Raw genomic sequence first — 70,259 nt, forward strand, 5'->3', positions numbered from 1 at the left:
AATGACAGAGAGGCTTACGGGGACCCAGTGTGTCTGCAGCAAAGAGTTTCCACAGCTTGGAAGGTAAGGGTGGGCGCCCTAGAGAAAGGAAGATGCGTACAGAGCTCGTGGTGCAGGGGGCTAAGGGGCAGAGGCTGAGGGTGACGCGCACAGACAGGCTGTCTTCCCACAGTTCACTCCACCCTCGTGCTTCCAACAGGACGGCCATGGTGAAAGACGACAAATGGAGATGAGCACAGTGGAGTCGTCTCCTGGCTGGATGAGAGGCAATCAACAGAGAGCAGGCATCTCCCCAGAGGAAAACCCAGTGAGGGTCTTGCCCACCATGGCCCTACATCCATCCCTTGGCAGGGCCATCCAAGGAAGAAGCCCCGGAGGCTGGAGATCCACCAGCAGCAGGAGCGGTGCACCCCCATTCCCCCCAGCTGGTCACACGTAAGGAGGAGAAGCCGCGGCCACTTCCCTAACGGGCAGTGCTTTGGGCATCGCATGGGTTCTGGAGCATTCTGACCCCTGGCTGTGCACTCTTCTGCACTGTCAGAGCTGAAGAAAGTAGAGGATCCATCCACGCCCCCAGAAACAAGTCTCTACTTAAAATCGACACCTCGGGAAGGAAGGCAGGCTGTGTCCCACCCCTGAGGAACCGCGAGAAGGCCCAGGGCGTCCACCAGGTGAAAGAGGCCCCAAGACAATAACCTGCAGGGGGAGAGGCAAAGCCTGCAGCCAGGGTGGGGAGGGGCAGAGGCCGAGAGGGGGCAATTCTCACCTCGCGGGGAGGTGGGCTTCCTGGGTGTTGCACTCAGACGGGAATCCACCTTGTGGATCCTTCTGGAGGGAACATTAAGCACCTCAGTGAAGTTTTACAGAACTTCAGAGATGTGTAACTGAGATGGTTCTTTTTTTAAAAAAAGAGATTTATTTATTTATTTGAAAGTCAGAGTTACACACACACACACACAGAGAGAGAGAGAGAGAGAGAGAGAGAGAGAGGTCTTTCATCTGCTAGTTCACTCCCCAGATGGCTGCAATGGCCAGAGCTGTGCTGATCTGAAGCCAGGAGCCAGGAGCTTCTTCTGGGTCTCCCACATGGGTGCAGGGGCCCAAGGACTTGGCCATCTTCTACTGCTTTCCCAGGCCATAGCAGAGAGCTGGATCGGAAGTGGAGCAGCTGAGACATGAACCGGCGCCCATATGGGATGCTGGCACTGCAGGCAGCAGCTTTTTCCGCTACACCACAGCGGCAGCCCCGAGGTGGTTCTTAAAGGAACCCCAGAGAGAGGGAAGGAAGCTCAGACTCAAGGCAGACCACGCCCCTTTCCTTTGAATTCCTGGACATTTCTGGAGAAGCTGCTGGATGCCGGGCACTAAGGCCGGTGGTTAGACACAGCCACGAGTAGTGTGTGTGTGTGTGTGTGTGTGTATACATATATGTTCCTGGCTGATGTAAATACCTCAGGTTGTATCCTGGTGTCCCTGGATTTACATAGAAGAAGCAAAGTGAATCCTATTTGCTGAGGAGAAAAGAAGCCAGATGAAGGTGGGAAATCTGGCAGTACACCAAGTTCTCTGTTGTACTCTTTCTGCGGATTTTAGCTTTGTAATTAGCTCTTTATTTTATAAAATTGGAAAAGAAGCTTAAAGGTAGGTATATGTATGGGGATTTCCGTGGTGGCTTTTGATTGTCATTTAAAAATTTTTCCAAAGTATTATGTGTCTATAGTTGTGTGTGTGTGTGTGTGTGTGTTTTTGAAGATTTTATTTTACTTGAGAGGTAGCGTTACAGATAGAGACAGGGAGAGACAGAGACAGAGGTCTTCCATTGCTGGTTCACTTCCCAAATGGCTGCAATGGCCAAAGCTGGGCCGATCCAAAATGAGAAGCCAGGAGCTTCTTCTGGGTCTCTGACACGGGTGCAGGGGTCTAGGGACTTGGGTCATTCTCTGCTGCTTTCCCGGCCCATAGCAGGGAGCTGGATCAGAAGTAGAGCAGCCAGGACTCGAACCGGAGCCCACATGGGGTGCAGGTGCTGCAGGCGGAGGCTTAGCCTCCAGGCCCCTGTGTCTATGGTTTAAAGGAGTAAAGTTTATTAGAGGCTTGTGATGTGTCTCACCACGTCCGCTCCCCAAAGGCAACGCTTTCGGCAGTGTTAGCTGTCCGGTCCGCCTCGGGTCTCCCAGATTTCTGAACGACAAGGACATACAGAGCTATGGTTTGCATGTGAGCCCTAAACTTCACCTGCTGGAAACTTACTTCTCAGAGCCGTATGCTGACCCTGGAGGTGGGGCACTGGGGAAGGTCATGAGGATGGGGTCCCCGGGAACAGGAAGAGGAGGAAGAGAGATCTGAGCTGCTGCACGCTTGCCCTCTGTCGCCACTGGAGGCCCCCGCTGTGCTCACCAGACGCTGTGCCTCGCTCTTGGACACCCGTGCGTCCAGACTGTCAGAAATGAATTCCCTTTCTTTGTCAATTATCTCGTCTCAGGCCCTTTGCAACGGAAAACAGCGTAAGGTACACAACTCCTTATTGACTTAGGAGTTTCTGCCGTCATCTAATGGCAGGCGTCCATGAGAGAGAAGCGTCCTGCTGCTTCCCTCACCCCACTCTCCTCCCGCTTCCTGGCACCACACCCTCTGGACAAGCAGAATGCCCGCCTAGTCAGATCACACTCTGCATTTGTATCATCTCAGGGATATTTTGGCAACATTTGCATGACTCACTGCTGCAGCGCAGCTGTGGCCTCCTGGGATCTCCTTCGTGTCTTCTACAGATCTTTGTTTTTCCTGGAGTTAATAGCTACTTTGTTTCTTTGTGTTTGTCAATCATTTAATCTCAAGCTCCTTTCAGGGCAACTTGAGGATAACTCATCAGGCCCTTATTTTTCTTGGAGGGCTCTTTCGGCCTCTGTTGCCTGGTGTGCAGTCTGCACTGGGTATCTTCCTTGTCCTAACCGCTGTGTGATTGCCTTCCTGGGGCTGCTCCTCACTGTTGCTCTGCGCTACTTTCTGCTATCCTATGTGGGTCCCCTGCTTCCTAGAGCCCCATCCTTTTGTGGGTTTCTCCTTTGTTTTGGTGGAACACACCTGGTGATGGATTCCTACTAAAGCGCTCTGAGAAACACAGCACCTTGTTTGAGGCGCATGCTCGCCTGGGAGCATCTTCATGTGACCCTCAAGCCGGATGATGCTAGAGACTCCAGTTTGGCAAAACAGTTCCCCGAGGGTTTCCTAGGCGTCCCCTACTTTTCCATTCCAGAGCTGCCCTTACGGAACAGAAAGCCTCTCTGGTTCCTGCCTTCCTGGGTACAGCTCACATCTTCTCTCTGGAAGGTTTTAGTGTTGGCTTTCCTTCCTGGATCCAAATTTTTCAGCTGAGGACTCTGGCGTGGATTTATTTTCTTCCTCTGTGCCAAGCACACGCCACGCCCCTCAATCTGGAAGCTCGCCTCTGGCGGTCGCTGGGAAACTTTCCTATCAGATTTTCTGAGACGGGGTCTCCTTCCCCGTCTCTCTGCCTTCCCTCAGTTGATGGAGTCCTGGATCGCCAGTGTTCAGGAGATTGTTCCAGTTTTATGTTAGCCCTGCTGCTGTTGATTGTTTTGGTTCCTGCTAATTCTTTTGTTTCAAGGAGCCCCTCCTTGTCCGTCGGATGCCCCCATGCCTTTGCTCCAATGCTAGCCACCCTGGTGTCACACGGGCTGCATCTCTGTCCCTCGGTTACCGCCGGTTCCTCCCAGCCTGTCTTCCTGTGGGGTTGGTTCAGTCTCCCTCTTGGGTCCAAGGCTCGCCCTGGCTCTCTGTCCTATTGGACAGGGGTTGCTGAGGTGCCCAGTGGGCGTGTCTGTGGCTGGAGGGGGCCCTTTGGCACAGGACACAGCAGCCACTCAGCAGGGGGTCCCAGCATCGCCCGGGCTAGAGGGGGCCCCTGCGACAGTCAAATGTGTGAAGTGTGGTCTCAGGTGCTTCCCTCTGGCTTCCTGAGGCTGATGTCCTGCTGCTTGGAATTCCCAGCTCCAGAATCCTAAGCCAGATAACTTGGTTTTCTTCCCACCTTGCCCAGCCGCAGGTACTGTGTTCTAGCAACACAAAAATGGGCTCAGACAGAGTGAGGCAGGCAACACACGGCAAACGAATGCAGCAGGTGGTGGAGGGCTGGGCAGGGCACCCCGGGGGCTGGGCTGCCGGCCTCTCCAGCACTGTCCTCTCCTGCAGGGGCCTGTGCCCGGGGGCTACAGCAGCCCTGAGGCACCCGGGGAGCAGCACTTCTTGGCTAAGGATGGCGCGAGCAGTGGGGGTGTGGGGCTGGAGACAGCATCCCGCACACAGGGCAGGAAAGGCCACAGGGAGACAGCTCCGCGGAGGGAGGACCCGCGAGGAGAGCCGACGGCTGCTTTCGGGAAAGGAGCGAGAGCGGAACAGGCGCCCACGGGTTGCTGTTGCCATCACCGGGTCTTCTCTGCAGAGCACTTCCCCAGGAGCCCCCTGAGCCCCCTGCAGGCTTCAGGAGCCATGTTTCCCCACACTTCTCCAGTGCAGGTGGGAGGGAGGGGGCGGTCACACAGCTCGCTCCCTGAAGACGCTTTTGTGCAAGTGAGGGTGGACGGGGGCCGAAGCAGGAGGGCTCTGTGGGCCCTGGCGGGGGCATCCTAGACCACCTGGTTCGCACAGCCCCATGGGATGGAGGGCCACCACCCAGCTTCCCCCAGGACTCAGGCCAGCGTGCCTGTGCTGGGAGAACGGTGCGAGCTGGGGAGTGAATTCACTCAGGTTTGACCAAGCAAAGGACATTCCTTGGCAGACTGAGCTGAAAGGAGGCCGTACTGAGGGAAAAGAAGAGCAGCTGTGATGTAGAAGAGAAGCGGCCAGAAGCTCCGTGGACGTGAGGGGCAACTGCGAGACAGGGATGCCCCGAACAGGTGCTCTTTGATTACTAAGTGGGCAAGAAGGGGAATTTTGAAAACTTAACTGAACTTCTTGATCAGGTAATATGGTTATATGGTTTAAATAGCCAAACCGTACAAACTGTTGTACCGGAAGTGTCTGGCTCGCTCCCTCGCTCTCTCGCTCCCTCGCTCTCGCTCCCTCGCTCTCGCTCTCTCGCTCCCTCGCTCCCTCGCTCCCTCACTCTCTTGCTCCCTCGCTCTCTCGCTCTCTCCCCTTGTGTAAGGAAGAGCAGGCTTTATGCAGCAGGTGCACTGGTTTTCTAGGCTGTGCTACCAATGGCCACGGGTCAGAGGCTTGAGTCCCGGGCCTGGAGCCCGGGTGTGGCTGAGCTGCATCCTGTGCGTGGGGTGACCGGCACAGGGCTGCAGTGAGCACAGCGCTGGGCTGTGTTCTCACCAGAGGCCCGGCTGCGGCTCCAAGCTCCCGTGCACGGTCGGCTCACTTCATCTCTTTGCAGCTACAGAAGCGAGTGTAGTCTGCTGAATGCTTTTTCAGGAACATCACATAAAAAGGCCAGGCCCTTCCGGGATAAACTTCTTTTCAACGAATTCTAAATCTCCAGGTTTCAGCGTTGTCTTTGAAATGCGGGGCAGCTCCAGGCATCACAGGCATAGGCAGGGAGAGCGGGGAGAGACTTGCAGTGCTTGGACCTCACTGACCAGTACAGCATCACACACCCGGCCACGCCAAGCTACAGCCACGAGGGAGGCTGGGACCTGGATGGCAGCTTTTATGGCCTCTACAGAGCAGGTGGACAAGGGAGGGAGGCTGGAGCCACTCTTGGCAACCCTGCAGGGCCACTGCACACACTTTCCTGTGTTCAGGTTTAATCAGTTAACTCTTGTCCAATTATTCCACTAGCGACTTCAGACAGCCACTTTTATCACTGGCCATGGTCTGTGAGTACTGGGTGGTCCTGGGCCCACCTGGCTGCCTCCTGCCTATACGGCTGATGTCAGGAGGGCTCCTGCTTCTGGGCTTGACCAGCTCTTAGCTGGGTGCATCTGGCCTCCTCTGTGGCCTCTGGACCTCCAACAGGCTGGCTCCGCTGTGCCGTGCAGCAGCCACGGACACCAGAGCCACCCTGGAGCACTCGAGGTCTCTGAGCCCCTGCCCGGCACAGACTTGGCCTTGCTTCTGCCACTGCTGGGGTCAGAGCAGAGCCCAAGAGTGGTCCAGAGTAAGAAGTGGAAAACTGGGGGCAGGTGTTTGGCCCTGTGGGTGAGACCCCTCTTGGGGTACCTGCACCCCATATCTCAGTGCCTGGATTGAGTCCTGGCTCTGCTCCGGGTCCCAGCTTCCTGCTAACGGGCACCCTGGAACTAGCGGGTGAAGCTCGAGGACTTGGGTTCCTGCCACCTGATGTGGGAGACCCTGACTGAGCACCTACGTGCAGCTGCAGCTTGATCCAAACCAACTGCTAGGGACATTTGGGGAGTGAACCAGTAGATGAGCTCGCTTGCTCTCGCTCGCTCTCTGCCACTCAAATTAAAAAAAAAAAAAAGAATTTAAAAAAAAAAAAAAAAAGAAGTAGAAGAATAGGCGCCAGCCTCTAGAGAGAACCACAGGAGAGAAAATTTCCAGGAAGAGGAAAACCCGTCTGCTTCTGCTTCTCAGTCATCAGGGATGCGCTGGCCCCTGGGTACCACTTGCGCCTGAGGCTGGAGGATCTGTGAACAGCCTGAGCTGGACTGAAAGCAACACTGTCTGACCACAACAGGAGGATGTTTGTTCATTCATTCCCCACAGGCAGCACAGAGACTACCTTGCTGTAGACTCTTTGGAACGTTCTACTTCTCCTCCCTCTCCAGGTAAAAATGACCCCCACCTCCCACACATGCTTTTTCATTAAAATAAACCTTTTAATTGAAATCTGTGTCATAGGGGCCTGGCGCTGTGGCGTAGCAGGTAAAGCCGCCGCCTGCAATGCCCGTATCCCATACGGGTGCCAGTTCAAATCCCGGCTGCTCCACTTCTGATCCAGCTCTCTGCTATGGCCTGGGAGAGCAGTAGAAGATGGCCCAAGTCCTTGGGCTCCTGCACCTGCATGAAGCTCCTGGCTTCAGATCAGCCCAGCTGCAGCCACTGAGGCCATTTGGGGAGTGAACCAGCAGATGGAAGACCTCTCTCTCTCTCTCTCTCTCTCTCTCTCTCTCTGCCTCTGCATCTGCCTCTCTGTAACTCTGGCTTTCAAATAAATAAATAAATCTATTAAAAGCTATTGGGGCATAGTGTATGCATATACTTGACCTTAATTTCCAGAGAGGTGGTGCCAATATGCATCCGACCAGCAGCGCACGAGACTCCTGGTGGCTCACGGTTCGGCTAACAGTTGCTCTCTCGGTGCTCACTCGTTGTCACTCTGCGGGCGGCAGTTCTGTTGAGCTGTTTCGCTTTGCGTTTCTTCTGATGGCCGAGAAGCATCCAGGGGGCATTTCCATCTTCGTGGAGCTGGATTCGGCCCTTTGCAAAGCTCTCTGTTCGGTTGTCTGCTTTGTCCTCATTGTGACCGTGTCGAAGGCTTTGCTGCTGTCCTCTGTGTGTGCCGCTGTAAGAAGATGCTGGCGTCTGGGGAATTTAGGAAGGCAGACACTGCTTCTCTCAGTGCTGGGGGCTGGGAAGCGGGAGACCAAGGCCCTGGCGGGTTCCGGGCCTGCTGAGCGCTGCTCCCTGCTGCCGCGCCAGGCCTTGTGCTGGGTCCTCACCAGACACAGGCACGAGAGGGCAGGAGGGCCCGGTCGGCCCCCTGAGATCACCGAGCCGGCTCCGAGGAGGGCACCTTCTCGTGCTAACCTCTCCTCCAACAGCCCCACCCCTTAAGTTCCGACATTCAGACTGTGGAGGGACACAGGAGTACAGACATTGAACTTGTGCAACCATCGTAGCCTCGGGCTGTTGTCAGACATCCGCATTGCGAGTGTTCCCCAGTCTGTGGTTTGCTCTCTCACTCTTGGATGTTTTTTTTAAACAAGATGCTTCACGTTAATGAAGTCTATCATTATCTTTTCTAGTATGTTGACACGTACTGTGTTCTGATGGAGAAACTTCTGCAACCTAAGAGTATGCAGATATTCCCTTAAACTACTTCCTAGCAACTTGTTTTTTAAACTTTTACGTGTGTATCTGTGACCCAAATGGAACTGATTTTGGTTTAATGTAAGATAGGAGTCAAGATTCATTGCTTAACACATGGATGCCCAGCTGGCCCTTTCTCCACTGCTTTGCGATGTGACAGCTCAGAGTCATTATGAAATGACTGTGTGTAATCTGCTGTTGAATGCTTTTCTTTTAAAGATTTAATTTATTTATTTGACAGACAGAATTACAGACAGAGAGATAGAGACAGACAGAGATCTTCCATCAGTTGGTTCACTCCCCAAATGCCTGCAATGGCCAGAGTTATGCCACTCCGAAGCCAGGAACCAGGAGCTTCTTCCAGGTCTCCCACGCAGGTGCAGGGGTCCAAGGGCTTGGGCCATCTTCTGCTGCTTTCCCAGGCCTTGGCAGAGAGCTGGATCGGAAGTGGAGCAGCCGGGACTCAAACCGGCGCCCATAAGGGATGAAGGCACAGCAGGCTGGGGCTTTAACCCCCTGCTCCACAGCGCCAGCCCTGATGCTTTTTTGTTCTCTTCATGTGGTCTCCTATCTTTGTGTCTGGTTCTATTACTTTGTAACACGTCTTGATGTTGAGTGATTTATCACTTCTTTCCACTGTGTTCTTGGGTGATCCTCACTGCACTTGGGCCTTTGTGGTTCACAGAAACTGCAGAATCCGTTGTACAGACAGCACTTTCTGAATCTTCCAGTCACAGTTGTACCTGAATCTGTAGATGCGTTTGGAAAGAATGAACGTCTTTCAATTTTGAGTCTGGGAATTGATGAACGAGGCATATTCTTTCATTGATTTTTTTCTCTCAATGTATTTTGCATGTATCTTCTGGCCGATTCATTCTTACATGCACAATACTCCATGGGGCTGTCACAAGTGGTATTGTTACTCTATATAATAATGTGCCCTTTTGTAATTTGTCCACCGTCCTTGGATGTTTTTTGAGTCTCTTTGCTTGTCTGTTTCGGAAGTTTCTGTTTACAGATATTCAGGCTCGCTGATTCACTCCCTGGACACGTCCGCACAGGGTCCATCAAAGGCATTCCTCATTTGTTGCAATGGTCTTTCTCGCAAGCATTTCTTGTGGATTTTACTTTAGAGTTTCCATCTCTTTGCTTACCTTAGCCATCTGCTCTTGCACGCCGTTCACTTTATCCGTTAAAACCCTTAGCATACGACCCATCACTATCTTGAATTTCCTGATAATTCCCAGATCCCTGGCATACCTGGGTTTGGTTCTGATGCTTGCTTTGTCTTTTCAGACCGTGCTTGTGGCTTTTAGAAGCTCTTAGTAATCGCTCGTTGAAGGCCTAACAGGGCGCACTGGGGAGTAAGAACCGAGGTAGCTCGGCCGAGGGGCTGAGATTCCTGCCTCGCTGTTTGCCGGGCTGTGGTGCCAGAAGCTAAAATCCCTGCTTCTGCTCTTGGTCTGTCCTCTTGGGGTCTTTCTAAGGACGTCCCCAACAGTGTGAAGGCCCCTGGTTCTTCTCTCCCTTGGTTACGCAGGCGCCTTTACTGATTGGGTGAGAAGATGCCGGGGGCATTTCGTGGTGAGATGATGCCGGGGGCATTTCGTGGTCCTGTGCCCGAGTCTCAGGCCCCCCGTGGACCCAGGCTGGCCATGTCCCTTCCCCCAGCTCACTCAGGCCCTGGGCAGACAGTGTCAGGCTCTGGTAAAAGATTCCCCTTGGGAGCAGCAGGTAAGGAGGCCAGAGTTCTCGGACGTGTGTCTCAGAAGGGTGGCTTCCTGGCTACACGGGTCCGTCACCACGACAACCTGCTGGGCTCCTGGATTTGAACCCCAGGCACGTGGGGGCCTCCCTGGGGCAGGCGATGCTCACTCCTGTGTCGAGCTGTCGCTGTCTCTTCAGGTTTGCCCTGATGTCGGCGTCCTGCGGGCTGTGACAATGGCCGGCCTCCCGTGTTTTCAGGGTCTTTCTTGTCGCGAGGAGGAGAGTGAAGACACCAAGCTCTTTGATGTTGGGCTGGAAACTTGGAGTCTCTCTCTCTCTTCAATGTCAACTGTGCGTGCACTGCTCTGATTTTTGAAGGGTAAACCCATCTTGCATTGCTAAAACGAACTTGATGTGTTCATGACACATTATCCAATTTATGTGCGACGGAGTTCAATGTGCCAGTATTTTGTTTAGGATTTCTAATTTACATCCATAGGAGAAATTGGTGATTTTTCTTTCTTGTCAGGTTCCTGTCAGGTTTCTATATTAAAGCAATGCTGGCTCAGACAGCAGTGAAGAATTGAAAAAGATGTTGATAGTCTATCAAACTCGATGCTGTGGTGTGTTTTTCCTTAGAACACTGGAGCCTGAAGTTTTCCTTACAGACACATTCTGCCTCGCAGATCCTATGGTTTCATAGGTGTGGAACCATTCCTGCTGCCCATTTCTTTCTACAGGCTTTAGTGATCTGTGATTTCTTAAAATTTGCCCATAACTTTTCATATCATTTTACAATTTATTTAATGACATCATTTAACTCTCAATATTGGTGACTTGTGCCTTCTCCATTTTCCTTCAAGGGTGTGTTAAGGATGTATTGACTTTCTGAGGGGTCTTTGAAGACTGGATGGAAAAGACAAATTGTAGAAAAACTATACCCGGGTTTTCAAATATTTTTGCACGAAAATAAACACAAGTCTTCAAGGATTCCATTTTCCATAAACTTTTTGAAGTATCTTTGCATTCATTTCTTTAAAAATATTCTATTTATTTATTTGGCAGGTAGAGTTATAGACAGAGACAGGGGGAGAGAGAGAGAGAGGTCTTCCATCCACTGGTTCAGTCCCCAAGTGGCCACAATGGCTGGAGCTGGACTAATCTGAAGCCAGGAGCCAGGAGTTTCTTCTGGGTCTCTCACGCAGGTCTAGGGGCCCAAGCACTTAGGCCATCTTCTACGGCTTTCCCAGGCCATAGCAGAGAGCTGGATTGGAAGTGGAGCATCCAGGTCTCGAACTGGCGCCCATATGGGATGCCGGCACTGCAGGCAGTGGCTAAGTCTGCTATGTCACATGCCAGTCCTCTTTTTTTTTTCGCTAAGGGTCCACTGTTGGCTTGTGCTGACTTCTCTCCTGAGCATGTGTGTTTTCCGTCGTGATTCCTGCCTTTGTCAGGTCCTCTCTGTGTTCTCTGGGTTCCATTTGCTCGTTTCCCTCTCTTCTACGCAAGCGTTCAGATCACTTTAGTCCTTTGCGGACGTTCACGTACAGTGGGTTTCAAGAACACGTTTTATTTAGATGCCGTGGACTTGATGTCATCTTTACTGGAACTCACTTCAGAGTATTCTCCGACTTCCACGGAGATTCCGCCGGACACGTCATGATTTAGAGATTAATTCCTGACTATCGAGGGTCTGCTAAGTGTTCTTATAAAACACGACTGTAACTCAATCCCACAGTGGTCGGAGACCATGTCCTGAAGGATCTCAGACTGGGATTTGCCGAGGACCCCTTGTGGCTAGCACACGGTCGTGCTGAGGAATATTCTAGACCAGCGACTCTGACCTCGGACTCAGGACTCCTTCACACTCTTCAAAATTGTCTTCTTAAAAAATTAAGAGCTGCTCATGTGGGTAATGTGTATTGATAGTTACTACTTAAAAAGCAAGATTTTCACAGCTACTTGTTAACGTATTTAAAACAATAATTATGGAGCCAATGCAGTAGCATAGCTGATAAAGCTGCCTTCTGCAGTGCCACCATCCCATATGGGCGCCGGTTCGAGTCCTGGCTGCTCCACTTCCAAACCAGCTCTCTGCTATGGCCTGGGAAAGCAGTGGAAGATGGCCCAAGTCCCTGGGCCCCTGCACCTGTGTGGAAGACCTGGAAGAAGCTCCTGGCTCCTGGTTTCAGATCAGCACAGCTCCAACTGTTGTGGCCATTTGGAGAGTGAACCATTGGATGGAAGGCCTCTCTCTCTCTCTCTCTCTCTCTCTCTCTCTCTGCCTCTCCTTCTCTCTCTGTGTAACTCTGACTTTCAAATAAATAAAGATATCACTCCTCAAATGGCCACAACGGTCAGGGTAGACCAGGATCCAGGAGCCTCTTCTGGGTGCAGGGGCCCAAGCACTTGGGCCATCTTCAGCTGCATTTCGCAGGCCATCAGCAGGCAGCTGGATCGGAACAGCTGGGACTCAAACTGGCGCCCATATGGGATGCCGGCAGGTGGTGGCTTTACCTGCTATGCCACAGTGCAGGTCCCCAATGAATTTTTTTTTTTTGTATTTTGTTAAAATCCAATAATTCGTTCATGCATGCATGGTTTTATGAGGTCAGCAGTTGATCATCTGGAAAATACTGGAATCTCTGGAAAATATTGCGGTACGGCAACCTGACAGCTGTTCACACATGTATTGTATAACGCATGAAGGCCACGTCCATCAACATCATCACGAATCTTATCAGAAAAGTCTGCTAATCTCAGGAAGCGATATGGTGAAAAGTTCACAGGGACAGACTCAAATTTTCCAAAATTCTAATTTTCACTTAAACTCAAATTTTATCCTTGTTAATATATTGCTTTAGTATTTTCCTTTGAAAACACAGGTTTGCTTTGTGCATTTGAGAACGCCTGCCAATCCAAGTCTGATGAACCGTAATTTGTCCATCAGCGGCGATGTCATTCCGTGACAGAGACTAATTCGGCTTGCAGCTCAAAACCAGCACCGACGGCTTCTCCCAGAGGCAGGCAAGCTGTCTCGGCTTGCAGCCCAAGCGCTTCCTGTGCAATCCGGCAGCCGACCTCCCTGCACCGGCAAGGGCGTGCCGGGGTGACGTGAGTGCCTGGGGCTCACGGTGCACTTGGAGCCCTGGCCTTGCTCCTCAGTGTCACTGGGGCAAATGCCAGCCTTGTGAAGAAGACCAGTGCTGGCACAAAGAGTTCTGACCCCTTGAGCCCCCGAGAGGATGTGAGGGACCCCCGCTATCCGCGGGTCGCCCTGTGCCAGGACCAGGCTCCTCGGGGCTCCCAGCTGAGTGCCTGAGACACTGGTGGGGCTGGCTCCTCCCATTCAGACCCGAGGTCCTCCCCAGGACTGTGACAGTGTGGGGAGCACATGTGGCTCCCTGGGGGCTGCCGACTCCCCTGCTGCTCCAGGTCCACATCTCACGAAGGAGGCAGATGCTTGCGACCGCACCTGCTCCCTCTTGCCATGAACTGTGATTTTGATCCTTCGGACTCACATTTCTGCAGAAGACTCTGCTCAGCTCCCCCTCTCCCCTCCCCCCTCCCCCCTCCCTCCCTCCTCTCTCTCCCCCTCTCCCCCTCCCCTCTCTCCCCCATCCCCCTCCCCCCTCCCTCTCTCCCCCTCCCCCTCCCTCTCCCCTCCCTCTCCCCTCTCTCTCTATCCCTCCCTCACCCCTCCCTCTCCCCTCTCTCTCTACCCCTCCCCCTCCCTCTCCCCTCTCTCTCTCCCCCTCTCCCTCTCCCCCTCGCTCTCCCCTCTCTCCTCTTTCTCTCCCCCTCCCCCTCCCCTCTCTCTCCCCCATCCCCCTCCCCCTCTCCCTCTCTCCCCCTCCCTCTCCCCTCCCTCTCCCCTCTCTCTCTATCCCTCCCTCACCCCTCCCTCTCCCCTCTCTCTCTCCCCCTCCCCCTCCCTCTCCCCTCTCTCTCCCCCTCCCCCTCTCCCCCTCTGTTCTGGGCTGTTCTGCTCTACTCCTATCAGCCTCCTGGTGGCTTTGCCCCGCCCCCAGCCTTGTCACTCTTACCATGCCAGGTTGCTCTGTACTTGTGCTGTTTGCTTTGCCCTTGTGCGGGATGCCAGGTCTTTAGAGCGGAGTGTCCCCACCAAGTGTGTGACAAGCCTTCCATAAATGCTTCAGGAATGCAGGACTGAAGGAATGTGCAAAGCCCCTGGGACTGGCCCGGCAAGGCTCCCTTTAGGAACACTCTGCTTTGCTGCATGGAGAGGACGAAAGGGGAAAAGGAACTCACTTTGATTGAGCACCTGCTGCACACTTGAACTCTTGAACTCTCACGGGCTGAGCTGGGATTCACTGTGGCAAGCTGGGTGGCCGTGGGCTGCCTTGGGCCGGCGAGGGAGCCGAACTTGAAGGCTGGAGGTGGTGGAACAAAGCACAGCTCAGGCCCTCAGCCTGAAGCCTCATCACAGCCCTCACCCCACCCCACCTCACGGCTCTGCTCCTCAGGGCGACGGGATCGTCTTCTCTGGCTGCAAACTGGAGGTGCACAATACAGACCAGGAGGACCAGTACCTGCCCATCCACCAGCATTGACACGGTCAAGCACTTGAACCAGTTACTGGATTTCACTGGACCCGAACGGGTGGCTCCGGCAGCAGTATTGTCTCCAACCAATGGAGGCTGGAATTCAAGGTCATGGTGATGGAGGTGGTCCCTCTGAGCACTGTGAGAGAGACTCCGTCTTCACCTCTTGCCTGCTCCTGCCGAGAGCCGGCAGCCCTCAGCTAACAGGTGCATCTGCCTGACGTCTGCCTTCGTCTCCACGTAGGCCGTTGACCGTGTCCAGATGCCCCTTTTTCCTGAGGACGAGAGTGGTGTTGGATAGGGGACGTCCTCCTGGCTTGTTCCATGCACAACAGCCCCTCTTCCAAACCAGACCCTATTCTGAGACCCCAGGAATTGTGACTTCCACAAACACAACTAGGAGGTGCCACCATTCAACCAATGATGGCCATCCCACTTTCCTGGAGGCTCTAACTACAGCCCATGTCTGTGCGAGTGTGCACTCACACCCCCGTGCACGGGTGCAGTCCCTTGAACTTGATATCTGGGACAGCAGGCACACAGGACAGAGGAGAGAGCATCCTTCAGGAGGCCAGGGGAGGAACGCAATGGCTGCTACCCAGGACCGAGGCAGCACTGGGCTTCAGCCTGGCTAGAGGAGGGGTGGGCGCCAATTCAGATGGGTGGCCTGGGAAGGGTTGCCCAGACCAGGGCCATACTCTGTCTCCGCAAGGCGTGGCGGATGAGCCGTGCGGGGGAAGGGGAGCGGCGGAGGGCTGGCCGAGCTGGGATCCTGGAGGGTCCTGGTGGTGACAACGTCGTCGGTACTTTATTTGCACCGGAGCCCCGGCAGAGGTTTGTGCCAGGCATCCTGGGGTTTGCATTGGGAGAATTTTTTTTCTGCTGTGTCCTCGGATGCCCCCTTATGTAACTGAGCCGGAGCCGGCAGGCAGGAAGGTTGGAGGGCTTCTTTTAGGTCACAAGCTTTTAGGGGCAACTCTCAGCTCGAACAGACGTCTGTGACTCCTCCTCCAGTTGCCCGCCCGGCACGGACCCGCCCTGCTCCTCTCCCTGGGAAGGAAACCAGGGAAACAGGCCTGAACCCTCTCCCTGTCTAAATCCGTCCCCTACCCAAAGGTCTCCGCGTGAAACACAGGGACTTGTCCAGCCTGGTCTTTCTTTCCCTTTGTTCTCCCCAGTTAGCTTCCTGCAGAAAAATGGGGCAATGCAGGAAACGGGCTAGCCTCAAACAGGTAGCTGCTCTGATTCACCAGCCACTGCTGCAGCAGTGGGAGGGGCCCTGCGTCCCCGGGGTGCAATGACATTGACCTTGAATTATCCTTTAGTCTGCTCATCCTGTGTTTAAGATGACGCGAGGGCTTGCTAGCTTGGGTTGGTGTAGACGGCTTTGAACTCAAAGGTTTCTAACACTGTCGGTTATGGCTTTGGGTCTCCCAAAAGCAAGGGGATGATGATCCGTGATGGAATTAGTCCCCCCTGGGGCACAGCTTGGAGACACCGAAGGGACTTCAGAGAATGCTAAGGGAAAGCCCTCCATCCTCTAACCTGGCACACAGAGCAACCATGTAAGAACAAAAGCTGCTTAATTGCACCTGCTCTCTGTCCGCCCACCTGGCACTTGCTTCAAGTGGGTAAGGCGAGCTGAAAGGCCTTTACAGTTCTCAATTCACAGAGCAGCCACCCAGTCAAAGTAGAATACAAGGGGTTGGCGCCGTGGCATAGCAGGTAAAGCTGCCTCCTGCAGTGCCGGCATCCCATATGCGCGCTGGTTTGAGTCCTGGCTGCTCCACTTCCGATCCAGCTCTCTGCTATGGCCTGGGAAAGCAGTAGAGGATGGCCCAATTCCTTGGGCCCTTGCACCCACATGGGAGACCCAGAAGAAGCTCCTGGCTCCTGGCTTCAGGTCAGCCCAGTTCCAGCCATTGAGGCCACTTGGAGAATGAACCAGAGGATGAAGGACCTCTCTCTCTCTCTCTCTCTCTCTCTCTGCCTCTGCCTCTCTGTAACTCTGCCTTTCAAATAAATAAATACATCCTTTTTTAAAAAATTAGAAGTCACATGTGTAAGTTTCGATGTTCTGATCACCACACTAAACAAGTAGAAACGGCAAAATGAGCTGAATAGTATGTTTTATTTAACCTCTGTCTCCAAAGTGCTACCATTTCATCATGTATGAATGTATGAACCATTGTTAGTGAGGTCACGTGCACTTTTCAGTGCGTCTTCAGCATCCAGATGCATTCACACTGCCGCACGCGGCACGTGGGCTTCCAGGGCTCAGGAGCCCCACGTGGCTGGCTGTTGGCTGCCTTCCTGGACAGTCCAGTTCTGGGGGCGACCGCCGGCCTCGGCTCCCGGGCCTTTGGGGTCTGTGCCCCAGGGAGGATGGTGGACTGGGGGTTTCTCCCGCGCAGGGGAGCCGTGTTTGGAGTTCTTGGAAGCTTGCACCTGCCTGTGGAGGACTTCTTTGTGGTTCTGATGGAGCAGCCAGTGAGGCTGCCCTGTGCACCTGGCCCCGGGGACAGTCCAGCTCCGGGCTGGTCACTTCTCTCACCCAATGAGAGTCGTTCCCCGTGACTTTAACAAACTGGGGAGAAGGCTGTGTCTCGTCTGCTCGAGAGGTAGGAAGGTGTGGGATAGAGTGCTCTGTGGTTGTGATAGACCCCAGGGCCACTGGCCAGAGGGAGAGGCTAAGCTGGGGGTGGGGGGAGCTCCTGCGTGCAGGAGAGAGGGAGGGGTGGGGCCAGGGGAGAGCTCCTGAAAGCGGTGCACCTGCTGCTGGCCTCGCTCTGTTCTCCGGGTTCAGAGCTGACGCGTTTCCTTCCTCCCGGAAGTTACTGACAGTGGCTTTTTGTTCTTTGCAAAATCGTGGCTTGGCTGCACTGTGAGTTCAGTGAGGCGTGGGCCCTGTGCCGGGCGGCGGAATCGGCTGCATTCCGTCCAAAGCCATGAGGCCCAGGTAGTGAAGACCATCCTCCCCCTGGGTGGGGAACTCGGCGCTGGTGCTGCCTTGGATTCCGTGGACATCTGTGTTCCGGGGGAAACTCACCTCCTGCCGATGACAAATGCGAGTCGGGCTCCATCTGCCCCCCACCAACGCGCTCTGGGCAGGCAAGTGGCATTTTTCTCGGTGACCGTCTCGGCCTCTCCTGAGCGGCGCGCGTCCTTTAGCCAAATGGTGCAGTGTTTTCCTGAAGCCTTCACTCGCTTAATTAATCAAACCCGCTCCAATCTCAGCTGTTCGATGCTTGAGAGGTTTTCAGCTCCTTGCTTTCACTGCAAATAGAAATAAACATGTCACTTTAAGTGGAACAGGAGTGGCGGTAATAGCCGATTACACTGTTCATGTCTTTGCTTCTAGAATCTTTTAACTCGGTCCTGCTGTAAGAGCCCCAGAGGAGAGGGTTTGCAGTAGACTGTCTCATGCTGTGAGCAGTAAATATTAAGTCAATATTCCTTTTACACCTGTCTAAGCAATGCTTAGCAGCGTAAACCCCGTTTTCCCTCTGTTATTGTATCCAAGGATCCAGAAAATTGTAGATGGCAGTGTTCTAATCATCATACTCACTCTGCTCTTTGGAACTTCCAACCCTATTTAGCTGCCCAGTTCCTCCGGGCTTTGTATCATTTGAGAGCCAGTGTCACCCTGAAGCTCGATGTTTGGAGCATTTTGTGAGACTCAGGAGGGAGACCTGGAAGAAGCTCCTGGCTCCTGGCTCCTGGCTTCTGCTGGCCCAGCTCTGGCCACTTGGGAAATGAACCAGCAGATGGAAGCACGCGCGCTCTCTCTCTCTCTCTACTTCTTTCAAATACATAAATAAATCTTTAAAACAACAAAAAAAGACGATTGCTTTCTGAGGTCAGAGACTCCGTGGTCCCTGTTCCTGGCCCCTGGGCGGTCACTGCAGGCCATGGCAGCCAGCTGGCCTTGGTGGGCTGCCTCCTGGGACCGAGGAACTTCCTCTCCCGCAGGCGCTCGGGGCCAGCGTTCACGTGGGGACACCTGGATCAGGGACCCATGGGAACCCCTCAGGCACTCCAGCGTGGACCCTGCACCCCAGGCCTCCCTCCAGCCCTGGGCACTGGGCTCTGGGCTCCTCTGCCTTCCAGCACCCTGGTGCAGGAGGAGCTCACAGTGTCCACAGAAAGCCACTGTCCCGTGACACTCCTCCGGCGGGCAGCAGCCTCGCTCGATGCCGAGCTGAGCTGTGTCTTTCTCTCTGCCGCTCCATCCGAGCTTCGGAGGTCACGCTGCGTCCCCCACCCTCAGGTCTTTGTTATCCCAGCACCCACAGTCTTTCCATCAGTCCTCGCCTGCTGTATTTCCACTCTGGCTCCCCCCTCGGTAGCACCGGGACAAGCTCCGGCTTGTGAACGCTTCAGGCTCCAGCACTCCCAGCGCCGGCTGTCCTGTCTGTGTGCAGGGCGGGGTGGGGTAGGGGGGAAGGGGGAGGCTCCGCCCACAGGGAGCTGGGGTCAGGTCCGCTCTCTCGGAACTGCCTTGCAAGTTGCGTCCATAACCCACTGTCACTCTAGCCCGCCCCGCAGTCCTCTTGTGTTTGCTCTGCTCTGGGTTTGCTGTTGACAAAACCCAAAGCCTTTCCCTCCGCAGCTGCTGCCCGTCCTCTGCATGGGGCAGCACCTGGAACCCAGCTGCCTCCCCTCGCGGGCGCATCACCTCCTCGCGCCCGGCCGAGTCGGGTGCGGGCTCCCTGGCGATTCTCAGCGGCTTGGGCGCCCGTGCCTGCCGCCTTGTCTGCTCACTGGCTTTTTCCTCTGCTCCTGTCTCACAGCAAATGCTTTTCACGTACTTGGGGCTCTCTCCCCACCCCGCCCGACCCCCAGCTGTGTCTGGGCCTCTCTGGGCAGGCAAAGCCTCATGGAAGTCCCCTGCTTATCAACTTGTCCCCTCCTCCCCTCCGTGTGGGTGTCCAGAGGCAGCAGGGGGGTAGAGCCCCGGCTTCCATAGCTGTGTGGACGATGCTCTTTGAAGTCCACCCTCCGAGGGGGGCAGAAGGGCTGCAGCCATCAGGTCAGGTTCACAGTCAAACAGCCAGTGTTTCCTCCCATTCCATCGCCAGTGCCCTTGATGCTGGAAGCCCTGGTGGCATCACCCTTCTCCAGGCAGGTCTCTGGAGCAGTTCGGCAAAGCTCACTGACCCCCAGCACTGCGAAGGAAAGTCGGAAGGGGCTAAGGGGCTGTGACTGCCTCCCAGGAGGAGATCTTGTCTTGGAAGGCCGGGAACTGTGCCTCCGTGTGTCGAGATGTGCAGTCGTGGTTGGGGCTCCAGGAATATTACGTCGGGAGGACTAAATTCCCAGGGTCTCAGAACCTCTGTGGTTGGTTTTGTAGGCCAGTGATCAATTTTGGATTCTAGAGGTTGTTTCCGAACTACGGAGACTTGTGGTCCCCTCCGTCTTCACTCATTAATCCAGCTAATACTGACTGAGCACCTGCTGTGTACCCTGACTTGGTATGTATGAGGACATAGCTGACGATGCACGCCAGCCTTTGCCATCACTGGGGTTACAGGATGTGGGGGAATGCGGACGCCAGAGCAATTAGGACGAGGGACATGAGAAATACGGCAGGGAGAGAGGAAGGCGCACGACCAATCACTCCCTTTAAGGGACACGAGCTGTCCTCCGGCCGTGAGTAAATTTTCAAGTGTTCACCCGGGACGTCAACAAGCCTTGTGAGAACCGTGCTGGGTGTTTCATATTTATTGCTATGATTTTGGAGCAGCCTTTTCTTCCCATTATATTTTCTGCTGGGTTATTATCAGTGTAAAACAAAGCTATTGATTTTTGTAGATTTATTTTGTAGCTGGACACCTTATTAAGCTCTTTTATTGTGTTCTAAAATGTGGTAATGGCCTCTCTGCCGAAGCTCCTTTTGGCTGACCTGAGATGAAATCCTGTCTGCAGAGGGGCCTGGCCCCTCTCTCTCTCAGCACACACGTTGCGGGCAGCTCGCCCACGCTCACGGGAGCAAGTCTACTTCCTAGAGGACGCTTGGTCTAAGTCATCAGCGTTGTGCCTTTCCCCGAGCCGTCGTCACTTATTGTCCTCTCGTGACTTCTCCCCTTCCGCCCTCACCCGGGGAGGCTGGGCTTCCTGTGTCTGGGGGAATTCCGTGGGTTTACGGACTGCAGGTAGGGACCATTGTCTTCAAGAGAATGAGTTCGGAGGATGCAATGAGCCAGAACCGAGCGACCTGAAAGAAAGGGGAAGAGAGGAAGGGGAGAAGGAAGCCGTCTCAGGACAAGCGCGGCGATGCGTCTCGCTCTGGGTGGGTGCGTCTCTCTGGGTGGGTGCATCTCCCTCTGGGTGGGTGCGTCTCTCTGGGTGGGTGCATCTCCCTCTGGGTGGGTGCGTCTCTCTGGGTGGGTGTGTCTCTCTCTGGGTGGTGTGTGATGCAGCTATCTATTTGACAAACACAATCTTTAGTGAGACTTAGCAGAAACTGCACCCCTTGGTCAGGCATGGGTGGATTTCCCATGGCAGCTTGCAAGGAGGTGGAAGTCATTGTCTCGGCGTCCACGTGTGCAGCCCACAGGGCCACGGGGACGAGGAAGTGAGTGGGGCAGTGGGAATGGTCCTGGGGGCTCGGCCACGGGCGGTGGAGCTGCAGCTGCTGCTGAGGTCAGCCCGATCCCTGGGGGTAGACGTCGCAGGCGCTGTGTGGGTGATGTGCAATCATGGTCTGCTTTTACGCAGCTGTGGCAGTGATCTGTTCTCATGCTTTCTAGAACTCTCTCTGGCTCTGATCCGTCAGCAGGCGTGGGCGGTGAGTCTGGGTTTCAGACCCGAGCCTGTGGCAGGACAAGGCCTTTCTCAGTTGCGTGGACACAGGTTATGCATCTGCATCCTGCTGTCCATACGCAGAGCCCACTGTTCCCTAGGCATGGCTGGGGGCAGGAAAGAGTCGATCAGATAGGGCCGGCGCTCTGGCATAGTGGGCTAAGCCTCTGCCTGCAGTGCCGGCATCCCATATAGGCACCAGCTCGAGTCCCGGATTCTTCTTTTTCCCATCCAGCTCTCTGCTATGGTCTGGGAAAGCAGTGGAGGATGGCCCAAGTGCTTGGGCCCCTGCACCCACATGGGAGACCCGGAAGAAGCTCCTGGCTCCTGGCTTCAGGTTGGCACAGCTCCGGCCATTGCAGCCACTTGGTGAGGGAACCAGCAGATGGAAGACCTCTCTCTCTCTCTCTCTCTCTTTCTCTCTCTCTCTCTCTCTCCCTGTCTGTCTATAACTCTGCCTCTCAAATAAATAAATAAATCCTTAAAAAAAAAAAAGGATTCTGTTGGAAAAACTACTCAAAGTTCACTGTCTTTTAATTTTTTTTTTTTTGAGATTGCATATTTATAATTCACAGTGCGAAAGGCTTCGTGCTCCACTAAATCAGGAGTCCACCAACCAAGAAGTGACATCCTAGTTGGACAGGAAAATGGGCGGGGCTTGTAAACCACAATCGTCCAACTTCATTCGTGGAAAGCGTGAAATACTCACAGAACGATTAAAACTACAGTAGCGTGTAATTCTTCACCATGTGTTTGACCAAGATTTAAAACAAAGTTGGGCAAACTATGTTCTCCCTTACATGTGGAAGCTAAAATTTAAAAAAAATTTAAAAGAAACAAAACAAAAAGAAAGAGAGAAATGCCAGTGTGTATCAGTTTTGCTGCAAATACAAAGCTTCACCAAAGCTCGTCTTCTAGGGACATGGCTCAGGAGGAGTTTCCTGTACACAGCCGGTTTCCACTCATTTATTGGCTCTTCTGCTCTCCAGGCACTTAGACGTGGATGCTGCCTGTCCCGGTTCTCGATTAGCTCACGTCTGGAGGGAAACTGCCCGAATGCACGCGAAATTACAGCCTGCGAGCACTGACGTAGCAAGACCCACACAGAGGCAGGCGCACGGCACGGCGGGAGTGTGGAGGAGCCGGCGACTTGGTCTGCCTGGGGCCTGGGGAAAGACTCCACGCAGGAGGAGATGGGCAGGGCTGGCAGATCCCAGCACTTGCCAGAGAAGAGACGGCCATTCTGGGTGGAAGTCAGGGTTCAATAGCCACTGTGGAACAAGCTGGGTCTCGCCACCGTGAGATAGAGAGAGAGATAGCACCAGTCTTCATGCTGAGGACCAGGGTGTCGCCGACAAAGTGTCCCAGTGTCTGGAGCAGCCGGGACCAACTGAGCTTTCTCAACCGTGTCCTTTGGTTCCCCCAGCCTTGGTGATCAATGAGTGTTTATTGCACAAAACAAACGAATCCTTTCGTCGTCCAATTTCATGCATTCGCAATTCTAACGTTGCCAGCTCAGGCATCTCTTGGTACTATGGATATTCTTGGCGCTATTTGATAATCTTGGTACTATGTGATATTCTTGAACGGGAGATAAGAGCTGCATTGAGGCCCTGGTGCGAATGACAGGGAGGGCTCCCAAGTTCAGGGATCACATAATGAGGGTAACCGCCTCAAGGAGCCGCAGCTGTGAGAAGAATCCACAGTGCCCTGAACGCTGTCCAGTCTGCAGTGTGTGTGTTGTGGACACAGCTTTTCCTGAATGCCCGCAAGGAACGGGCATTTCTCCCCCGAGAGCTGGCAACAAGAGTTGTGCCATTGCTAGCGAGTGGATGGCCATGACCTTGGGCTGAAGCCTGTGGTTCAGTGGGTGACAGAACGACGGTGAGCAGCGAGCCACTGCAATGCCGGGAATTCACCAGGTGGCCCGGCAGGTGGATCAGCGTCACTGGGCGCCACCTCCACTAACCACAGTTCCCATCACCCATGAGAGCAGTCTCTGGGGAGAAGGGGGAGGAGCTACAGGCTAAAGGTGTGGCCCCTGTTTCTAACAAAAATACTTCTAAGATACACACATACACACAGAGACACACACACACACACACACGACGGTCCTTCAACAGCTCATGGAAAATACATGTTGTGAAATAATTATTCATGCTTCTAACATTTTTTGCACCAAAATAAACTCATCTTTGAATTCCATGTTCCATGGACTTTTTGTGAAAATAGATGGCTCAGTAGACAGCCATCCACCTGCTGTATCCATAACAGCCCTCACAGGCCTAAGGAAAATGGTGCTGGCTCGCCTGGGCACCTCCCCACCGTGCTTTAGCCTTTTAGTCCACGGCAGGGTGATGGCTAAGAAGCTAAGTGCGCTCTGACCCAGGAATTTTACTCCAAGGCAAATAACACAGATGGATATGGAAACACATTCCTGACAGCACTATTTAAAATGGAAAAATCTTTACGGAGAAATAAACTGTGGTGTAGAACACACGCAGTGAACCGGACACGTCTCCCCCGTTTCACACGCGGGCACACTCACAACGCATCCCTCGCTAACACGGGGCAGCAAGCAGCACACAGTGGCGCTGACTGCAGGATTACGACTGCGCAAACGCGCCGTGCAGGACTACATAGGGTGGCCTGCAGGACGCGGTGCTGAGCCATTAGGCCAGGCACGGAAGGACAAGTGCTGCAGGGAGCCACTGGGACTTGGGACTTGGACTCTGCGAACTGTTCACGGAAGAAGAGGGCAGAGTGGCGGCTATCAGCGGCTGGGGGCGGGGGTGGGCGTGGGGAGAGGTTGGCCCAGGGCCGCTGCACAGCCTGGGGACTTCGGTGAACAATAGCGCACTGTGCCTCTGAATTCTGCTAAGACAGAGGCTTTAAATGTTCACACCACAAAAGCCCTGAGCGTATGGGACAGCTGTGTCAGTTAGCTTGATAAAACCATCCTGTAATAAATAGATATATATAGACACAGATCAAAACATTGCCATAAAAATGCACAATTTTTATTTGTAGATTGAAAATGAAATTATTTAAAAAGAGAGAGTGAGACCAGTGATGGGGCTCCTGACGCCCCCATCCTCAGCTGCCCTGGACACCCCTCTCAGTGTCTGTGTACCTGAGCCATCAGCGAGGCCGGGAGGAGGGGCTCTGGGGAGGAGGGTACAGGCTAAGATGTGTGGGGCTCTTTTTTTAAGAGACAGATAATGACACAGGCAGGCAAAGCAAGAGAAAGACAGGTAAAGGGATTGTGGACGAAACCGAACCGTGCCAAGGGCAAAAGCATAAAGACACCACGGGGTCCTTCTGTCTGTAGAGCATTGGGCTGTGTTGGGGCCTCCTTGGTGAGGGGCTCGCTGTCCAGTCGGATGGCGGTGGCCCGGGGGGCTGAGGAGTGGCCAGGGGAGGGAGCCGGGCCTTCTGACATCTGAGGACCCCGGGGACACCCAGAACCCACCAGGGAGAAGGGGAGCCGGACTGCAGCCCCTGGATGAGCCCGGGGGCACCTGCTTAGAAGGGAAAGTGGAACGAGATGCCCTGACGTGGAAAACATGACTGTCTCCCTCTCTTTCTAGGCTGAGGTCCTTTTCATCCATTTCGTTAGAAAAATATAAGCATAGCCGTGTATGGAGACATGCAGATGAAAATCACCCAGAATGAAATATAACAATAAAATTGCAAAACCCGCTGTGACGTGACAGTATGTGTGTATTTATCTATGGATATAGAATGGCCAGGGCCATGTCGGCTAGTTTTAGATAAAGAAATCAATACAGCAATAATATGTCTAAGTTATGCTGGTCTGTCACGATCACCTGCGTATGGGGGCTTACCGACGCCTTGCATCTTCCTTGTGTGCGTTCGTGTTTTTGAAGTTTCCAAGGAGGATGCGTGTGTCCCGGTCTGAACCACAGGACAATGCAGCGTCTTGGTAAAGGGCCCATGGGGGTTCCCAGTTCAGAGCAAGAAGGACTCAGAGGCCGGAAAAGCCAGGAGGCAGGAGGCGTGGCCAACGCATCTGAACTTCTCACTGCTGGACCCAGAAGGAAGCAAACGCACGCCATTCTTTGCCACGGGTGCTGTGGGATTTGCTGTGGCAACACAGGAGAGTGACCCTCGGGGAGGGCGCCTGAGTGGACCTGGACAGGATGCTGAATCCCAGTGTGCCTGGCCGCTCCCTGGCCTCGGTGACTGTCCACTCCAGTTCTGCACACGGACGCTGCTCGTGTGGAGCGCTGGCCCCAGCCCCCAGGGCACCCCGGCTGTCCACACCGGCTCTGCCCGCCCTGCCTCCCAGAGGGCCCTGGGTCTCAAGGAGGTCACTCCTGCTCCGGGCTGGGCTCCGTCTGCATCCAGGGCAGCAATGTGACACCTGCGAATCTCTCTGGTTCTTCCCTTCCCTCCCCTTTTCTTTTAGGAGGGCTTTTGTGATTCCCGGGGGGCCCCCATAAGTCTCAGAGAAGAACGAGAGCCACATCCCAAGGGAAGCCTGGCTGCTTTTCTCTCTGCTTTTTGAACTCCATCTTCTGGTGGAATCTGCCGTTCTGTTGCTTCCCACGAGGGGAAGTCTCCTCGGGCGTGGACCCGCCTTCCCTCTGAGGGTCACCAGTGCTGTCTTGCACAGCTGGTCGGATGAGCCAGCCCGGCCATGAGCTTGCTTCGCAGTCTCCCAAGGAGTAGTGGCCTGCCGTCAGCATGCGGGCACAGTAGGCAGGACGAGGGGCCCCCAAAGACGTGCCCACCCCAGGCGCAGAGCCTGGGAGTATTGCTCATCTTCTCGGAAGGCCGTGCCCATCTGGGGGGAGGGGCTGATGCGTGTGCAGCTCTCCAGGATCTCTGTCCCGTGCCAAGCTGAGGCCCCAGGGCCATTCCCCAGTGAGTAGAGGAGACTTTTACTTATTTATTTGTTTATATATTTATTTGACAGGTGGAGTTATAGACAGTGAGAGAGACAGAAAGCTCTTCCTTCCATTGGTTCATCCCCCAAATGGCCGCTATGGCCAGCGCTGCGGTGATCTGAAGCCAGGAGCCAGGAGCTTCTTCCAGGTCTCCCGTGAGGGTGCAGGGCCCAAGGACTTGGGCCATCCTCCACTGCCCTCCCGGGCCACAGCAAAGAGCTGGACTGGAAGAGGAGCAACCGGGACAGAATCCGGTGCCCATATGGGATGCTGGCGCCGCAGGCAGAGGATTAACTAAGTGAGCCACGCTGCTGGCCCCAAGGAGACTTTTCTGAAGGGGGCTTACATCACATGGTGCAGCTCGCCGTCCCCAAGGGCCTGCTCTGTGCACCCCTCTGCCCTGGCATAGTTGGGGTCTCCCCTGCTGCCCCAGCCTCTCCTCCCCTCCCCCCTTCCTCCCTCCTTCTAGGGGCACTCTGCCCTCCTCTGCCACAAGGTGCCCACTTGCAGACAGCCTCAAGGACCTAGCTGCCCCCAGAGCCCACATGGAGAGGGTTCCGGACACAGCTCACCTCTCCTTTGGGACTTCCCGTGCCGGGTCTTAAGATCTCACAAGACGACCTGCACGCACGCTCCCGTCTGCCACCGTCCTCCTCGGCAGCTGGGCTCCCCCTCCTCCCCGCCACATCGGGCTTCCTCCCTCCCTCCCTTCCTTGGGCCATCAGTTCACTGAAAACTGTGCCAGGCAGAGTGTGGACGGGGGCCCAGGTTGTCCTGGCTATGGGATTTTGTTGCCGTGACACAGCTGGACTGACACCAAGCATCGGTCAAGTGTTATTGGACACGGTGTGATTTGGCAATGTGTTACTCTAACAGAATAATTGATTATCGACTGTGGCTTGGATGTGGTTTGATGCAGCTCCTGAGGGTCCATGTGCTGGGAGCTGGGTTCCCAGGGTGGCAATGGATCCTTTAAGATAGGGGCCTGGGGGAGGTACTTAGCTGTTGGGGAGCTGCCCTCGGGAGGGGGTTCATGCAGCTCTCCTGGGATCCTATGCTCCCGGGAGAGTGGCCCCCCAGTTGTTCTCCATCGTCTTGTTTAGAGACGGAACCTCTTCCACCCACAGGTGTTCCATGCAGGAGGCCCTCACTAGAGCCACGCCAGTGCCAGTGCTTGGCACCATAAACCTCCAGACACGTGAGCCCCAGGACCAGCCCCGGCTATGTTGCAGCAGTCATGAAACTGGGCACATTTGTCATCATCTGACCACGTTCAGCACACGGTGAGCACCAGGCTCTGCTCTGTTCTGGGGGTAACAGTCAGTGTCGAATCCACGCATATCCCCCGTTGCAGGCGCCCGCCCTACCCTGGTCCCTTTAACTAGGAAGCAGGTGAAGTGGGTCAAAGGGCCGCTCTCTCTCCTTGCTTCCCTCCTCCCCAGCAGGGTCCCCTTCTCTGGTCTGCGTGGGTGGGAGCCAGAGAAACCCTTGGGTGGGGCCTGGGAGCACAGCGGCTGAGGCGTCTCTCGCCCACGGTAATTACTTTTAATCACCCAAAGGAACGTAAGGTGTGGGCCAAGGTAGGTGCTCCAACCCCAAGGAGGCAGCGGCGTTGGGGGCAGATGGGGACAGGGTCCCAGTTGCTGTGTGGCTCAGACACTCCGTGGCTCACGCACCCGGCCACCCACACCTCTGCCTGGCCACAGCCGTCAGGGGCCCTCAGGAGCTGGCCAGGGGCTGGTGCTGCAGGGAGGTGATTGAGGCGTGAGTGCCGAGGCCCTGGGGACCGTCACCTGCCTTTGCCATGTCCTGGTGTCCTGGAATGCGCCGTGGCCACCACGATCCTGCCCCCTTCTGCCTGGTCACCGTGCTCCCTCGGCGTGGGCTGTGTGCGATTCCTTTCCTGGCTGTGTTTGAGCTCCCTTTTGCTAATCACACTCATGAGGACTCCGCCCTGTGACCCAGTCAGGGCCAAGGCCCCACCTCCTAACACCCTGGGGGCGGGGACACAGACTTGGAGATCAGAGCAGCCCTGGCCTGTGGCTGAGCTCAGGAAAGCAGCAGGCTCCGGGGTGGCAGGTGCTGGTTCAGATGCCAGTGTCTCCTGTCAGGGGGCCCGGGGTCCAGCCCTGGTTCTGTTCCTGACTCCACCTCTTGCTAATGCTCCCCGTAGGAGACGGCAGGTGATGGTTCAGGCAGTTCAGTCCCTGCCACCCGTGTGGGAGAACCAGACTGAGTTTTGGGCTCCTGGCTCCTCTCTCTCTGTATCTCACCCTCCCCAACTCTCCACTTCTCACCTAAGTAAATACATGAGCAAAGAATTTAAAAGCATAAATCTATTGCTAGCAAAAACATAAAGCACAGGTGGATGAGACTATGAGTTGCAACCTTGCTTGTCGTAACTGAAGCCTGGAGGAACACAGGCAGCTGGGTGAGCGAACGGTGCAGCCCCGTAACAGAGCGCCCCTCGGAGTGGCGGGGAGGGCGTCCCTGGGCTGTAAGGGAGCAGGGTTAGGGGCGACGGGGCAAGGAGGAGAGGGGGGATTGGGGTGGGGGGAGGCATAACAGGTAAAGCCACGGCCTCCAGTGCCACCATCCCATAGGGGTGCCGGTTCGAGCCCCAGCTGCTCCACTTCCCATCCAGCTCCCTGCTAATGCACCTGGGAAAGCAGTGGAAGACGGCCCAAGTGCTTGAGCTCCTGATACCCACTTGGGAGACTGGAATGGAGTTCCAGGCTCCTGGTTTTGGCCTGGCCCAGCCCCTGCCATTGTGGCCATTTGGAGAGGGATGGAAAATCCTCCCCCTCTCTCTGTCTCTCCCTCTTTCTCTCTCTCTCTCTCTCTCTGTAACTCTGCCTTTCAAATAAATAAATTAAAAATAAATTTTGAAAGAAGAGGAGAGCAAGGTGTACAATACACTTCCCCAGACCTGAGAAACAGAATGAGTGTGCGTGTGAAAACCGTGCAAGACTTTTAAAATCTGAAATTGAGCACATGACTACCTCATAGCAAGGAGGGGTGTGGGGGGATCTTTCCTCCAGCAAGGGTCATTTGCATATTGATGACATCATTTGTGGGCTGTACAGAAGCATCAGTCTAACAATGAGACTGTGTCGCTGGCGTAGCAGGGCACAGGACCCTGAGATTTCACCCACTGGGCTGACATTCCCCACCCCCGCTCTAGAGGAAGAGCAGGGCTTGGCTAGGGAGGAGGAGGCAGTGGAGAAGCGCAAAGGCTTTGGGTCAAGTCCGTTATTTGACTTTGGAACCATGTAAACACCGTAGCCAGTTGTAGCCAAAATCCCAAGGAAAACCATTCATAGCAATGAGAGTGGGATGCAGCATTGGCGGTTGTCACCCCAGGGAGAGGAGCTTCCTGGCTGGTTGCACAGTAGCTTGAGAATTATATTCCCTCTGGGAGAAGCTGTCAGAGAAACAGACCCTGCTCAGGACCCCCGGCGTTGCTGGAATTCTTCTCTGGTGGTCCCGCAGGCCCTCTGACCCTGAGACTGCTGGGGGAGGGGCTTGATGGGAGGCCCTGGGTGACCATGCTGGTGCCATTGAGAGTGAGAATTTTCAGTGTGGGAGAACGAGACACAGAAGGAGAATTAATGCATTTGAGTAGGAAGCCTGCACCCTGACTGTGCTTTGGAGGTTAGCAGCAGGAGGCAAGATGAGTTTGTCTTAATTTTTAACAAGTTCTCCGTTTTATAAGAAGGCCTAGGAACAGTGACCGAGTTGGTTTTAATGAGCACCCTGCGAACCCCAACTGTGATCTCCAAATGCAGCTTGCCTAAAAGGGAGCCGGTGCGCTCGGAAGCGCTACTGTGGCACCGGGGCCGGGAGAACACGCATGCGTCCCGGGCTGCCCCAGCATCAGGCAGGGACGCGGTCAGAGACCAGAGACGGCAGCGGGAGACCAGGCTCGCTCAGTCATGGAGACGGAACAAGAGTCAGTGGTTACTGGGTGCAGACCTGCAGGAGGCCGGAATGCCCCCGGGGCGTGAGCCAGGGGCCTTAATATGCTCCGTCCGCCAGGCCAGTCTCTGCACTGATGGTGATGGCCAGAGGGGCCAGAGGGGCCAGCAGGGGCAGGGCCCAGGCCAGAAGCGGGGATGGAAGTGGCCTTGTCACAGTCCAAGTACTTGGGTCCCTGCCACCCACATGAGCGGCCGGAACACAGTTCCAGGCTCCTGGCTTCTGCCTGGCTCAGCCCGGGGCCACTGTGGGCATTTGGGCAGTGAACCAGGGGGTGGAAGACCTCTGTCTCTGTCTCTGTCTCTCCCCCTCTCTCTCTGATGCTCTTTCAAATAAGTAGAATAAATCTTTTTCAAAAAGAAGCAAAAATCTCCCAGTTATTACCACATTCTTCTAAATTTGTATCTCACAGGAGTTGCTGAAAATAGATTTGTCAAACTCCTGAAAGTGTCGTTTCGTTCAAATATTGTCCCTGCGGGAACAAGACTCCGTCTCATGCACCTTTTAAGGTGTCGCTGCTCCTCGGCCTAACGGGTCCCCTGGAGCTTCCCATTAATCAGCCAGTCCTGGGGGGACAGCAGCTGAGGGGAAAGCAATGGGAACAGAGAAGCAGGGTCCCGCCCCGGGCACGGCAGGGCCTGGCCTTCGCGTCTCTTTGCAGACAGAAGCGGAAGTACAGCACCGGCGCCCAGAAGATGGACTGTTTTCATTTATTTTGCATTATACTCCAGGACCTAATGCCAATATCTCAGCCATTCATCGCAGCGTGATTTGGTTATGGAAACATAATCGGAATTGTTTAAGAGACACAGCCGGCTTCTATTTTGGTCCTGGCGCAGGAAGTTCGGCCTTTGTCCATTTTCACAGTTTTGATTTATGGGAGGTTGGAAATTCATAATGCAGCAGCTAACCTCGAGCAAATATTGTGTTTTGCATGAGCCAATTCAAATGTCCTCTCGACTCGGGTTTCCTGTCCAAAGGGTTTAGAAACGTGGGATCAGCTTTGCAAACAGAGTCTGCAGGGTGCGCCGGGCTCGGCTGGGCTCCCAGAGGGAGCAGCAGGAAGGCCTCTCTGCTTGCAGGTGCACTGTGTGTGTCAGAGCCTAGCATTGTTATCGTTACCTGGCAGAAGCAGGAACTGAGGCAGAGTGAGGAACCCGCCCGAGCCTGCATGGCCGCACGGCGTCCTCGGCCGACTGAGACGCCCCCTGTTGCCTGCAGAGAAGCAGAGAATCCATGCTTGCCTGGCGCGTCAACCCCCAGGGGTCTGGGGAGAGCCCCCACAGGCCAGGCAGGATCCAGTGACTGATGCGTCCCCCTCCCCACCATTGTATGTGTGATCATTTCTTCTCAGCGTTTAGCATGTGGATTTATGAAGGCTCACGCACGCTGATCAGCACACAGGGGAATGGCCGTTGTCAGAGTCCGTGCCTCTCGTGGCCGGCAGCAATCGTCCTGCCCTTCAAGCCTCCTTGGGCTGCGGGTTATCGCTGCCCCCTCCTGCAGCCCTGGTCCGCCCGTGTGCGTGGGAGCCTGCCTGTCTCTGCTCATCCTCGCTTCACGCTGTGACACCACCTTCCTCCCCGCTATCTCTTGTGTCCTATGGCTGCATTCTGCCTCCTATCACAGGGCTTCGCTGCGAGATAGCAGGATTTAAACTCCCAGAGCTCGTCGTCAGAGCCAACGTGTCCCAGCCAGAGTCTCACCTTGCGGTGCTGTGGCATTTAAAAAAATCACACTGGTGAGTACTTTGAATTCTTCAAATCTCTATTTAAATGTATATTTCTCTGGTTATCTAAGAATGAAGCAATTACTTTGGTTCTTTTTTTTTAATGTAAGACTTAAACTCATTAATTACGCCTTATCTTTTCCTGGGCGCTCAATAATTTCCTAGTCTTTGTTAATTTTGTTTTGTGTTATGGACCTAGATTGATATATTACCCTTGTTTTATTTAACAGTTTAGGTGGAATTGTTCAGGGTGGCGTGGTCATCTTTACAGGTTCATTCATTCATCCAGCAGATGAATTTCTGCAAGGTGGGGCCGTGCCCAGTCCCCTCCCCCGGGCCATCATGATACGCAGGCCTCATGCCCAGCCCTCCTGTTGCTGCCACACTGGCCTGCGCCGCCCCGTGCGCTCTCCTGCCTTGCGCTCCCTGGGATGCAAGGTCCTCGCTCTGCTCCTCTGCCCAAGGCGCCCTCATCCCCCGGGTGTCAGGCTGCACTTCCTCCTGGAGCACCCTCCTCCTCTCCCCCTCACCAGGCCACCACGCCACCATGTCACCACATCACCATGTAACCACTCCACCATGCCACCGTGTCACCACATCACCATGTAACCACTCCACCACGCCACCATGTCACCACATCACCATGTAACCACTCCACCATGCCACCATGTCACCACACCACCATGTAACCACTCCACCACGCCACCATGTCACCACATCACCATGTAACCACTCCACCATGCCACCATGTCACCACATCACCATGTCACCACTCCACCATGCCACCATGTCACCACATCACCATGTCACCACTCCACCATGCCACCATGTCACCACATCACCATGTCACCACTCCACCACGCCACCATGTCACCACATCACCATGTCACCACTCCACCATGCCACCATGCCACACTGTCCACCACACCACTGTACCACCACCATGTTATCACACCAGCATGCTGCACTGTCACCATGCCACTGTGTAACCACACCACCGTGTCACATCACCATGGTACACTACCAGGCCACCACACCACCATGTAACCACTCCACCATGCCACCATGAAACACTGTTACCATGTCACCACATCACCGTGGTAAATTACCAGAGTGCCACAATGTCACCACACCACTGTGTCACCACACTACCATCAATCTTGCATCAGCTCTTTCTGCAACACCACACTACCAGGCCACCATGCCACCATGTCACCACACCACCATGTAACCACTCCACCATGCCACCACACCACTGTGTCACCACACCACCATGTCACATCGCCATGGTACAATACCAGGCCACCACACCACCATGTAACCACTCCACCATGCCACCACACCATTGTGTCACCACACCACCATGTTACATCGCCATGGTACAATACCAGGCCACCACACCACCATGTAACCACTCCACCATGCCACCATGAAACACTGTCTACCATACCACTGTACCACCACCATGTTATCACACCAGCATGCCGCACTGTCACCACACCACCGTGTCACCACACCACTGTGTCACCTCCCCAAGCCACCTTGCTGCCACAGCAGCACACCGTCTTGCCTCCACCCCACCTCGAGTTCTCAGTGTGGCTGAGGTAGGGAAGGACAAGTGACTGGCCATGATCTGGGCAACCACCCGTGTGCAGACACAAGGGATTCAGTGAAGGCTGTGAATGATGGACACTCCTCTGGATAAAGATTTGAGAAGGCAGGGGAGTGGATTACTTACAAAGAAACAAAAATTAACTTACATCAGATCTTTCTTCTGAAACGCTTAAGGCCAGGAGATGAACCTCCAGTTTATGCACCTCCAACACAACCTCCACCTCCACCTCCACCTCCACCACCTCCACCTCCACCTCTACCACCTCCACCTCCACCTCCACCATCACTACGCCCCCATTATCCATAGTACCACCACCTCCAATATCAACAACATTATCACCACCACCATCACCGTGATTACAATCACTACTGTTATCAGCAGTCCCACAAATACCACCACCACACTATCTGCACCATCACTACCACCACCATTACCACCCTCATCATGGCCACTACCACCCCCATAATCATCACCACCTCCAAGACTACCATCATCAACTACAACATTATTACCACCACCACTACCATCTACTTCACCACCATAATCAATGCCACCATCACTACTTTAAGATTTATTTATTTATTCGAGAGGCAGAGCTACAGACAGAGAGAGGGAGAGGCAGAGAGAGAGGTCTTCCATTTGCTGGTTCACTCCCCAAATGGCTGCAATGGCCACAGTTGAGCTGATTTGAAGCCAGGAGCCAGGAGCTTCTTTTAGGTCTCCCACACGGGTGCAGGGCCCAAGCACTTGGGCCATCTTCTACTGCTTTCCCAGGCCATAGCAAAGAACTGGATTGGAAGTGGAGCAGCCGGGACTTTAACCAGCGCCCACATGGGATGCCAGCACTGTAGGCGGCGGCTTTACCTGTTACGCCACAGTGCTGGCCCCCACCCCTTGCTTTTTAAAAACCGCATGTCCTTCCCTGATGGTAGTGAGATGTCACACGTGCTTTATGGAGGAAGGAAAACTGCAAACACGAGTCCTAGGAACTCCGGATGCTGCTTCATCCCTCCTGATTTTCGCGAGCAGTGCCGGTGATGGTTAAGACAGCGCACGTGACAGCTCCTGGTATCAGTTTGGAATGCAGCCGCGGAGGAGACGTCTGGGATAAAGAAGTCAAGCGAGAGTAATGTCAGAGCATGCAGAGGGGCAGGGCTGGCCAGCAGGAGGCCCGGTGGAGTGCGAGCAGCTGATGCATATGAGTTATGCAAATGAGCACCACCGGTGTGTGCATTTGCCCTGGAGACTTGCACGGTTACATTGCTCATGCCAAGGGGCTCCGTCTGCTTGTATTCTCTGCTTCCCTTCTGGTTGTAAAAGTTGCTGCAGTTGCACACTGCGAAAGAGCAGGTCTCCCGGTCACCATCTGCTGAGGCCTGAAGCAGAATTGTGCTAAACGTTTATTACAGCATCTTCAGTGTTGAGGCCAAAGCTGACAAGCTCTAGAATGTTCTGTGTGTAGTAGGCCTCCTTCTCCACATTCAGCTCTTCAAGCTTTCTGTAAACAGCACTGGAGCACCTCCCCCACTCGGCACTGGAGGACCTCCCCTGATCGGCACTGGAGCACCTCCCCCACTCGGCACTGGAGCACCTCACCACTCGGCACTGGAGCACCTTACCCGCTCCACACTGGAGCACCTCGCCCTCAGCACTGGAGCACCTCACCCTCGGCACTGGAGCACCTTCCCCGCCCGGCACTGGAGCACCTCGCCACTCAGCACTGGATCACCTCGCCCTCAGCACTGGACCACCTCCCCCGCTCAGCACTGGAGCACCTCCCCCGCCCGGTACTGGAGCACCTTGCCCTCCGCACTGGAGCACCTCGCCGCTCGGTGATCTGCACACGGCAAGGACAAAGGAAACTGAGCAGTCACCGCCGAGACGAAACCCTGCACTGGAAAGCGGTGTTTGCTCTGCAGAAACCTACAGGCTGCGAAACGGCCACCTTGCTGGGCTTCCCTGCTCTCTGGAGACACTGCGGGTCTGCATGCTCAGCCCAGGTGGGGATGCGGTGCGTGGAGATGCGGCAAGTGCTCCCCTGCCTGTGTGGCTGTGTCCAGGCCACGGACCGGCCCTGACCAGCAACGTGGAGAAGCAGCTCAGGCACTGTGGGCCCCTGGGGCGGGAGGCATTGCTCGCTGTGCGGACAAACATTTTCCCGAAGGTGACCTTGCTCCCCTCCTCAGTCTAAGCCCTGGGTCTCAGTGGTGCCGCCGGGGTGGTGGAGTCGGGGGCTCACGCCAACCCGCTCTGTCCCGATATTTTGAGTGGAGGGATTCTTGGTTTTGCGGAGGTCAGCTGAGGGCTGGATGAGGCAGTTCGAGCTCCACGCCTGTAGCGGGGTGGGGGGGGTCGCAGGAGGCTTTCAACAGCTTCCTGGGAGGGAGAACTAAAAGCCCGAGTTTATTTTGGTGCGCAGACAACACTGCAATCCAGGCACGGTTTCCTAGAATATGCATTTTTCACATATTATAAAAAATTGCTTTCATTCCAATTTTTTGCATCCAAGTGAAGTCGTTTTAATTCCATTTCCAGTAACGGTTGGAGGTGCCCTTATATATGGGGAGTTAGACGGGGGTCTGGGAGACAAGGCTGGGCTGAGAGTGGAAACTGCTGGAAGCCCACCCTCTTGGTCCTACTCGGGAGAAGCCTCAGCTTTGTACATGGGGGCCAGCCAGCCAGCAGTCACTGGAGCAAGTGCCGAGCCTATGCCGACGGCAGCGGTCTGGGGTCCCTGGGCTCCAGGCCTGCAGACCTTGATGGGGTCCTTCTGGCCATGCGGATTCGTGTCCAACAGACAGGTGCGTGTGCACCGGGAGACTCAGGCAGAGGACAGGCCCTGCTTCAGTGCAAACACAGGGTGAGGAGCAAAGGGGGTACAGGGGCAGCCGGAGAGCCTGGGGCTGGGGAGCCCCATAGCAGGGCCATGACCTTGGTAACGGCAGCAGCAGAGGGCTGTGCTGGCTTTCTGCCCCACTCACCCAGGCTGCGGCATGGCTGAGTCACGATGAACGAGTGAGCCCTTGGAATTCTTTGATCCACCAGGGCAAGGAGATGGGACCCAACCAAAGACAGGAAAGCATGCTTGTAGGCTACGGATCAGGCGTGAGCCGGCTGATAAGTGAAGAATGAGAATACAGAGGGAACAATCCGATATGGCAGAGGCTGCGTCTTCACCAATGCGGCCAAGCCTGCGCACTCCCTGTACTCGCCCAACGCCAGGTTCTTGGGATGCACCTGAAGCATCCAGGCAACAGAAGGGCGACGCTGGGGGCAGCCGTGTCTACTGAGTGGGATTCCCCACCTGTGCAGAGCACAAGTCACCTTCAGGGCGTTATGGATGACAAAGGGCGTTGGGTATGCGAAAAAGCAGGTGCACCAGACACTGAATTTTCTTTTTTATAATGTTTTTGATTTATTTATCTATTTGAAAGTCAGAGTTACACGTGCACACACATACACAGAGAGAGACAGACAGACAGACAGGTCTTCCATCCACTGATTCACTCCCCAGTTGGCTGCAGTGACTGGAGCTATGCCAATCTGAAGCCAGGAGCCAGGAGCTTCTCCAGGTCTCCCAGGTGGGTGCAGGGGCCCAAGGACTTGGGCCATCTTCCACTGCTTTTCCAGGCCATAGCAGAGAGCTGGGTCAGAAGTGGAGCAGCCAGGACTCGAACTGGTGCCCACATGGGATGCGGGCACTGCAGGCAGTGGCTTTACCCACTACGCCACAGTGCCAGCCCCAGAGATTGATCTTCCATCCATTGGTTCACTCCCTAAATGGCCTCAATAGCCAGGGCTGGGCCAGGCGGAAGCCAGGAGCCAGGAGCTTCTTCCAACTCTCTCACGTGGGTGCAGGGGCCCAAGCACTTGGGCCACCCTCCGCTGTTTTCCCAGATGCCTTAGCAAGGAGCCAGATCAAAGTGGAGCAGCCTGGACTTGAGCAGGCACCCATATGGGGGCTGGTGCTGCAGGCAGCAGCTTTACCTGATACGCCACAGCACCACAGCCCAGGACACACACACCCTCCTCATTTGTCACCTTCCAGCTAAAATCAATTGGTCACCCCAAACTTCACATTTGCAATGTTTTCATGGTCATTAGTGAAAATGCTCAGATCAGCAAAAAATTGGAGCCCCGTGTGTGCACGTTCCCAGCTGGGCTGGGACAAGGTGACGCTGCCGTCTCGTTCCCTGCCTCTGGGGACTCTGCTGGACACTTGGAGCCCTGGGGTGATGCTTCAGTGCCGCCCCCAAGCCCTTGGCATCGTTCGTAAGCACAAGAAGGCTCCGTGGTGCCTTAGAGGAGAAATCGCTGTGTTAGATCAGCGCATCCGGCACGGCTGGCAGGGCTGCCAGCCACGCGTTCACTGTTAATGAATCACCAGTGTACGTTCAATACGGGGTTTTTAAACGGAAACATGCGTAAACAAGGTCATGTATTGATCGGCGGAGGAGGATGCCGTGACCAGAGGCTGTAATGGACCAACCTGTGTCTCCGTCCCTGCGGCCGTCCCGTGTCCACTAATTCAGTCCTCGTGGTGACTTCATCAGACAAAGGACTGCGAACAAGAATCAACCGTGCGGTTCATTCTCCGCCGTGTTCTGGGTGCGGGGTCTGGGCACAGTGTGGCTGGGTCCTCTGCCCCCAGGGTCCCCCGGGGCTGCAGCCAGGTGCTCCCAACTCATTCTCTCCTGCCTCCTGTGGCTGTTGGCAGAGCTCGGTCGCTTGTGACTCAAGGATTTTCAGGTCCCCGAGGTCCTGTTGGCTGGGGCTGCTCTCGGCACGTGTCGCCCCCACAGCAACAGCTCAGCTTCTTCAAGACCACCAGAGACTCACGGCAGTGTGCTCCGAGGGACGTCACGTGACACAGTCCTAGAGCGACTTCCCGTCACCTCTGATTGCCTTGGCTGTCGTCTATTGTCTAGAAGCCAGTCTCAGGTCTCACCCACACTAAGGGGCTCATGGAGGGGCTGACATGACAATAAGCCACTGTTGGGACCTACTCAAAGGTCTTCCGCAAGATTCCTTGCAAGCACAAGGAAGATGAGATGTCACTGATTTTTCAGGAAAGATCTAATAATTCAGAAATTAACGACAGGGAAGGCATGCTGGGCTGTAGGTCTTCAAGCCTGGTTGCAGGTTCTGTCCCTACGGGGAGCAAAGCACCAGGCCTCGGCTTTGTCACCTAAATGCGCACTGAGTCCCGGAGGAGCTTCCTACATGATTCACCCTACTGCAGCTCACAGGACCCAGTGTGGTCCACAAATCAGTCACACCGAGGTCTTCCATCCACTGGTTCACTCCTCAATTGGCTGCAACAGCCGGAGCTGCACGGATCTGAAACCAGGAACCTGTAGCTCCCTTGGGGTCTCCCACGTGGGTGCAGGGGCCCAAGGACTTGGGCCATCTTCTTCTGCTTTCCCAGGTGCATCAGCAGGGAGCTGGTTCGGAAGTGGAGCAGGTGGGACTTGAACTTGCAGGTGGCTGCTTTACCTGCTATACCACAGCACCAGCCCCAGGTTAAGAATTCTTCAGAGGACAATCTCAGTGGAATGGAAGTGGAAGGATCCAGAACTTTAGAAACATTACAACCTGGTCCCCTGTAGCCACTTCTAAAATGTCCCGGGAGTCTCTGTTGGTCCACTTCACTGCCTGACAGGCCCAAGGCCAAGGTGCTTAGACAGCTCTGTCCCAACTGGACTGTGGTTCAGTTAGGACTGGGTGAACAGTGGGCACAGGGTTTTCCCAGAAGGCACCGGTACACAGGGTCACGTGTCATTACAGACAGCGTCAAGGACGCCCCAGTTATTTCCTAGTGTCTCTGATGAGCCACCCAGTGCTACGAGGCGGCCATAGCTGCAGAAGCGTCCTCCTCCTTCCCCGGGCTCTGGGGCACAGCACCTGGGGGATGCCCCAGAGGGCCCTAGCACGTGTGGCCTAACCATCCCCAGTAGGGAGCAGCGCATGTCCACGGGGTCCTTTCTCTAGGGGCCGCTCCCAGACTGCAGCCCTGTGGTTGAAGAACTGCTTATCCGCCTTTTCTTTGGAGTCCGAAAGCCGTCAGCCTGGAGCTCCCGCGGTTCCCGGGTGCTCACACGGGCTGCACACCACCGACAGATGAGGCTCGGTGCTTGAGCCCGGGCCCTTCCTCCCTCAGAGTGTCTGTCGCTGACATTTGCTTCTACAAAGCCGTCCTTCTCAACAAGGGCTCCCTATTGTGTAGGTGGCACCTGATCAACCTCTTTGCCCCTGTGAGGCTCTGCCTCTCCGGAAACACAACCCCAACTCGCCAGGTGCAGAGAGAGGCGGCCTGGACCCCGGACTCTGCGCCAACACTCCGGGTTCTAACAGGGCCTCAGCCAGGACTCAGACGGTCCTTTCTCTGCCACTCCAAGTCATTTCCACGTGAAACAGAGGCTGGGCGAGGCACGCCCAGGCTCCTCTCACAGCTCTGGAATCAAATGCAGGTGCAAGACATGGAAGGACCCACCCTGCAGGGCTCCTGCACCCCCGGCCAGCGAAGTGCTTGCTCAGCGCTGAGAATCCGGGGCCTCAGCGCAGGAGCAGACAAGGGTGGAACATTGGAGGTTGGGGGCTGGCGTTCCCTCTGGGAGCAAGCCCCTAGGTGAGGCAGCCTGGGGCATCTTGCTGGCACTTGTTTGGAGCGGTGAGCTTCTGCCTGTGAGAGTGCACGGTGCCTTCTGGGCAGTGGGCACCCCAGCTCCTTCCGCTGGCTGCACAGTCTGCGTCTGTCCCGCGGGAGCCAGGTGTGCGGTACCTGGCTCAGGTTGGAAACACAGCACACAGCTCAGGAAAACACGGCCCCTGCCTTCAGTGACCCTTGGGCCTCCCCGCCCCCAGCTTCCACCCGGAGTTCCACCTCACAGGTGAGCAGACACAAGTTAGAAAGTGCTGGCCACTGGAGCCATGGCGACAGTGAGAGATGGAACCTTCCAAGTCACCCAGATGCCTGCCTGCTTGGCTCGCGTCGCCTCTTTGTCCCCGAAGGAGACGGAGCTGTAGTGCATTCCTCTTAGATCTGGGCATTGGCAGGCGGGCTTCCTGTTCATTTTTCTTTTTCCACCCGCAAGGACGCCTGTCAAGACTTTATCAGGAATGTAATAGCTGTCACTTCCGCGTGCTTTGCGCACCGATGGAGGCGCACGACCATCCTACCGTGAGAGACTGAAGGAAGCCGATCTCTGCCTCGTTGTCCAGGAGCTATTCCAGCTCCAGGCAGGCGCGTGTCCTGTCCTGAACCGCCTGGAGTCATGGAAGTCACCCTGGTTGCAGGTGCTCTTGATTGCAGAGGGAAGATGGACAGGAAAATGGCTCCCTCCGGCCTGGCCCTGGGATGGACAGGTGGCCAGTGCTGGCAGGGGCTGGGAGGGGACCCCAGCCCTCCTCTCCTGAGTGGTGTGCTGTCTGGCACCTCAGCCCCAGGCTTTCCCTGGCATTCTCCAGCGTGTGGGGCACACGGAGATCTGGGCGCGGGCCGTGCTGTACTGAATTACTGGGTGTCACTCTGGGGCTGTTTGGTCTCCCGGGGGACCCCTGGGGGTGGTTCCCGGTCACCCTCCCTGCTACGTGGGTGGTGGATCCTGCCCTGAGCGCTGTGCCACGTTTGATGTGCTTCCCAGCGATGCTGTTGGTTTTGATTCATTTTGTTGTGCCTGGCTTTTTGTCTTCATGAGTAACGCGGAGCCTGGTGATGAATGAACAGAAACAATGTAGCAATTTGCATGATGAGCTCAGCAGCCCAGAAAGCACTTGGAGCTTTGCAGACAGGATCTCTGGCTTTGGCGTGGAGCCTGTTTTGACCTCGGCGCGGTGAGCTCCGCTATTGCGCATGACTGTCGATGACAGCGTCTGAGCGTTTTCAGAACACGCTTCCCATCCTGGCCTCAGAACAGGACCTCCCGACCCCTGCTTAGAGAGCAGGTGGGGCGAGTGGGTCCGGCGTTGTCTCTGCTCTGGCTACCGATGGCTATGGATGTTGTGCCCTGGAGTAGGGGAGCTGGGTTGCTGCGTGTGGAGCTGGAGATGAGACTGTGAGGCGATACTGGGCCAGTGGACCCAGAAAGACCCGGATTCCGATTTCACCCTGTCATCCCTTCCTGTAGGGTCTCCAAGAGACGGACAGTCTCAGGGGACAGAGTGGTGCTGGCTGGAGGCTCCCATCCTAGCCACAAAGCCCCAGTGTAGTCCCCAAGCTGAGAAGGCTTGGGCCCCTTCCGCCAACCTCGGCCCTGATGCATGAGTGGGAAATTGTTTACTCCTGAGGCTGACACACGGTCGGTCCTGGCTGTCCATCACAGGCCACCCAAGGGCCAGGGGACTCGCCCATGAACTTCTAACCTCAGCCACAAAAGGAGGAGAGGACAGAGGGAGCTTAGGAAAGCCGAGGAGGGAGAGGAGCTGGGCACGCAGCCAGGGTGCAGAGAGGGAGACCTGAGCAGAATACGTGCCCCACCCTCGGCCTCCACCTCTGGGACCGAGCTCAGTGTCACGAGCCAGGACCACCACTCCCCTCCCCTACGCCTCCTTGTGTCAGCCGTGTGGAGGGGAGGCCAAGGGAGAGGGTGAGAGAAGAGCCCGGGCCAGCAGTCCTTCCTCCTAGGTGCCTCTCTCTGTGAGCAGGACTTAATGTAGGCCAGCGCCGCGGCTCACTAGGCTAATCCTCCGCCTTGCGGCACCGGCACAGCGGGTTCTAGGCCCGGTCGGGGCACCAGATTCTGTCCCGGTTGCCCCTCTTCCAGGCCAGCTCTCTGCTGTGGCCAGGGAGTGCAGTGGAGGATGGCCCAACTGCTTGGGCCCTGCACCCGCATGGGAGGCCAGGATAAGTACCTGGCTCCTGCCATCGGATCAGCGCAGTGCGCCAGCCGCAGCGGTCATTGGAGGGTGAACCAACAGCAAAGGAAGACCTTTCTCTCTGTCCCTCTGTCTCACTGTCCACTCTGCCTGTCAAAAAAAAAAAAGGACTTAATGTCCAGGCCTGGGCTCAAGAGTCACGGTCATCTCCCACCACATCCGGGCACAGAGATGTGTGCTGCCGCAGGGCTGAGCTGGGCGGCCTCCCCCGTCCTTACCGACACACAAGACGGCCACCAAGGGTTGGCCAATGCCTTTTCATGCATCCAGCTGAAGGCTTTCTAGAACCTTCTGTGTCTGCTCAACACCTCTCTCACGGCAGGGAAGACCTCTGTGTCCCAGGACCCTCACAGACCCTCCGGCGGGGGGAGCGGGGTCACAGGGTGAGCCCAGCACGCGACTGTGTGGCTGTCCTGTGCAACGTAACATTCTCCGCATCCCCCATGCACGGGCGTCAGCCAGGGAGCAGCCTCCTCTTCCTCACCTAGTGCCTGGGGCTCAGGTCTTCGGGGGCTGCACTCTTCCCACACCGCGACTCTCCTGCATTTGTTCTTGGCATCATGGAGCGGATCCAGGATATGCACGAAAATCACTGCCTTGGCTCGGCGCCCGCCCGGTTCAGCCCCAAGTCACAACGCTTCCGCTGCGTGATTTAGGAGGCTGCGTCCAAGCGGGATACATCCTGAGACCAGCAGGACGCTGTCTCCCGGGGACCTTGTTCCAGCCCTGGGACAACCATGGGGCTCTCTCCTGGGACGTCTTAGCCTTGGCTTTAGCAGGAAGTTCGCAGGCTTCTTCTGAGAAGGTCCACATTGTAACCACTTCAGGCTCCGCACAACCAGGCAGCTTGGCCACTGTAGGAAGGCAGTTGGACGTGCTGTATTCCAATAAAACTTTATTAACAAAAGCACCCAGTCGGCCAGCTTTGGTCCGGGAGCCATATTGGCCTGTCCCCACTTTGCCACATAAAGGGTGACCCCAGGGCTGGGGCCTCCCCTGGGTGGTCTTCTCAGGGGTCACTCTCCTTATCCTGGCCTCAGCCATTCAGCCCCCGGGTGGGCCTGACTCCAGCCTGGCTCAATGAGGCCCCCGTGTGGTTTTGGCAATGAGTCTGCTGCCCTTGGGTGGCAGAACCACAGGTGCAAGTCCCAGGCCCTGTGGGGAAGCTCCTCTGTGCTGAGAACCGAAGGAGGTGATACTCGGGGCCCAGAGGCGGTTCCAGCAGGGCCCCGGGCCGGGATTCCCCCGGCTGCCCTGACCCTGCAGACTTTGCTCCCTTACAGGGGACAGGGCAGGTTCCTCCCCTTAACCTTCCCCTCCTGTGCCAACCACCAGGACCTGAATTTGTTAGCTGTAGCCCAGAGGATCCTCACGGGTTCACCCGGTCGCATCCTGTGAGAGTCATGGATTCCCAATAAATAGGGCACTCCCACCCCTCCTCCTCCTCTCTCTCCCCTTCCCAGTCCCATTCTCCACTAAGACTCGTTTTCAGTTAACTTTGTACACAGAAGACCAACTCTATAGCAAGTAAAGATTTCAACAATTTGCGCACACACACACAAAACTTGGAGAACTAGTATTACAGTTAACTCTCATAATACAACCCATTGAGGACAGAGGCCCTGCATGGGGAGTTGGTGCACAGTGACTCCTGTGGTTAATTTAACAATTAACATTCCCGTGTATGACGTCAGTGACCACCCGAGGCTCTGACAGGAGCTGCCTAGGTTATGGAAGCCTTTCGTGTTCACAGACTCTGTCAGCATTTGGACAAGGCCACAAGCAAAGTGGAAGTTCTCACCTCCCTCCAGAGAAAGGGACCTGCTTCTCGGGTCAGCCTGTGCTTTTCATCTCGGGGGTCGGAGCCTCCGCCCAAAGGGGGTCTCAGAAGGAAGCCTGGTGTGCAGTGGAGCTCACGGCCGAGAGAGGCCGAGGCTGAGCTTGTGGACGTGCGAGGGGCTGTGCCTGCCGGGGGGCCCCACCCACAGCCTGTCTACGAGCAGCTTGGCAGGGCTCCCGGCGATGTCTCTGATGCCCATAAAAATACACAACATTAATAAAAAAATTTAGGAAAACAAGCACAGGTTACGTAAGACGCACTAAAAACAAAACCTGCTGAGCATTTAACAAGAGTGATTGCACCACTGTAGCTGAAGGCAACAGGGAGGGCTCTCAGCTGGAGCCGCTCCTAATTGAAGCGAGCCTCTAAGTTAGGACGGGGTCATCCAGGCCCCAGCACACGCGTGCTCACACATGTGCGCACACACACGCACACTCACACTCCTGCTCCACTCCCTACTCCTCAAAGCTGCCATCCCCCCGCACCCCTGCAAAACGAGTCCCCACCCATCTGCTCAAGGTCGGGTTTGAATCCGGCTCAGCCACCCTGGAGCTGCAGGACCTCAGCCAGGGCCTGGCTGTTTCTCAGCCTCCGTGTCTTGTTGCTGATCCTGCCGTTGGCTTAGATCCGGGCACTAGCCTTGCCGCTGTGGACGCAGCCGGAGACAATCAGCTCCCTGCAGACACCAAACAGGTGCGGAGGAGGAGACGCGGCTGGCGGGGCGTGGAACGGAGCCCACCTGGGAGCTGCCCTGAGGGCGTCCATGACCTCACCAGGGTGTGACGAAGGCTTTCCCAGAGACCCCAGTGCTCACTCTGCTCCCCTAGGCCCTGGGTGGATGACCTCCTCGGACCCTGTACCTCACCTCTTAATTCCTCTGAGCAGATGAGGAAATCCAGGCTTCCCCACAGCAAACACCTTGGTGAGGTCATAGCGCTCGTAGGCGGCTGAGCCGGGATTCAAACTCAGATCCGTTGGCCCCGGGGCGTGAAGCACACATGTGCTGAGGCCCAGTCCTGTACTCACATGAAACAGGGCACGTTTCCACTCAGTTTTCTGCCTTGAGGGTCACGGATTCAGTGGGTGGTCTTACTGGCCGAGTCTGCTCCACAACAGGTTCCTGTTTAATAGTAACTGGAACACTGCTGCTCCAGGAGGAGGGGCGTGCCTCCCTGTGGCTCCACCTCCTGGGCCCGTACCCTACGGGATGCCGGCACTGCATGCAGTGGCTTTACTGGCTACGCCACAGCGCGGCCCCTTTATTGGTTCTTAAACGCCAGGTCTGCATTCAGATGGAAGAGTTTCTGAATCAGCCATTTCAGGCCCCCACTCAAATCTGATCCACTTGCTTCCAGTGGGTGGGGTCCTGGTAACATTTTAAATCTTTGAGAAGCTCCACAGGATATTTTGTTGCTTACTTTTAGCTCTGAGTCATTGAATGGCTGGAAATGTCTTTTCAAAGGTGAGGAGATTGGAGACCCAAGAAACAAAATGGCTTCGCTGGAGTTGAGAACGGGTACCAGGGGGCGAATCCCCGCCCAGGACCTTGGGAAGGGAGGGACCGAGTGGAAAAGCACCTGCCTCCGGGGTCCCTGGCTTTAGAACTCGGTTGCGCTGGTTACAGCCGTGCGATCTTGAGCAAGGAGTGCAGATGGTTGGCACCGTGTTCCTCGTTTGCAGCAACTGAGGTGTGGGGAAGACGAAACAGCACAGTCAGCTTTGAATGCTCAGGGGCGTGGGGACCCATAACCCTCTGGCTGCTTGCCAACCCCTCCTCCTATCTGTTAGGGCCCAGCGCTCTTCTCTGCCAATGTCTCTGCCTATAGCGGTTTTTCATTTCTGTGTAATAAACGTTGGAGACTCTATTGAGACGAAATCGCATGGTTGTGAATACTCTAACAGACGTCTGGAGTTTCCTATTGCTGGGGACCCTGACGGACGCCTCTCCGTTCAGGAGCCAATTTCTCATCCTATCTCATTTTAGTTTCCTTCATTACTTAGAAAAATTTCCTCTCAAATTGCCCAAGCGAGGCCCAGATCCATTTATTTTTCCATTTGCAGCCTGCAGAGCGCATTGGCTTCCATTTTCTCCACTTTTCCTACCCCCTCTTCCCCATCTCAGGCTCTGCTGAGGTCTGGTGAGACACTGCACACTTACCAACACACATGTACACAGGTGGAACAGTGCTGCTCCAGGAGGAGGGGCGTGCCTCCCTGTGGCTCCACCTCCTGGGCCCGTACCGTACGGGATGCCAGCACTGCATGCAGTGGCTTTACTGGCTACGCCACAGCGCAGCCCCTTTATTGGTTCTTAAACGCCAGGTCTGCATTCAGGTGGCAGAGTTTCTGAATCTGCTTATCAACATGTGTGTACACACGTGGGAAGATGTGCAAGATTATCAACACGCATGTACACAGGTGGGAAGATGTGCAAGATTATCAACACGCGTGTACACAGGTGGGAGGATGCCCAAGCTTATCAACACGCGTGTACACATGTGGGAAGATGTGCGAGATTATCAACCTACATGTACACAGGTGGGAGGTTGCCCATGTTTACCCACACGCGTGCACACAGGTGGGAAGGTGCTGACGTCATCGACACCCTGGCTCTCTGTGCGCCTCCTCAAGCCTTTCTCCTGTCTGAGGGACTGAAACGCAGCGTTGCACCACAGTCCTGTAGGGTTCGGTCTGTGGTTTCTCATTCGAGGGGCCAGAATGAAACTGCTTTTGATCCTCAGTGAGGCAGAAACTTGGTCACGGCCGAGGCCTCGTTAGCACCCTGAGCTTACCGGCAGCGAGGCTGGCTTGGTGCAGAGGGGTCTGATGGACCTCCCGGCGCCTGCGCCAGTAGGAAAGTGGCCGTCACTGTTGGAAATCCCACGTGGCTCGGGGGACCTGGGCTCAGGATGCTGTGAGGGAGCTCCTGCCCGGTCACCAACTCAGCCTCTCCACCCTCATCCCGCGTGTGTTCCAACAACAACCTCCATCCCACCGTGCGTGGCCCGAAAGGAAGAGGGCTTGGTTCTGGGCGTCGGCTTCCTGACAGCCCATGAGACCTGTGGACGGGTCCCGACACGCCTACGTCTTCGCTCCTGAACGTCAGTGTTAGCATCTGCCACAGCCTGAAGGCTCTCCTCGTCCTTTTGGCCATCACAGGGACAAAGGCTGCCAGGTCGTCATCAAGGCCCCATTTCTGAGCTCCTGGGTGAATGAGGCCGAGGTCTCATCTTTGCACTTTCCTTCTGTTTCCCCAGTGAAACAGGCGTGGCTTTGTCCAGGCCCAGATGACAACTCTTCCTCACCTGTCACCCTGACACCAGCCTTCCAAGGTTAGAGGACTCCCAAAACCAGGAGCGAAGTCTCTGTGTGATAATTAAACAATAGCAAGATGAAACAAACGGCAAGCAGGCACGGAGCGATGGGGAGACTGATGGCAAGAAGAAGAACTCAGGGGAGAAGTAAAGGAGAAAGTGAACCAGGCAGAGGATGAGCCGGTCCTTTTCAGAGACGAGAGCTGGAACCAGGGCACAGAAGCTGCAGGGAAAAGAAGAAACTCGGACGTCAGAGACTCACGCTGCAAGCACGCAAACGCCATCCCAATGAAATGCTGAAACCGGAAGCTTCTGGATCAAAGTGAAGTGAGCTGCAGAAGAGCTTTGCTAACCAAGATGAGAGCGGTAAGGAACCAGTCCCGGGGCCGGCGCCGCGGCTCACCTGGTTAATCCTCCACCTGCGGCGCCAGTATCCCACATGGGTGCCGGTTCTAGTCCCGGCTGCTCCTCTTCCAGTCCAGCTCTCTGCTGTGGCCCGGGAGTGCAGTGGAGGATGGCCCAGGTCCTTGGGCCCTGCACCTGCATGGGAGACCAGGAGAAGCACCTGGCTCCTGGCTTCGGATCGGTGTAGCTCTGGCCATAGCGACCATTTGGGGGTGAACCAATGGAAGGAAGACTTCTCTCTCTCTCTCTCTCTCTCTCTCTCTCTCTCTCTCTCTCTCTTTCTCTCTCTCACTGTCTGTAACTCTACCTGTTAAATAAGGAAAAAAAAAAACAAAAAAGAACCAGTCCCAGCAGGCCCCTTCCCGGGATGGTGGATGCCCCTGTAGACACGTGGTGACCGATACCAAGCTCCGCCAGGAGTGTGGTGCACTCCTTCCTACCTGGGCATCCGCGTGGCCAATCGCCCTGGAACAGCGCGACAGATGGGGGCCTGCTTTTAAATTTTCGTGAGAGTCAAATGGCGGGGAAGAGAGGCAGGCAAACTTTGACAGCACTCCAAATCGCGAACATTAAAACTCGACACTCTGTGGGTAACGTCAGAATCACACACAGATACGTCCAGAGCTGCAGGCTGGAGGAGGGCAGAGCAAGCCTGGCCGTGAGCGGCAGGCGGTCTAGGGGTGCTCGGGGGACTCCATGGAGCAGGACTCGCTGGCTCGTGCATTCTCTGTCCCCGGGGCCCGTCTGAATGCGCTCTCTGTCCCTGGCCCCTGCAAGGCACTGTCACCCTCCAGGGAGGGAGAGCCCATGCAGTCCCTGGCCCTTTCTTCTCTCCATGTCTTTGGCTGGCTCCCTCCCCTCGTCCTGGTCTCTGCGTCTGACCCCTCCCCCACGAGCTCTGCTCTGAGCATTTCACCTGAGCCGGCATCACCTGCAGCACCTGCAGCCTGGCCTCCCAGCTCTGCACGAGTTCCTGGGTGGAGCTCATCAAGTCCGGAATCATCTTTGGCTCCTTTGCTGAATGAGTCCCTGGCTCCTCTGGGCAGAATGGAGTCTTCCCCAGCACAGGCACCGGAGGGGTCACATTCGCTGAGACACCGCCTGGCCCACAGCAGCTGCCTGGTGTTTGCCAAACAAAGGAGTGGCTTTGCTGCTCTCTGAGAACCAGGATCCAAAACAGATGGGACGGTGGTGCTCTGGCCAGCAGGTGAGGGCCACACAGGTGCATGAGCAGGTGGGAGGGGAGGCGGCCCTTCCCAGCCATTTATTCTCCAAGCTTGGCTGCCGTGGGGAGTCAGCAGCTCCCCCTTAGGCAGGGACAGACCAGCGCTGCCCTCTGCCCTGGGCTCAGGGCTGCTGGATGCATTGTGGTGCAAAGGCCGCACTGGCCATGGGACTGTTACCGAGTTAGAAATATTTGCAAGCGGCTCATAGTATAAAGAAGAACTGCAGCCAAACGCACTGAGATCAGGGATGTAAAAAGTGTCCTGGCAAAGCCCAGGATTCCTCACTCTTCAGCACCTCCCCCTCGTTCTCACTCACCGAAACCTAGGATGAAAATGTACCTTTAGCGTGGCTGCCACAGCCACAGGTCACTGCAGGAACTCAATTCCTCAACCAGAAAAAGGTTGGTGGTGATGATGACAAGGAAGATTTTCTCTTTTTGTAACTTATTTATTGCAAAGGCAGAGTTACAGGGCAGGGGAAGAATCATCTACTGGTTCACTCCCCAAATGGCTTCAATGACCAGGGCTGGGTCAAGCCAAGGTCAGGAGCCAGGAGCTTCACCCAGGTCTCCCAAGTGAGTGCTGGACTTGGACCACCCTCTGCTGCTTCCCCAGGCGCATGAGCAGGGAGCTGGATGCTAAGTGGAGCAGCGAGGACTCGAACCGAAGCCCATATGGGATGCTGGAGCTGCAGGCGGAGACTTAACCTGTTCCTCCACAGCGCCGGCCCCAGGGAGGTTTTCTTTTGTCCACATGAACTAAAGCTAACTGTCTTTTTTTGTTTTTAAAGTTTTTATTTATTTATCCAAGAGGTAGAGTTACAGAGAGTGAGAGGGAGATACAGAGAGAAAGATCTTCCATCCAGAGGTTCACTCCCCAAATGGCAACAGTCAGAGCTTCACTGATCTAAAGCCAGAAGGCAGGAGCTTTTTCCGGGTCTCCTGCATGGGTGCAGGGGCCCAAGGACTTGGGCCATCTTCTACTGCTTTCCCAGGCCACAGCAGACAGCCGGATCGGAAGTGGAACAGCCAGAACTAGAACCTGCGCCCATGTGGGATACGGTGCCACAGCTGGAGGATTACCCTACTGCACCACAGAGCGAGCTCCTGAATGTCTCTTTGACTATGTCTCAGTTCCCTAGGAACATCTTAAGCTTGCTCGTTTATTTCTCAAGTTTTGTTACTGACTCAAGTTTTAGCCTGTAACATCTGCGCCCCCACATAATTACAAAGTCCTGATTCATAACTGCAGTGGACGGGGCGCTGCGCTGGGTCTTTCCGAGGTCGGCACCGCAGCTTCTCCCACCAGAGAAGTGTTTGGCCTCACAGCTCTCAGCCAGAGACAGCTCAGAAATCCCAAACGCCCAGGAGCCCCTATTGCCCTTTAATTAACACCACCTGACCTCCAGGGCGCAACGCCCAAGCCCCTCCTTGCCACTCCTGCAAGCTGAGTGCATCCTTTTGTTAGTGCTTGGATCCTTGGGAAGGTCAAATGCGAGCAGTCCACTCACGTCTGCACCTGGCATCCTCTCTCCGTGGCCAGCACACCCGATCGCTTCCCTGCCCCCTGTCCTCTGGCTGGTGGGTTTCAGAGGACAGGGAAGAGAAGTGCAGGGATGTGATGTGTCGGGTGTGACTCCGAGGTTACTGCGGCCGGGAGCCCCCTCTGCGAGGCCATCTGTTCAGGCTGTGCACCTGCGGCATTTTTCTCCTAGACAAGGTGAATTCGCAACTGCAAAGGAAAGCTGTTAGAATATCTTCCAACGGACAGCTGACCTCCTGGGCATCGGTTCCCATAGCTACCCCGGCCCTCCCCACTTTCCACCATTGCAGGGGGCTGGGTAAGCAAAACGGGCAAAGGGCCACCTGTGCTCTTTTGTCTTGTTGTCACAAATGTGGATACTCCAGTGGATGTCTGAAAAATAAAACAAGATGCCTAAGCCTACCAAGCAGAGATACTGTTCACATGTTTTTGAGAGTTTGCTGTTAGGTGCGCACATTTTAAGTATTTTGTCTTCTTGGAGAATTCACCCTTTCTCATTATGTAAGGCTCTCTCTCTCTCTCTCTCTCTCGCTCTCTCTCTCTCTTTCTTTTAGGTTTCCCAGTTCTGAAGGCAGTTAATTTTCTGAAATTCACAGAGCTTTTTCAGCTTTCTTTGAATTAGTGTTAATGTAGTATATTTTTCTCTGCCCATTTATTGTTTCTGTTTCTTTTAAGAAATTTGAAAGGCAGAGGGATGAGGGTGGGGTGGGAAGAAAGAGACAGAGAGAAGAGAAAGAGAGGGAGGGCTAGAGCGCTCCCATCTGCTGGTTCACTCTCCAGATGCCTGCTACAAGTGGGGCTGGATCAGCCAGAGCCATGAGGGGGGCACTCATCCAGGTCAGCGAAGTGAGTGGCAGGCACCAGCTACCTGAGCTGTCACCCTGAGCGGTCACCTGCTGCCCTCCAGGGGCTTCAGCGGCAGGAAGCTGAAGTCAGAGGGCAGAGCTGGGACTTGAACCCGGGCACTCTGGTACGAGATGCAAGTGTCCTCACTGGCGTTAGCCACCTGGTCAGACGCGCACGGTTGCTCTTTCACATTTAACCTGAGTTTTTAGATTGAAAGTGGGTTCCTTGCAAACAACATGTAGTTGGGTCTTCTTTTTATTATCCATTCTTGTTAAGGCAGCTAAGTAGATATTAGTCCATGGATGTGAGAGGGGCCAAAGGCAATGAGAGTTCGAAAGAAAATAAATTGATGTGCAATGGGACCAGGAAACAAGAATGGATAATAAAAAGGAGACCCAACTACATGTTGTCTACAAGAAACCCACTACGCCACAGCACCGGCCCCCAGAAGCATCCTTCTACCAGGCACAGGTGTCACTCACACGGGGAGTTGTTGGAACTTAGGGATGAAAAGTCAGTGGGGTAGCAGGAGCGATCCAAAGAGGCTTTGAGGACATGAGATGTAGTCAGTGAGGAAAACAATGTAGCAAATCACCAGGTGGCTTAGACACAAAGCGGACTGATATTCCTGCAGAGCGATTAAACTGTACCCTGCTCGGTGATCTCGTCTAATGGATCACCATCACACCTCATCAGTTTTCTTCATGGTAGCCGGGCCCTAACCGATTATTAATCAAGCCAGTGCGTTCACGGGGGTTGGGTGACCTTCAGGGAAGCTCGTTAGAAAACCATTTAGCAGAACGCCGGCGGGGAATGATCATCTTTTTTGCCTTATTTCTGAGTTCTGAAGGCTTTGCCTCACTGTGAGTGTGACCCTAATGGCCTTCGTGATGGTGCATAGTGGGCGAGCTTCCAAGCTCAGAACCTTCCGGAAGACTGACCGCACAATGCGTGGTCTCGAGCCTCTGGAACCCAGTGTGCTTAGAGAGCACTTGGCCCTTCTGCTCGTGTTTCCGGAGGCTCTGGCTGGGCCCCTGCATGCAGCCCGAGCCCAGCAGGAGGGGAGCAGCCTGCAGAACCCTTCCTGTCCACAAGGGTCACGGCTTCCCCACACTGACCCTCTGACCCGGCGCCGGCAGCTCCTGGCTTCATCACTCGAAGCCACTAGGTTTTAAAACAACTCTTTATTTGAAAGGCAGAGAGACCAAGAGAGGAGGAGAGACACAGAGAGAGGAGAGACTGCCCATCAACTGCTTTTCTTTCCAAATGGCTGCAAAAGCTAAGGCTGGACCAGGCCAGCGTCAGGAGTACGGACGTCAGTCTGGGTCTCCCACGTGGGTGCAGGAGCCCAATACCCGGGTCACCACCTCCTTCCTCCCAGTGTGCATATCAGCAAGAAGCTGGAAACCAGAGCAGAAGCAGGATTTGAACCCAGAAACCCCAGTGTGGGATGGGAATATCCCAAGCACTACCTTAGCCACTGTACCCAATGCCCAAGGTTTCCTACCTCTATGGTTCTTCTTTCTGCCCACAAATCAGAACTTCTCCCACAGCCCTAGGCTGGGGCTCTGAGTGGCTCATGCTGCTCTGGGCTGTGTCAGAAAGGAAATCCAGGTTTCTTTCCAGGTTCCTGTGAGTTGTGGCCCAGCTGGGACCAGGCCTGGGGGAGCGCCACACCAGGAGCAGATGGCAAGAGTCTGCCCCGGGAAGAACCCAACCTCTGCTGCATTGCATCCAGAACCTTTAGAGTCAGTCTGGAGGGGCCAGGGAGACTTGCTGCCTTTAGTTCAAGAACAAGAGGCAGGAAGGATCCAATACAACGTCCAAGAGGCCTTGCATTGGATTCTCCTTAGGCTCTGCTTGGTGCACACAGAGATATGCTGGTCCCAGCCTCCATTCTCAGGGGGTTACAGTTTGGAGAAGGATGAGAGTGGTGCAGAAATAGCACCCAGAGCCTCCCGGGAGTGTCCATTATTTCTGCAGAGCTGGAGCTCGGGGCGGGGCGGGGGGGCACAGAGGAGGGTTCGTGAGTCATCTGCACAGAAGATGCTCCATAGCTTGAGCCGGGGCTCCAACCTTGACGGAGCCTCCAGAAGGAGACTCGGCCACGGCCACCGGCAGATTCAACTTCGGTGTCTTGGGCTTGGAGAGAGCGCGGCGCTTCTGCAGAGCAAACATCTGGCTGTGCACGAGGGAGCTCAGGCATTCTGCAGAAAGAGATGGGAGTGAAGGCCCCTGGGCGTGAGCTACTCCAGCCCACAGAGCACTGCTCCACAACCTGCTGTGTGCGCCCGTGGCAGGTGCTGCCGTGGACCACAGCCCTGTCCCACCGCAGCCACCGGCAGCTTCCTACTACCGGCTCGCCAAGCAGCACCCAGGCCAGCCATCCAGAATCCACGCAGGAGTTGAAATCTCGCAGCCCTCCCCATGCAGGGCAGTCTGCCCCTGTTCCAGGAGACGAGCGTGGGGATCTGATGGGCAGTGCACAGCCGGCTTCTCTCTCCTGGTCGGGGGGTGATTTCGCTAACACTCTTGCTGATGCTGTGCCTTTAGGACAATGAGGGAAGAAATTCAAAGGTTAGCATTGCTAGGGCTCCGATGTGACTGAGACAGGATTCCCTCTAAGTGATGTGCAGATTCAGCAAACTCTTTCCTCCTTTTTGTTTTTAAAGATTTATTTTCATTTATCTGAAAGATAGAGTGGCAAAGAGAGAGGGAGAGACACAGAGACAGAGGTCTTCCATCTGCTGGTTCACTCCCCAAATGGCTGCAACAGCCGGGTCTGGGCCAGGCTAAAGCCTCGAGCCAGGGACTCCATCCGGGTCTCCCACGTGGGGGGGCAGGGTCGGAAGTATTTGGACCAAGCGCTGCTGCTTTCCCAGGGGCATTAGCAGGGGGCTGGGTCAGAAGCAGAGCAGCCAGGACGCAAATCCAGTGCTCTGATGTAGAATGTGGGCATTGCAAGCCACCACTTAACCCAAAACAATGCTTGCCCCTGAGGTCTTTCCTCTCTCTCTTTTTTAAAAGATTTATTTATTTATTTGAAAGGCAGTCACAGAGAGGCAGAGGCAGAGAGCGAGCGAGCAGTCTTCCATCCACTGGTTCAATCCCCAGGATCCAATACAACTAAGGACTTAGGCCTAAGGACTTAGGCCATCCTCTACTGCCCTCCCAGGCCACAGCAGAGAGCCAGATCGGAAGTGGAGCAGCCGGGACTCGAACCGGTGCCCACATGAGATGCCAGCACTACGGGTGGTGACTCCACCCGCTGTGCCTCAGCGCTGGCCCCTAGGTCTTTCCTCTTGAAGTCGGTGAGCACTTGGTGCACAGACCACCATGGGCCCTGCAGGAAGCTGGTATCCAGGAGTCAAGTCTTTGGGGAAGAGGAGGCGATGGCCCTCCAAAGCAGTGCCCTGGCTATCCCGCGGGGCCCTTCCCTCGAAGGCAGATCTGTTCTTGGCAGTTGGACCGAGTAGCTTTGCAGCTGGTTCATACACACCAGGAAGAGCTGGGAGAACCGGAGGGCGTCTGGTGCTTGTCTCTAGCAAGCTCGCCATTGTTAAAGCAACTCTTCTCAACAGGACATACAAGTTAATTTCATTTCTTACAATGGAAGAAAATTACTCCTGGCAAAGCACCCAGCCACCGTGTCCTCCGTCAGCCCTCCTCGGGCCTTTCCTGCAGGAGGGGGAGGTACTGGCAGCTCTGGCATCCAAGTCTTAGTTTCACGCATCAGGACTAACAGCCTTCGATAGGCATGATGGGCACTTCATCAGTCACAGTGGCCAAAAGAAATGGGCTACTCTGATTGGCCAGGCCCAGGTCAGACCACGCCCATGAAGAATGGGATCCTCCTCCTCCTCCACATGGCCTGGGTGTGTTTCTGTGACCAGAGAGTGGGGCGGGGCCCTGGACCCAGCTCTGTAGGGAGAGGCATCTCCCAGTGCTGACACGGATGAGTACAGGCGGTTGTGACTCACTGGATTCTTTTTTCTTTTTTTGGATTTTTATTTATTTATTTGACAGGTAGAGTTACAGACAGTGAGAGAGACAGAGAGAGAAAGGTCTTCCTTTTCCGTTGGTTCACTCCCCAAATGACTGCACAGCCAGAACTATGCAGATCCGAAGCCAGGAGCCAGGTGCTTCCTCCTGGTCTCCCATGCAGGTGCAGGGCCCAAGCACTTGGGCCATCCTCCACTGCACTCCCGGGCCACAGCAGAGAGCTGGACTGGAAGAGGAGCAGCTGGGACTAGAACCCGGCGCCCATATGGGATGCTGGCACTGCAGGCAGAGGATTAACCCAGTGAGCCATGGAGCCAGCCCCACGACTCACTGGATTCTAACTGCAGGTCTCACACAATCCCATGCCCCTTGATATATAATCCCAGACCGCTGACCTCAATGCAAACTCACTGGCTACCCAAAACCCATCTGCAAACGGAACCCAACACAAGCCTGGCTTTGAACTCTAACTTTTGTGGTTGCTCTGTCACATGGGAGGTCCTTATCCTGTGCCACGGAGTTTGGGGTTGGGAGGAGACTATAGGAATAAGCATTTAAGATTAAGTTGTGGCAGATTAAGTCGAGCCACAGGACGGCTGCATGGCTGCGTGGGCCCCAATGGGAGGGCAGCCGTGGTCCATCCCAGCACCAGGACAAGCAGGTCCCACCCCGCCTCCTGACGTGACAGAGAGCGCAGTGACAGGTTGTGGTTCAACCTGCCGTGGGGACAGCTTGAGATTCATTAGAGGAACTTGGAGGCGAATTAGAAATGCTAATTTCGAGACACACAAGCGATTCGTTCTGGCTGGCATTTTCCAAGTTGTTCCAGCGGCTGTTGAGAAATGAAGGAACTGAGCCCTGAGCAGCCAAGGATGAGAGTGTGGTTGGCTGGGGCCCTGGGAAGTGTAGCTCCCTTCCTCCCACCTCCCCCACGCCGGGGCCAAATCCTCGCAGTGACTGGAGGCCAGGGGGAGCTTGCGGGGTTAACTGAACTTTCGGAGGTCAGCCCTTTCTGCAGGTGCAAGCCCGCGAAGGTGGAGTGGCTGCACGGCTTCCTCTGCCGCTGGCTGAGCGCAGCTGCAACCCGGATGTGGTACAGCAGCAAGTGCAGAGAGCCTCTGATGTGATGGGGAGAGCGGTCAGAGCCGGCGGGAGCGCGGGCGGCACGCCGGTGGCTTTCCCAGATCCCATCTTCAGCTTCATCAAGGCGGAGCTGAAGAAGCTGATGACACAGAAAGGGACGGACACGGAAGCTGCCCTCGTGAGTCAGGAAAGACGGGGAGCTGTGCCAGCCACTGTTTGCTGCAGCCAAACGGTCAGAGGAAAGCTGCGGCCCCAACAGCAAAGGTGGAGGGGGATCCGGGGCGTCCACCTGCCCGTGCTGAGCCCCAGCACCCCCAGCGTGGTTTCAGAGAAGATCCAGCAAGAAGCCGGGACTTTCGTCCCCACCCAGCAATAACGGGGTGCCCCTCCCTGCCCCAAGGGGGTGGTGTCAGAGGGGATCCACTCCCAACACCACGGCACTGCCACCACCAGCACCCAAGGGTCAACAGCATGGGCGCTCTTGCTGCCCTGACTCCTGAATATCAAGGACCAGGAAGACAGGAAGGAAAGAGAAAGTCGGTAAATGCCATGATCGAGGCGGCAGGCTGTTCGAATTAAGCCCCACCAGAACGCTGACAGCATCCAACGCTAGCAAGGATGCCGAGAAACTGCTCCTTCGCACATGGCAGGTGGGGGTGTGAAAGGCACAAACGCTCCAGGAAACAGTTTGGCAGTTCCCGTAAAACACGGAACATGCGACTGCCATGTGACCCAGCGCCTGCTCTCGGGGGAATTTAGCTGAGAGAAACGAAAACTCGCGTTCGCACGAAAAACCGTACACAAGTGTTCACAGCAGCTCCCAAACTGGAGACAACGCGATGCCCTTTCACAGGCGAGCAACTAAGAAAACCGAGGTGCACCTGTGCTGTGGGATGCGCCACCCAGCATCAGAAAACGAACAAACAGAAGACGCTGTTGGTGCGAGCAGCTGCCTGGTGAGTTGTGCTAGGTTTAAGAAAGCCAGTCCCCAAAGTGTATGCTTTCATTTAAGTTACAATCCTTGGCGTGATGGAATTACTGAACTGGGAAACAGATTAGCAGTTGCCCAGGGTTAGGGAGGCGGTGGCAGGCGGAGGGGAGTGGATTTGCCACGCGACGGCCACACAGCGGGGCTCCTGGTGAGCTGTGGCTATTCTGTGTGTTGATGCATCTGTGTCAATTTCCCACTGGAGGTGACAGTCCTGCAGTTTTGCTAAAGGTTTCCACTGGAGGTCTCATTTTTTTTTAAGATTTTATTTTATTTATTTATTTGAGAGGTAGAGTTACAGACAGTGAGAGGGAGAGACAGAGGAAAGGTCTTCCATCCGTTGGTTCACTCCCCAATGGTCATAACGGCCAGAGCTGCACCAATCCAAAGCCAGGATCCAAGTGCTTCTTCCCAGTCTCCCACGTGGGTGCGGGGGCCCAAGGACTTGGTCCATCTTCTACTGCTTTCCCAGGCCACAGCAAAGAGCTGGATTGGAAGTGGAGCAGCCGGGACTCGAACCGGCACACATATGGGATGCAGGTGCACTGCAGGCGGAGGATTAACCCACTGCGCCATGGCGTCGGCCTCTGGAGTTTTCATTTCTTATCAGCGAATGTGCAGCTACGATGATGTCAAAGTTACCAGCTTAATAAGAGTGGTGCAAGCCTCACTCTCGTGCTTGAACCTGAGTGGCCACATAAGGTTAAGCAGTTTGAGTGCTTGAAGAACCTAGAGTGGCACCCGTTGAATACATGGAAAGAGGGTCCATTGATTTAAAATCCTTAATGCAAAAATGATCTCAAGCGAGAAGAGCCTGGAGGGCTTTGGCTGCTGGGCCCCGGGTGTCCTGCTCTCTGCCCGCTCCACCTCAGCCTCCGTGAGGTCAGGATGGAGAGAGGCTGTGGCGTAAGATAAAACCCTGTGATTTCTTGGACGAGTTATTTCAACTCTCTCTCTGTTAGTAAAATAGGCCTAAGAGTACCAGCCAGCCTCCCAATGTTTGTACACAGATTAAGTGAGGGAAAGATGGATGGCGTTTCAATGGCTACGACCCGGATCAAACTGTAATTAGCAGATTATTGCAATTGGAAGGAAGAGGGGAAGGCAGGAGAAATACAGAACTTGCTGAACAGCACATGCGGTGGAGAACTGTTCTGTTTTCCCTTTATGCCTTCTTCGAAGTAATCAATTATTTTTGTTATCCACTCGCTCCTCTTAGCTTTTGTTGTTGTCATGCAGTCCATTATTGCTCTTTGTGTGGCTAATAAATATGTTTGCCCTCACTTAGCACAGTTTAATGTACATCAATATTTTCATCACTTCCAGAATAGTGTAAAAGGTTTGTAGCAGTTTAAATCTGTCCACCCCGCCAGCCTTTGGTGATTCTCCCATGCACTGCAATTGTATATTTAAATCCTGTGACTCATTGTCATTATCATCTGATACAAGTGATGTTTTCAGATTTAACCACGTACCTGCCTGTCTCAACACTCATCATTCCTTCTTGTTTGAGGGACAACTATGTGGGATTATTTTTCTTTTACCGAAAGAACCCCTTTTAATATTTATTCTAGCTTATTGCAATTGACAATGCATTCTATCAGTCTAACTTATATGAAGATTCTTTTATTTATCCTTTTTTTTAAAAAAAAGGCTTATTTGTTTATTTTGAAAGTTACAGAGAGAGGGAGAGGGAGAGAGAGAGAGAGGTTCCATCGGCTAGTTCACTTCCCAGATAGCCACAATGGCCAGTACTGTGCCAGGCTAAAGCCAGGAGCTTCTTCCAGGTCTCTCACATGGTGGCAGAGGCAAAAACACTTTGGCCATCTTCTGTTGCTTTTCCCAGGCCATCAGCAGAGAGCTGGATCAAAAGTGGTGCAGCTGGGACGTGAACCAGCGGCAGATGGGATGGCAGCATCATAGGTGGCTGCTTTACTCACTACACCAAAACACTGGGCCCTCTCCTTCATTTTTGAAGAATACTTTTGCTTTTACAGAATTCTACACTAGTTGTTACTTTCTTCTTCAGTATTTTTAAAATCTATTTATTTATTTGAAAGGCAGAATGACACAGAGAGGGAGAGACACACAGAAAAAGAGAGAGAGAGAGAGAGAGAGAGAGAGAGATATCTTCGATTTGATGGTTTACTCTCCAAATGGTTGCAATAGCCAGGGCTGATCCAGGTTGAAGCCAGGAGCCTGAAATTCCATCTGGATCTCCCTTGTGGGTAGCGGGATTCTAAGTACTTGGGCCACTTCTGCTGCTTTCCTAAGCACGTTAGCAAGGAGCTGAGTGGGAATCAAGGCGGCTGAGACGAGCTGGCGCTGCAGGATGGGATGCTGGCGTCACAAGCAGTGTCAGCCTGCTGGACCACACTGGACTCTTCCAGCACTTTAAAGATGCTGTTCCACTGCCGTTTGACTCTCACTGTTTCAGGTGAGAAATCAGCGGTCAGTGTTGTTATTGTGCAGTAGTAACAAGCATCTTCCCTTGTGTACATAATTCCTTTAAATTCTAGTTCACACATAAATGATTTATCTCATACATATCTGAATTTCATATATATGCACACATGTACATACATATATATGGTTTAAAGTCCTCTTTCATGTCCTAATCTATGAATAGATTTGCTAAATTTCAAATTGGAAGGAAAGATCTAAACTAATTTGTCACTTGCAGCATATAAAAGATAGAAACAAGCTGGTCACATTAATAGGCAACACTTTTTAGTAGTGCTGAAAGTTTAATATATGCATGACCACATTCTTGCTAATATTAAAAATGTATTAAATTACTCATTATGTATGTATTTGCTTTTTTATTTTTATTTTTTATTTTTGACAGGCAGAGTGGACAGTGAGAGAGAAAGACAGAGAGAAAGGTCTTCCATTGCCGTTGGTTCACCCCCCAATGGCCGCCGCGGCCAGCGCACCGCGCTGATCCGAAGGCAGGAGCCAGGTGCTTCTCCTGGTCTCCCATGGGGTGCAGGGCCCAAGCACTTGGGCCATCCTCCACTGCACTCCCTGGCCACAGCAGAGAGCTGGCCTGGAAGAGGAGCAACCGGGACAGAATCCAGTGCCCCAACCGGGACTAGAACCCGGTGTGCCAGCGCCGCTAGGCGGAGGATTAGCCTAGTGAGCCGCGGCGCCAGCTTGTATTTGCTTTTGATTTTTATAAAAAACATTTTATATTTAATTCTAAAACTTTCTGGAGTTAAAATATTTCTATCCACTAAAGAAGACAGTTAATGGGCTATTTAACTGAAGCTACTAAATTCTAAATATTTTTGTCAATGTGTAACACTAAGGAAACTGAACAATAAAGCATTCTGACTAGGTGCAATCATCAAGAGCCAGAGATTCTAATTGTGTAGGAGACCTTAGACGCCCCTTGAGATCAGCCTACATCCCATTGAGATCTATTTGCACACTCATTGAAATTGACCTACACACTCCCTGAGATCAACTACGCATTTATTCAGATCGACTGATACACTCACTGCAACTGACAAAGGTGCTCACTGAGACCCACCTTCACTCTCACTAAGATCGATTTACACACTCGAGACCAACTATACAGTCATTGAGGCTGACTTACACGCTCATTGAGATGGACTTGACTTACACGCTCATTGAGATCCACTTTCACACTCACTGAGCCAAAAGCAAACCTTTTCCGAGTCAGTGGATCCTGAGCCACAGCTTATAAATTTAGGGCTCGTGCAGCCCTTGCACCAGGAGTCAGGATGCACTGCAAGGCTTTTCTCACTCAAACCCCAGATGCCAACAGCTCCAGCCAGGATGATCCCTTGTTGGCATTTTATGCTTCTTTCTTTACCTTTGAGATATTTAAATGCCTTTTCAGTCACACTCTGCAAATCCTTCAGCTTTATGAGATTCTAAATTACATATGTATTTTCTATTTGGATTTGAAAATGTTTGCATTTGATGTAGTCTTACATTTTTAAAAATTTCTAAAAGCTATACAATCCTTAGGGATGTTGTAGAAGCCATCTGGCTGATCCTGGCTGTGCCACAGTCTGTTTGAGTGGAGGAGCAGAGGACGTCAAGTCATTCTAACACCCATCCTTCTCCTCCCCAGCTAAAGCCTCCTGTGACAGCGGAGTGTTGGAAAGGAAGAGGAGCACACGCCAGGGCAGGAGTTCTAGGCTCCCTAAACTTCCGGGAAAGGGTCAAATGGACATTGGGACTTCCTGTGGGTTACCCCAACCTGTCCTCTGGCTGCCGGAAAGGAGATAGGATTCAGGCATGAAGCTTCTCTCCAGGAATAAAGGTGACGGATTTTGTGTGACCCACCTGAGATGGAGGATGTGTGTCACTTTTATAGAGTACTGTGCGGGTGTTCTTACTGTGTCACCGTCATGTGGCCCAGCTGTTGTGAAGACAGCTGCTGAAAAGGAGAGCATTGCTCCCAACACCCAGCAACTCTGCCTCCGTAGGGGGTCACTGAGCTTCTGAGCTTACTCTCTAACTTCAGTAAAAATCAAAATCTCAGGGCCGGCGCTGTGGTGTAGCGGGTAAAACTGCCGCCTGCAGTGCTGGCATCCCATATGGGTGCTGGTTCAAGTCCTGCTGCTCCACTTCCTATCCAGCTCTCTGCTATGGCCTGGCAAAGCAGTAGAAGATGGCCCAGGTCCTTGGGCCCCTGCACCCACGTGGGAGACCCAGAAGAAGCTTCTGGCTGCTGGCTTCGGAGCTCCAGCCATCATGGCCATTTGCGGAGTGACCACCTAATTGACGACCTCTCTCTCTCTGCCTCTGCCTCTCTGTAACTCTTCTTTTCAAATAAATAAAAATAAATCTTAAAAGAAAAGAGAATCTCACGGAGGCTGTGAGACACAATAAGGGAGAAGCATGAAGCCCTTGGCCCCCCAGCTGTGTGTGTGTCCTTAGACTCCTACAAAGCCTGTTTGTGTTTGCCCAATTAATGGGTTTGGATATGGAAGGCATTGACTTGCACATGACCCCCACTCCCTGCTGAGCTGAGACTGCACTTCCCTGAGATGGCCTTGGGAAGCTGACTGGGGTCTGGCCTATTAGCAGTCCTTACTTCAGGGTTATCCTCAAGGTAGGAATGAGGGGACGGTGGTATTCATTCCCCAGGGGCATCCCGATGCCCTTAGCTCCATCAGGGACGTACACACATCCTGCGTACACACATCCTGGTCCCCTCCGTACCCCAGTCCCTGCCCTCCCTGGTGCCATCGGCCGTCTTCTCTGCCCTCGTTCCCCACTCAACATCTTGCAACAAGAGTCTAGTTCACCTCCAACAGCTTTCTCACGCTTGGCCCTTGCCTCCACCTCCACATCCTCGCTGAGGAAGACTCTGGCTCCTGTGTGATGTCTTAGTTACCAACGGGAAGTCTTGGATGAGGTCTTGCTTAGGTTCTCTGGGCTGGGGGGACAGCTAGCCAGATTCCCCTTCTTGGAGCCCACTCTTCCCTTTGTGGGCATGGCCTGGTGTTTCCTAGCCCCCCTGTCACTCCTGGGGGGCTTCATCCTCCTGTCTGATGGACACGTTCCCCGAGGTTCAGTACCTGGTCTTTCATCTTTCTCTTCTTCTGCACTTTCTCCTACAATGAAAGCTTTAACCATTAGCTCCTTTCCAATGACTTGAAGGCCATGTCTCCAATGTCCTAATTGCCATATTATTTTTTGTAAAAATTTATTTATTTATTTGAAAGGCAGAGTTACAAAGGGGTAGTTGGGGGGAAGAGAGAGAGAGAGAGAGAGAGAGAGAGAGAGAGAGAGGTCTTCCATCTGATGGTTCACTCTCCAGATGGCCACAATGGCTGGAGTTGTGCTGGTCCGATTCCAGGAGCCAGGAGCTTCTTTCGGGTCTCCCACTCTGGTGCAGGGGCCCAAGGACTTGGGCCATCTACTGTTTTGCCAGGCCATAGCAGAGAGCTGGATAGGAAGTGGAGCAGCCAGGACTCGAACCGGCACCAATAGGGGATGTGGGCACTGCAGGTGGTGGCTTTACCCGCTATGCACAGCACCGACCCTACAATGTGCATCCAATGTGCGCAGAGGGCGAACAAGCCAATGCGATTAGATCTGCATTCATGTGAGGGAGAGATCCTGCTACATCAACATCATTGGCATGCTTTCTCCCAGAATGATCCTGAGTCATCCACTCAAATTTTCCTTTTCTCCAATCTGCTCCATGGATAAACCGTGGGCTGGAACTTAACTGGCTAGGCAACAGTGAAGACTGCCTGCAGCTGGTTCAACTCTGATCTGATGGCCGCTCAGCTCCGGAAATACCAGGCTGTTGATGGAGCGCTTTTAGAAATTCCAAGCCCAGGTGCTCAGGAAGTGGAACGTGGCGTTACCTGGGCAACATCCTTCTGATGTGGAATGCTGAAAGACCACCCGAAAAATCTCCAGGAAAAGGTTTTCATTCAACAATATCTGTTTGTACTTTTCTCATATCAAGTCTAAGACTTTATAACACCAAATTGCAAGCCTGCCCTTAGGGCTGCTAATAGGAATTAGGGGAGGCACTCATGAGTGGGGCAAGAATAAGACCCGGAATGCACTGTAAAAGCATAGTCTCTCAAGGATCGCAGTGACCTTCACTTGCTAATTACTAGAAAGTGGATAATTATTAAAAGATGCCAAAAAAAAAGAAAAAGGACTCTGAGGTCCCCAAGATGCAGGTGCGAAGGAACAGCTCCTCCCCCCAGGATGCAGGAGAGAGAGAGCCCACCCCAACACCAGGGCTGTGAACCTGGTCTCACCGATGGGGCATGGCTCCTACAGGACTGCACAGCCCGACAGGGGCTGGCAGCTCGTCAGGACGCGGGCTGGGGCTGGTATCCAGAAGCGGCTGTCACACGCAGAGCACGCGGGCAGGCAGGAGCGGCTCAGGAGTGGCGATGGCGGGAAGAGCCTGACTTGAGTGAGGCTGCCGAGCACCCATGCAGGACGGGATCGGCAAAGAACGAATCACAAAAGGCATCTCCTTGCTGCCGCAGGGTCCGGCCAGCGCCCCCTGCTGATGGAAACTCACATTCCAGCGGCTGGGCAAAGAGGAATGGCTGCAGTGCCCAGCTCCAGAGTCACAAAGCAGGGCAGAGAGGAGGTGGGTTTGGACGAGGGGGTGCGGTGAGGGGCGATACAGCACAACAGAGCAACCAGCAGGTCTTGCTGAGTCCTCCACGCGGTCTTCTTTCCGTCCTCAAATTTCTCCTCTGCATAGGCAATCCCGAATCAAAGCCTAGTATCTCCCCAACCTCGACCTCTGTGTTCGCAGGAATCCCCTTGTTAGCTGTGCCTGGTTTTCCATCGACACTTAAACTCCTGTGTATGGAGTTGGTTTTTCCCTCTGAACCCCTCATCGACGGGCACCCCCCTCGTACCCTGTCAGTACCACTGTGCAGCTCACTTGGTCTTGGAGGCATTTCCCCATCCTGGCTCAACCCCTCTCCCCATTCTGACACTGCTTTCTTGCTGCCAATCTGATCTCTGTGTCTAAGTCCCCTCAAATTCACTGTGCACAGGGCTGGCACCGTGGCAAAATGGGTAAAGCTGCCGCCTGCAGTGCTGCCATCCCATATGGGCACCAGTTCAAGTCCCAGCTTCTCCACTTCCGCTACAGCTCTCTGCTGTGGCCTGGGAAAGCAGTGGAAGATGGCCCAAGTCCTTGGGCCCCTGCACCCATGTGGGAGACCTGGAAGAAACTCCTGGCTCCTGGCTTCAGATCAGCACAACTCCGGCCATTGAGGCCAACTGGGGAGTGAACCCAGTGGATGGAAGACCTCTCTCTCTCTCTCTCTCTCTCTCTCTCTCTCTCTCTGCCTCTCCTTTTCTCTGTGTAACTCTGACTTTCAAATAAATAAACCTTTTAAAAAATTCACTATGCATATTCCTGTTACATGAACCATGGATTTTTCTTCAACAACTTCCCGTTACTCAAAATAGTACTTTCAAGAATGCGTTCCACAAATGTTTCTTGCTTTATGCTAAAAAGACCTTCCAAGTCTCGCCTGCAGCAAGCCACGGCCCATCACGAGCTTCTGCAGGTAGCACTGAGAATGCAGCAGCATTTTCTCAACACATGTGGCTGTGCGCGGGGCCCTTGAGTCACAGAGGTCTGGAGGGAACGCCCTTCTTGGATGTCCTGCTGTTTTCACTAAAATGAGATTGGGCTACATATAATGAAAACAAAACTGCAAAATAGCCATGCTGCAGCTACGCAAGCCAGAGCTGGCATACAGCTCCATGGAGACACCAGCACCCTACCTGTGCCCACAGTTCACTTCCAGCATTCTGCTACAGGGCGTCTGTCTCAAGGCGACCTCATAGCATTGCCCTGGGAGTCCTATCTGAGTATGGACAATGGGAAAAGGCGAGGCAGCAGGGAAACCAGGCACATCTTGGGGCCAAGTCAACCCCTTCGATAGCCTTCAGAAATAGGCTACCCAGGCCGGCACCACGGCTCACTAGGCTAATCATCCACCTGCGGTGCCGGCCCCCGGGTTCTGGTCCTGGTCGGGGTGCCAGTTCTGTCCCGGTTGCTCCTCTTCCAGTCCAGCTCTCTGCTGTGGCCCAGGAAGGTAGTGGAGGATGGCCCAGGTCCTTGGGCCCTGCACCCGCATGGGAGACCAGGAGGAAGCACCTGGCTCCTGGCTTCGGATCAGTGCAGCGTGCCATCTGTGGTGGCCATTTGGGGGGGCGGTGAACAAACGGAAGGAAGACCTTTCTCTCTGTCTCTCTCTTTCTCACTGTCTAACTCTGCCTGTCAAAAAGAAAGAGAAAGAAAGAAAGAAAGAAAGAAAGAAAGAAAGAAAGGAAGGAAGGAAGGAAGGAAGGAAGGAAGGAAGGAAGGAAGGAAGGAAGGAAGGAAGGAAGGAAGGAAGAAAGAGGCTACCCAGCACTTCTGCCTATTCCTCAGCGCCAGGCCTTAGCCACATGACCACCCCCATCCACCAGGGAGGCTGAGACGCCAAGAACTGGAGGAGAACTTGCATTCTCCTGCCAAGGAAGAGGGAAGAAAGGCTGCCGAGCGGCTGGTGGGCTAAGGAAGGAGTCCAGGGCCCGGCTCCGCACACCAAGACCCCTACGGTCTGGTTGCAGCCTCCCTTTCTGGGGAATGCCTTCATTCGCCCCGCCACACGCACAGCCCTGCGTGCAGACCACGTCTGTGGGCTTTCCTGCCCCTGATGCTGTCTCCACATCTTCCGCTCCTGTACCTTTGACTATGCACTCCGTCCATCCTGAACCACCCCCACCATCACTCCTGTTGGAATTCCACCTGCATCTAGGCCAAGTTAATCCCATTCTTTTAATAACTTGTTCATGCTCATTGTCAGGCATCAAAGAGAATTCTACTTTGAATAACCAGAGTTCAAAAATGGTGTTCCAGGACCAACTCCTGCACTGTGTAGGCGCAGTGTGCCAATTCCCAGCTTCAGCATTTAATCAGGATTCCATTGTCTGCTGCCTGGCTCAACACGGAGCCCTTAGTGGGTTTCCCTGGCCCTGGGGGCCCACATCCCCCTCAGCAGGGCCCCCTGGTGCACCTGCTAGTGGGGACGGGAGGCGCAAGTGTGGGCACTGAGCTTTGGCTATCACGGCTGCTGTTCACGCTGCTTTCTCCACAGCCTTGCCCGTGTGCTCTCGCCTTTATGCACACTTCCAGGATGGGCCACGTAATGTGTGAAGTCTCACAGAAGTCTCGCGATGGTGACGGCAGGGCATTAAATCATGTGCAGGCACCCTGCGGCTGCCCGGGTCGCCGCCCTCCAAACCCTAACGCTTCCACTGCCTCGCTGACTCCCACCTGTGGGATTCTGTCTCTGTAGCTACTCCCCGGCTCTCCCACACCTGCACCTGGTCTGACCTCCGGCTGAGCGGACGCAAACGCTTGCACAAGCGTGTACATTTGTGCAAATGCACACACACTGACCAGTTGCAGGGTGCCCAGCTGCCCGCTGTAGTAGGTGTCTCCGACACATTGACAAAAAGAGGCCTTGGGCTTGTGCGATGCCCTGGGGCCAGCCCGGGAGATGCTGGCTGGAGTTACCTTGCTGCAAATCCTTCACACCCCGCAGAGTGGACGCCCCTTCTCCTTAGCTGACCATGTGAGCAGCTCCCACACGCACCCTTGTCCCTCCGGGCTTGCCCCTGTGTGTGTGTGGGGGGGGTCTCCAGGTGACAGGAGATGGGTCTTGTTTCCTTTTGGCTCTGGGCTTGTGGCGGAGTGCTGCCTTGTTCTAGCAGCAGATGGTAAAGTGAGGTCCTACAGACCGGACGCAGGCCTCGGGAGCCATGACAGCGGGCTCCCATGTCAGTCTCACCTGCCTACCGTAGTGCCTGGCACCGTGCAGGGGCACAAGAGCCATTGATTAAACAAATAAAACATATGTGAACCAAAGAGCCGAGTAGATGAATTGCCCGCCAATGACCAGCCAAAGTGGAACCACCAGGGGCGGGGTGGGGTGGGGGGCTGCTTTCCTCTGCCAAGGTGCTTTGAAGGCAGCACTTCTGGCTGCACACCTGAGACACTCCCCCCACCTTGCACAGTGAAGATGCCGACGCACAGCCAGACGCACCACGACGCTGCCCGCTTGATGCCGATTCTGCCTGGTCCATCCCCTGGGTCCCAGCCAGCACAGAGAAACAAAAACAATGCCCTGTGGTTCCTCACTGCTCCCTTGTCCAGAACGGATGCTCCAGGTCTCGGCAGTGCTGGAAGTAAAGGGAGCTGAGATAGCTGCAGGTGGACTCGAGCCCGGGTCCCTTCTCAGCACCACCTCCCATCTGTGTGCACCAAAGACGAGGCACCTGGGAGAGGCGTCAGACTCCTGGTCTTTCCTGAAAACACAGAGCCCGAGCGTCGCCAGCCAAGCTCAGTCAGCTTGGCTGACAGCAGCACAACCAGTGCCAACCTCCAATCCCCGCTGGCTGTGACCGTGGCAGCCGTGACCTTGGCGTGGCCGCCCTCACCTCCAGAGCTGCTTTGAGGCATCAGTGGAATCCGAGCAGGAAGACGCCTGCCTACAGTAAGCGATAGTCTCCCTGGCTTTAGTTAGAGCTTAGATGGGGCTGAGGACTTGAGAATTAGAGGTGATAAACTGTTATGGAAACCACGGAAGGCCACGAGGAGTAAAGCCAGGAGCACAGCTCTTTTCCGAGCAGAGCCCCGGCCGAGATGGGCTGCAAGGAATCGTGGGGACAGAGCTCAGACTCCCCATGCTGTCCCCACTTACTGACCTGCTGCCCATTTTCTTTCTTGAATGTCAACAGTTCTACCTAGACCCCCGCCAGCTCCGTCCACCTCTTGCTGCCCTGGTAATGACCATGACCACATTACCCATCTGGCATGTCTGTGCTATCAACGAGTTACTGTTTCAAATTTGTAAAAATGTGTTCAGCTGGCTTATAACTTTAGGAGGATTTCAAGTAGCTTCCAACACACTTCGTGGATTTATCGGAGCCGTGAGGCCAGGTTGCGGGGAATGGACTGGGAAGGTTCCAGAATGGATCCATCAAGGGAGTGGGGCTTTCCACTAGCTGTGGTCCTGAAAAATCCAATTGCAACCACAAAAACTGGCATCCTTTGCTGGGTCCTTCCTCGTTTTGTCAGTTGCTCGTGCAATGGGTCTGCCTCTCCGAGGGAGGGTGAGCTCAGGGTCCTGGTCCCAGGTGTACCTGCGGAGGACGGGTGTGGCTCTGGGACACCAGCCTTGCCATCAACAGCACAACTGTGCAAGGGCGCACAACTGGCCTAGCAATCAAGGGTCCAGGGTTCAGTTCCTGGGTCCGACGTTCTGCTAGTGAGCACCCTGGGAGGCGGTGGATGGTGGCTCAAGGGCTTGTGTCCCTGTCACCCACGTAGGAGAGCTGGATTAAATTCTCAGCCCCCGGTGTCAGCCCAGCCCAGTCCTGGAGGTTGTGAGTATTTGGGGAGTGGACTAGTAGCTGGGAGCTGCCTCTCTCTCTCTCTCTCTCTCTCTCTCTTTTTCTCCCTCTCTCTCTGTCTCTCTGTATATATGAATGAAAGAGCAGAACTGTAACGAGAAGGCAGCGTCTCTCCTCTTCTGGAGGAAGATTTGTGAGTCACCAGGAGAGGCCTCCTGGGGAAATATTTATCCAGAGATTCCGCTCGAGCTTCAGACCGGGCGAACAGGTTCTCTCCGTCCGGACAGCCGGTGTCTGCATGTTCCTATCCTCAGGGCCAAACGCTTGTCTCACGGCAGATTCTGCTTGAATGGGCTGTGTTGTCCGAGCAGAGCCAGTGGTGTATGGATTCCAGGTCTGACTCCCACGGACCCCCCGGGTGTCACCCCCGAAGCCTCCCGTATGGGGCACAGCAGCTCACCGCCCGTGGATGTCCACCCCTGGTGTGGCCGGGCCAGCGCCTGGTCTGGGGGTTCTGTTCACCGCCCGTGGACGTCCACCCCTGCTGTGGCCGGGCCAGTGCCTGGTCTGGGGGTTCTGTTCACCGTCCGTGGACGTCCACCCCTGCTGTGGCCAGGCCAGTGCCTGGTCCAGGGGCTCTGTTCACCGCCCGTGGACGTCCACCCCTGCTGTGGCTGAACCAGTGCCTGGTCCTGTGGCTCTGTCCACTGTCCGTGGATGTCCACCCCTGCTGTGGCCGGGCCAGTGCCTGGTCCGGGGCCTCTGTTCTCCGCCTGTGGACGTCCACCCCTGCGGTGGCCGGGCCAGTGCCTGGTCCTGTGGCTCTGTTCACTGCCCGTGGACGTCCACCCCTGCTGTGGCCGGGCCAGTGCCTGGTGCGGGGGCTCTGTTCAGTCTTCTTTAATTAGACTGGAACAGAG

The 70,259-nt window shown here is 54.7% G+C and overlaps 2 long non-coding RNA genes across 5 annotated transcripts; one reads left to right on the forward strand and one right to left on the reverse strand.

The window, feature by feature from the left end:
• Positions 1-16,417: 16,417 nt before the first annotated feature.
• On the forward strand, positions 16,418-34,395 carry LOC138849146 (uncharacterized). 3 transcript variants are annotated; one of them, XR_011387549.2, is made up of 5 exons: positions 16,418-16,909; positions 17,183-17,399; positions 27,133-27,288; positions 31,613-31,724; positions 34,260-34,395. It is a non-coding gene; the product is annotated as an uncharacterized LOC138849146 (long non-coding RNA). The 3 variants fall into 3 exon arrangements; XR_016231340.1 differs by having other exon boundaries at positions 16,418-17,399; XR_016231341.1 differs by lacking the exons at positions 27,133-27,288; positions 31,613-31,724; positions 34,260-34,395 and adding an exon at positions 17,888-18,130 and having other exon boundaries at positions 16,418-17,399.
• Positions 33,890-48,333, reverse strand: LOC149127245 (uncharacterized). 2 transcript variants are annotated; one of them, XR_016231344.1, is made up of 3 exons: positions 48,201-48,333; positions 44,003-47,895; positions 33,890-43,055 (listed from the first exon to the last, which is right to left on the reverse strand). It is a non-coding gene; the product is annotated as an uncharacterized LOC149127245 (long non-coding RNA). The 2 variants fall into 2 exon arrangements; XR_016231343.1 differs by having other exon boundaries at positions 33,890-47,895.
• Between the last annotated feature and the right edge of the window lie 21,926 nt (positions 48,334-70,259).

The sequence above is a fragment of the Oryctolagus cuniculus genome, chromosome 3, assembly GCF_051225735.1.
Source record: "Oryctolagus cuniculus isolate XC-2025 breed Fujian yellow rabbit chromosome 3, ASM5122573v1, whole genome shotgun sequence".
In the NCBI taxonomy this organism is placed as follows: Eukaryota; Metazoa; Chordata; class Mammalia; order Lagomorpha; family Leporidae; genus Oryctolagus; species Oryctolagus cuniculus.